Below are 72089 nucleotides of genomic sequence, written 5' to 3'. Positions count from 1 at the left end.
AACTGTTTACATCAACAGAAATCGAGACTCATCAGACCAGGCAACATTTTTCCAGTCTTCAACTGTCCAATTTTGGTGAGCTCTCTAAAATTGTAGCCTCTTTTTCCTATTTGTAGTGGAGATGAGTGGTACCCGGTGGGGTCTTCTGCTGTTGTAGCCCATGCACCTCAAGGTTGTGCGTGTTGAGGCTTCACAAATGCTTTGCTGCATACCTCGGTTGTAACGAGTGGTTATTTCAGTCAAAGTTGCTCTTCTATCAGCTTAAATCAGTCGGCCCATTCTCCTCTGACCTCTAGCATCGAAAAGGCATTTTCGCCCACAGGACTGCCGCATACTTGATGTTTTTCCCTTTTCACACCATTCTTTGTAAACCCTAGAAATGGTTGTGCGTGAAAATCCCAGTAACTGAGCAGATTGTGAAATACTCAGACCGGCCCGTCTGGCACCAACAACCATGCCACGCTCAAAATTGCTTAAATCACCTTTTTTTCCCATTCTGACATTCAGTTTGGAGTTCAGGAGATTGTCTTGACCAGGACCACACCCCTAAATGCATTGAAGCAACTGCCATGTAAGTGAACAATCCTTTAGGTGAGTGTATATATCCATGATTCCCTTGATTCCCTATAGAGAAGATAATTAATATATAATACTATTAATATATATTGACATACATATGTGTATACATATGCATATATCAAAGTCATACATGAATTTTGAACAATACCTTGTCTTAGATGAATTTAAAAAATACACACATATATACAGTATATGACAGATCTTGTTGATGCATTTAGACAAACACATTGTTAGAGTTGACATTAGCTTATTACTCATTACATTCATTTCAACATAAAAACTATATAAAGGAACGCAAACTGAACACATATTGGAGATTTTTTGTACAATGACCCACATAAGAGGCTTCTCATTTGACCTAAAATGGCCTGTCATCATTTCTAATAGGGATGATATTCTGTATTGATGAGGAGGTTTTCTGCTTATTGATATAGCTGCATTAGATTGTCTGAGTTCTCTTTAATTTCAATGAAACTCACAAGTGAACAGATTTGTTGGCGCCATCAGCCACGTGGAAGTCATGTAGACATGTAGTCATGTAGAGCGGTGCAAGTGATTTAGGCTACACATGGCAAAAACGCAGATTCACATTCATAATCAATCAGAATCAGAATTACAGTTCAATAAAAGTCCCAAAATAAATTCATTTTTAATCAGGCACAATGTGCATAACACATGTTAGCAGTGCTGGCCAGAGAAAGATGTGTTGGTGGTATCGCATGAAACTGATCAAAGACTTCATCACCTGTTAATGATTAGCGCTTGGAGACTTATAGCTTTATGTAGTTCTTTGCAAACGAAATGTATTTTTGAAAACTCTGCAACCATTTCACGCTCACAGCTAAACTGTCAGGTTCTTCCAAACTTTTCTTTCTTTATAGAGGAAACATGGTTTTGGAAGCTACTACGACGGAACATGACATCCAAATTCCAAGGTTTGTGGTGTCTGTTAGTTGTTTTATTCTTTGTATTTTGAATGAATCTGGATGTGCTTAGTCCTCCGAGCATTCAGGAAGTGTTAGCGCAACTTTATGCCACATTGGCAGTGATAGATGCTAAGGAAAGCAAAATGCGGTTTTGCCGGGCCGAGCATGGCCACACCCAGATCGCCACAAGGAGCAATCCGGCAAAGAGCTATCATTTACAGTAAACCAATCTGCATGAAGATTAATGACGCATGATCATTGCAAACATTTGAGATCACATTGTGCGCTGTGGACGGCCACACAGCTAGAAATGCAGTAATGGTGAGGTCATGTGGTAAACGGTTGCCACTTCTGTCAGGATCGTCCATTAAATGGGAAATGCATCCAGTATTTTCAGTATCAGAGAGCCTGTCATTACTTGCAAAGTTCACAAGGGTTGCAGATTTTCTGAAAATTACATGCTTGCGTGGTTTAGCATCGTTGCATATTCACAATCCTCTGTGGTGCACCAACAAATGAAACGAGGACCTTAAAGAACAAAGGGCGAGTGAATACCTAGGTCTGTGGTCGCGCTGTGAATTCAGCACAGACGAGACACGGTTCGGCCAAAACCAGCCTGTTTTGGTACTTTCTGACCATGGCCAAAGTGCGGCTTTGTGCTGTCAAGAGGTTAGGTTGCCCGGTTCTTTCTATGACCTTGCATTTTTTCATGCTGAGAGAGTCACAGGAGTTTAAAAATACAAGTGGTGCTCACTGCAGAGCCAAATGACGTCCAGCTCCCCCTCTCTGGATATCATGGGTGGAGTTTGGCCTAGTCCAGCTCCACCTCTGTGCACCTAATGGGTGGAGCTTGACCTAATTGGGTAATGGGTAGGGTTAGGGTGGGCCTGGACCTTCAACCTCCACCCATTATGTCCAGAGAGGGGGAACTGGACGTGTAACTCCGCCTTTTGGCTCTGCAGTGTATAAAATTGTGAGTAAAAACAAGTTAAACAATTGACCTATGGCTAAGCCACGCCCCCTCCACTCACTCGGACAAACACGGCACGGGCGCTATGGCAGCTGTCACAGTAGGAGACATTTCACAGAAGGCAATTGGTGATTTTTGGAGACAGAAAAATTATATATCATCTTGAAGTCACCTAAAGGGCATTAACTATGCATTGGAGGGTTATATTAATAATTTTATTGTTAAGAAGGTCGATGAAAAGCTTCAGCTCCAGGCAGAGATGTACAGGTCACAGTGTAAACATGATAAACCGCATATCGTTGCCATCACCGTTTGGTGCTACAGTATTTACATGAATCCTTCAGCACAACCTTGTTAACATTTGTTATCTCGGTTATTTACAGATATACGTTAATGAAGCTAATTGACATGATGTACAACGCAGCTAGATGCTAATGTTAATATTTTCTAATGTACGTCTAACGTTAGAGATTTTAAAGATAACGTTCAAATACGTTGCTGACTTAACTTAGATCAGATTTAGACATCCTTGTTTAATTAATCCGCGTTTAGTTGGTGTTGTGGTCTAGCTACCGCATAACTTTATACAGAGCAGACACTTATCTCGGTTGAGATGTGGCTTGGGAAAGGGTAAAAAAATACACACCGTCGCCCAGCCTCTCAGGAACAATAATGTGAGAGTTGCATGTACCCAATGCACACCGTTTGACCATTTTAAACATAAAATAACAAGAAAAAACGAATGAAAACTGACTAACTCCAATGCATTTCAATGGAAGTGGATGCAGAGAATGTCTGAGTGTATTAGGTTAGCTGCGCACTGTGATTGGCTCATCCCGTTTGAGGGCGTGGCTTAGCCATAGGTCAATTCCATCAGTGCCAGAGCCTTAAAATCTTATGCAGTGTTGCTTCACAAGTAAATTTACCCTGTTTCAAGAATATTTAGATATTTTAATTGGAAAATTAGCCCAACCCCAGTGCTTCCAATTTCGCCCTTCTTTATTAGCAAATGCACACATTTTGATGGATGGATGGATGGATAGATAGATTTTTGAAATACTATAGAAAGATGGATGGATGGATAGATTTTTGATGGATGGGAAACAAAAGCTAGTAATAAGTATTGATAATAACTTATAACTTATAACTAATTAATAATTGATAATAACTACTTACTTTATTTGAAATAAATATTACAGAAAAGTAAAAAAGCAAATAAAATTAAAAACTATTCAAAATATTAATAAAAACTATAATAGTGCTATAATGATACCAAAATAACCGGTTTCTTATAAGCAACTTATCGTTTCATGACCATGATCACTATAAACACTGTATTTTTTATCTTATTTTACAGTTAAACTGTCTATGAAAATCTAGAAAATTAGACTTATTAGTTACTCACTAGTAACAGGTGTTTTGCAAGGTCTTCCTAAAGCCGTGCAGGAGTTGCTAATGGTGTGAGGCACGATTTCTGCAATCTACCTCTGTATTATTCAGCATCCAGTCGTTTCTGATCGTGAGAGGGATGGTAACAGGCAGAGAGGAGTTGTTGTGAATAACACAGGCTGGTCGGGAATGTTTCTGGGCTGGCGCTGGAGTTTGTGGCGGGGTCTGGGGCTGAGGTTTAGAGACAGTGCTGTGCTGCGAGAGCAGCTGGTGACGGGATGCTTGCCGAGGAGCCGTCCACATTTCCGTATATTTTTAACCTTGCCCCATTCTGAGGCGAGTGCCATCGGTCGCATCCTGAGGTCGAACACATGAGTTCAACCACTGCTGGTGTGGTAAATCTGTCAAAGAAGTGTACATTAGTTAAAGGGTTAGTTACCTAAAAATGAACATTCTCTCATTAATTATTAATCCTCATATTGTTCCAAACCTTAACCTTAAGACCTTCATACTTCGTAAGACCTTCGTTCATCTTCGAAACACAAATGAAGATATTTTTGATGAAATCTGAGAGCTATCTGTCCCTACATTGACACCTACATCATTGCAACTTTCAAGGCCCAGAAAGGTAATAAATACATTGTTAAAATAGTCCAGTGGTTCAACCTTAATATTATGAAGCGATGAGAATACATTTTGTGCGCAACCCCCCCAAAATAACGACTTTATTCAACAATCTCTTCTCTTCCATGTCATTCTCCTGTTGACGTAGTGTAAACAATGCAGCGATTCTGAGTTCTATGTCAGAACGTCAGCTCATTATAGAGCATCACAGTCTCGCTGTTACAGTGGAGGCTCCCGCTCCGCCTCCTCTCCGCCACCAGAGGGAGCCTTCACCAGAGTATTGACCATTGGCTTCGAACTCAAATTCCCATCATGCCTCTTACCTGGGACTGATTTGCCCCGGTGATCATTTCTGAGCGTTTATTCCTGTTTCTGGTTTTCTGGTTTTGACTTTGGACTGTTTGATTATTCTACGAGTGATATCTGCCTGGCCTGATCTTGGACTGTCTTTGGATTGTGATTATTGCTGCCTGCCCTGAACTCTGCCTGTTATCTGGATTATCCCTTCGCTCTGCCTGCATTGCTCTGTCTGCCTCGTTTTGACCCTGCCTGTACGACACTGTTTAATAAAAGCTGCAAATGGATTCTTCCGTGTCCCGTGAGTCATTACACTCGCCCACAGCCGGTGCCGGAAGTAAGAATTCAATACGATTTCTCCATTGACAGTTGGGATATAAGCCATAAAAACGTAACCATACATGGTAGACTTAAAGGAACACTCCGACTTTTTGGGACTTTAGCCTATTCACCTTACCCCCCAGAGTTAGATAAGTCCATACATACCTTTTTCATCTCCGTGCGTGCTATAAGTCTGTTTGACGCACCCACCGCTAGCCTAGCTTAGCACAAAGACTGGATGTGAATGGTTGCAGCTTTCATACTAATCCAAATGAGTGACAAAATAACGCAAACGTTTTCCTATTTACATGTTGTGGTTTGTATAGTCACAGAGTGTGCAAATATCAAGGCCATATGAGACACAGACATCTTTTAACCGTATAAATACTATTTTCTGAAGGCGAAGCACTGCTACTTGGGCAGAGTGATAACCATCACCTGAGACGCACCGTGACGAGGAGCAGAGAGTTCGCTCAGTGTTGGAGTAAAGAGTCAGCAATTACTAACGTTAGATAGAAAAGCATAGTTTATCATGGGTGTTTGCTTTATTGTATGAGCTGTGACAATAAACAGGGGAGACCAGGTAATACAGTACCATGTTTCATTGATTTCCAACCAAAAACGCACCCAGATTTATAAATATCACATGAATAAATAATTATTATTACAGGAATCAATATATTTTAAATGCAATTTATTAGCTGAACCAAATGTATTCAACAGTAGCCTATATAATATACAGTATTGCATTACTATAGGATAGAATAAGGGGAAAGTAATAGCAAATGTTTTTGCACAATGAACTCACAGCCTATCGTACCCTTTTGCACGCTCAAGTTCGTTATTTCCATGGTTATTTCAAATTTAGGCTACTAGGCGCGCCGCGCGCAGGGTGCAAGTTCAGCGCGGTGAACGCGCTCGTTTTTTTTTCCAATTAAGCACGTCCGCACCGCATCAAGATAAAAACATATTCATACCCTAATCATATAATAGTGTCACTAACGTTACATTAGCTCTGGCTAATGGCACTGTTACAGTAGGTCATCTAAAAACATAACGGAACACTTACCTCAGCCGGTGATCCACTTGTCCTGTCTGTGCTATAGATGGGATGGCCGTATCCTTCAGCACATTATGGTCCGTGTGGCAAATTCCATTTTTTCAAAATAGTCGTCCATTGAAATGTACCGAGCAAACATAATGTCCCTTGATAATCTATTTAGGTGTGTTTGGATCAATATCCAGAGTAAGTTAGCCATTTCTTTATCCAGTCAGCGTTTTTAGTTGGAATTCTGTGAAACATGGTATTACCTCCCCTGTTTACAGTCGCAGCTATTTACAATAGAGCGAAAACCCATGACTCTAAACTACGCTTTTACTATTTATAAATTGCTGACTCTGTTACCCAAACACTGAGCGAACTCTCCGCTCCTCACCACGGCGTGTCTCAGGTGATGCGGTTATTACTCCGTCAACGTAGCAGTGCTTCGCCTTCAGATAATAGTTCCCAGGTTTTATACGGTCAAAAGATGTCTGTGTCTCATATGGCCTTGATATTTGCACACTCTGTGACTATACAAACCACAACATGTAAATAGGAAAACGTTTGCATTATTTTGTCACTCATTTGGATTAGTATGAAAGCTGCAACCATTCACATCCAGTCTTTGTGCTAAGCTAGGCTAGAGGTGGGTGCGTCAAACAGACTTATAGCACGCACGGAGATGAAAAAGGTATGTATGGACTTATCTAACTCTGGGGGGTAAGGTGAATAGGCTAAAGTCCCAAAAAGTCGGAGTGTTAAAACCAGCTACGGCTGTACTAAGTGATTGTATATGCTCATATAAATGGCAAAAGTTCATAGGGCACTAACCTTGTTTCAAGATAAATGCCTTTTATTTGTGATGTATTGGATAAGTACTTCATTACCCACAATCCTGATTGGTGGAAGTCGTGTACTTGTCTGGTTAAACCCCGTGAAGGTCCGTGAAGACCAGTGGTGGAATGTAACGAAGTACAAATACTTTGTTACTTTACTTAAGTACATTTTTCACGTATCTTTACTTTACTTAAGTAGAATAAATAGTGCATACTTTTTACTTTTACTTCGTTACATTTTGCAGCAATTATTTTACTTTCTACTCCACTACATTTCTACAACTTCTGTTACATTTTCGTTACATTTTCTGATCAGTTTTTCCCCTGCCAAAACGTAATCTGACCATCCGTTCGTTGCACGTTTGTCTCACCAGTGACGTTTGGTTGCCATAGATACATCACCGGTCACACTAAATAAAATGCGCCTCGCACGCAGTGTGTTTATCGTACAATTTATACCCGAAAATTTGTTTTTACGTGCATAGGAAACGCACCGTGTGTAATATACGTTTGGTTAGGATTATGGCAAGCCAAGAGGTTTAGAATTACACCATAAATTAATCGCGTTTAATGCCAAAAAATAGTTATTAACATATAGTAAGGATAAGCATGATGTGTATATTGCCGAATTGCAAGCTTGTTTGAGAAATGATGACAACAATTTTTTTCCATAATTATTGAACATCATTATAGGAGTATTAGGGTGAATGAGTTAGAATTAAATGTTTTATTAATCATTAGAAAATAGACATTAAGAGAATAAATTGTTATGCAAGTACTTTTACTTTTAATACTTAAAGTACATTTAAAATCAGGTACTTTTTACTTTTTACTTAAGTATGGTTGTCATTGTGTTACTTCTACTTTTACTAAAGTAAATATTTATCTGGTTATTTGTACTTTTACTTAAGTACTGAGATTCAGTACTTCCTCCACCACTGGTGAAGACTGCAGATCGTGTAATGACGTAGGGCTAAGTTTATTGGTCGCACCTCAGAGACGCCCCCGCACCATTGGATGTCCATGTTGCCGCAGCACAGCCTATGAGCGAGCCAGATGCTCAATGTTTTAGCATGTGCAGCTGCAAACGCGTTTTACATATAAGTCAGTAAATCGAGGAAAAGGAGTTTCCCTGCACATTCACTATATAAAATTCACTGGAGGAAAAAGTTCAGATTTGGAAGTCACTCAAAAGGCTCTTTCACAGTGGCTTCAGTCGACTTCAGTGAGGCGCGGTGGTTTATGGGATGAGTAGTTCCTTTGCTCGGAAATATGAAAAATGAAAAATATGAAAGTAGCTGGTTATCCTCAGACATGCTCTAATACTCTTTAGATATGGATTTTACAAAACGTCAATGGGAGAAATTAATGGGAAATTTACTTCCGGCACCAAAGCTCTCTCGGACTGTGGACTCTATTGCCCAGCATCACAAGCATCACTCACAACTAGCGTCAGCCAATAGTGAGCCTACGTTCTGACATAGATTACTCATTCTTAATGCAAAGCATGTTTTTTTCTATTAATGCAGTTTTTAATGATATTAATGCAGAAATATATCCAATATATATAAACTATAGATGACAGAGCATTCTGTCTCAAACACTAAAGCTCAATGATCAAATAAATCCCCTGTGTGGGTGTTTTCTCCACTGTGGGACACACCATATGATTCATTAGTGTGCAAACAGGTCAAAACGGCGCCTGTGATCACCAGACACAAATCAAGCTCCTTCCATCATCTCACGTACAGTTTGATGTTACAAAGTGCGTGTGTATGAGAGTATTTACACTTACGGTCTCTGTGCCACAGGCAGGGCCCCGGGGATACTTCGGTAAACCACAGGCACCTCTAAATCACCGGACTTCGGAGAAACCGGGACCAGTGCTTTCGTCAGCAATCAACAATGTTTATTGTTCAAGAAGTGAGCGAATGCTCTGCGGGATCCTGGAGCAAACAAATACACCACAGGGTATAAACACTGGCAGCCCCCCTCGCCCTCCACACAGGAAGAAGCTCTCCCTCTGCTGATGGGACAGCTGAAAACACACATGCCACACAACGTCAACACTCACAGCCCCATATAGAGACATGTGTCAAATTCAGGATATCCGAAGTGGTGGACTTCATTTCCTAAACATGCATATTGATCAGTCATACATAAATGAAACAAACAAAATATCTGCACTCAAAAAATCATGGCATAGTTTATTATGAACTATTTGTATCAATTTGCTTTTAATAAAACAATCATATTTTCACATTTAAGATTACATACTTAAAATATGGCTAGCAGTGGAATAATGCAATAGTAATTTGTGAAAATGTATGAGATTCAAACAAATTTGATTTATGGATGAATGATAATAAATATACAAAGCTGGTTATTGTCTATTTAAAACACATTCATTTTATTAGTACTATTACAGAAATCCTGCCTGTTTCATTTATGTTTGACTGACAAATATGCATCACATTAAGTTTGTTTATGATTACACTATGCAATCCAAATGAATAGGAATGTTACATGCAATTCAAATACATACATTTCAAATTTGGGTAAACTCACAAAACAGATTTCTGAAGTTCTTTCAAGATTTGACAAGATGGTATCTGCATGGTTTCTGGCTGGTCCAGATAGTCGTTCTGTTTTCTAATGAGTGGCACATCCTGGTCAAGTTGGTTGGGGCATGTAGACCACCTCAAAACATCTGACGGAAACAATTTTATAAATGTAATATAGTCATAAACACAGTTATAGCGAGAAGGACACTCTAGCAATTAGAAACGCCATGGTCATGGGTTCGATTCCCATGGAAAGTATGAATTGTTAAAGTGTATACTTTGAATGCAAAGTCACTTTGGATAAAAGCATCTGCCAAAGGCATTAATGTAAATTGTGATCTTGATAATGAAATGTATAATGCGGGACAACCCTATCCACAAGTTTCCTACGCCCCATGAGGCCTTGCGTCAAAAGTGGGCGCGACTTCCGGTTGGAAGTAAACAAAGCGCGATTTGACATGCTTGACACTCGTTCATTCAACAGTTGACAGTCATTCAAGTTATAGCGATCCAAACTAGCTAACGATGTGGGAACACAACCTCAACGAAATTCAAAAGGGTGAATAACAGTACCTTTACCCTCCGCAGTAGTTGATTGGGAGTATTATAATAACATTATTAATAATCAATACTGATCAAGACATGGTGACAGACAGTTGTGCGAGCTGACAAACAATTAAAATAAAAAATACACACTTAGTCATTGTGCTTTGGAGTTTATTCAAAATTATAAATGAATGTGCTACTTGAATACATTAACTGGCACATTTGGTATTCTGTCAACAGAGGCTTTGATCCTGAGTTTAGGTGTAACATCAGTAGAGAACAGCCAAACACATGCTGATAGAGTTTATAGAACATTAAGAATTTAAACAAATGTACACAGGAAGATTCGTCGTCTTTTGGGAGGTGATGGAAACTACAGTCGTTGGCAGGATCACTCTGATTTCGTTTTCAGCTTATGTTCAAAACAATCCCGTTTAAGCCACTAAATTAGTTTAGTCCGGTTATACATACAACCGCGAACAGCACATGTTGTCCCTGAGCTCCGTAACGACATCTCTCATAAAGATTTGCGTCTTTAAATAGTAAAATAATTCTCCGAAAAACAGCTAGCCTCTTCGCTAACTAACACACAAAATACCATTGGAATGCTACTTCCGCCTCTCGGCCACCATCTTGGCAACGCCTCCGGGCAGCTATTTCGGACTAACAAGACCAGGCTCCTATCTAAATAAACGGGCAGAGACTCAGAACTTCACTTTCACTGGTCACCGGGACATAAAAACTGCATGTATAGAAACAGCAGTAAAATATGATAAAAATCGCTGAAAAAGTTTGACGACTTTGCCCCAAAATAAGGTTTAAAACGCCTTTTTTCCCACAGGTTATACTTTTACAACGCATGCGCAAGGGTTCTCTCGCTCTCTGTTGCGCGCGCTGCACAGTTTGAAACACATATGTGCGCGCTCTTGCTCGCTCACTCTAGATTCACTCTTGGGATGTCTGATATTTATACAACGCGCAAACATAGACAGCATATCAAATCTGCCGCCTTTTCAAACAGTTACTCTGCTGTCGCAAACCTCAACTGTGCGCATACGTTAGTGGAACCAGACGATAGGCTTAAATGTTTCCCGGTTTGACTGTTAAAAGCAGACGATTGGCTGTCCAGTGGGAAGGGTGGGACATATGCATACAACCACCATCTTTGGTGTTGCCAGAGTGTAACAGAGAGCCTTGGCACTTCCTATTAGCCCCATTGTGTATCATCTTGGTTGCAGTTCCATTAGAATTCCACTGGAGGTGATCGCGGGCGAGTGCTGAATGAATGGGAGTCTATGGAGCTAAACGGCTAAATGTGTCTCTTTCTCCTGCTTGTCGTGGAATCAACATAGATTTTATTGTTGATTCTGCAAGTTCAATATAGATTATAGGCCAAAAGTCGAATAAACGAGTACTTATGTCCTTTCGATTTCCTACAGGTTAGGCCGTTGTTGGCCGGAACACGCTAGCATTCTGCTATTGTGTGACGTCATCATATTTTTGAATGGATTTTTAGAACAGATAAGTGAACTTAAAAATGAAATTTTTTCAGCTGAGTGTATTATCTTAGCCACAACTTTCAAATTACTTGACAAAAAATTACATCCTGAGAAAGGTGGATTTTTCCGATGGACTCCCATTCATTCTGCACTTGACCGCGAGTGCCCCCGCATGGACAGAGATGTGTTACTACAGCCAGTCCAGAAACCGGAAGTAACCAGCCAGTGCCAATTCTCTTCAATTAGACATTCTCTGGTGTTATGGGTTTTCCCTATATAGTTGTAGTAAGGATTGAGGAAGTGTCTCTATATAAATAGTCTCTGGATGAGATCACATTATCTAAGATAGTTCAATGCTGTTGCTGCGAAGCAAGAATGGACTGGCTACTGCTAACAGATACACAAACACGCTATGTGAGCATGTAAGATATGCTGCACAAATAGACACACATAAATCCCATAGCAGATCTAGGCAGGTGGAGCTGGGGGAGGTGGAAGTGCTTACAGCAATTATTGAACCAGACTATTTAAAAGTTGAACAAGCGTTGGTTGGAGAATCAGCAGAGGCCAATCAGTTTGTGCCATGTGTTAATGATGTGATTGCTGTAGATTAAAGGGGTGGCGGATTGCGATTTCACTTTTTTAATTTTAAATAGTGTGTAATGTTGCTGTTGGTGCATGAACAGTATATCTGCAAAGTTTCAGCGCTGAAAGTTTAGTGTAAGCAGAGATATCGCCTTTTAAAAATCAGGAAGTATATTGCCTAAACGACTCGATTGGGACTACAGCTGGGTTTTAGACGTCACTAACCCACACATTTGCATCAACCCCTCCCTCCGGAAAATGCAAAAAAGGGCATGCGCATATTTCTGCGGCTCGTCGAGTGTGTTGTTCACGCAGCTGTCAGGTCTTCTGTGTTCGAGCTTCCCACGGACGTTACTTCGTCAACAATGGATACAATTTATGTTTGATTATGTTCCTGAAAATGACGATCGTAATGTAGCTCTCTGTGCTGCGCATTTAACGGAAGATAGCTTCCAGAATCTCCACGAGTTCAACACCGGATTCAACAAGAAACTGTCACTAAAACATGAAGCAGTTCCAACTTTAAAACCAGAGGCAGCAGTTGTTGGGCCACAACCTGTAAGTAGGCTAAAACTTCATCATTTTAAATGCATTTGCATGTATAATTCCAGACGTAGCCTTGTGTTTTATTTTTTTCAAATGCCAGCGCTGGCTTTATAGCCACTAGGCTACTATTTATGCTATTTTGTGTCTACAACAAACGCATACAAACATTATGGACCTGAATTTTGTATAAGTACTAATGTTGTAAATGTATTTTTCATGTATATATGCTTTATGACGTTATTTTCGATTTGATCAAGAACATAAACTATTGCCAACGCTAACATTAGCAGCCAGTCAGTTGCTATTGTTGCCAGTGAGATGCTATTGTGTAAAACAAACGTGTATAAAGTTAAAAAATGTAGCAAATTATCATTCAGAAATGTTTAGTAAGAGCCGTGTGTGGTGAGGTTCTGTTTGACTCTCTTCATCGCCGCTTTCTCGGTCTGATTCTGCCTCAAACTGATACTGTAGTATCAACATAAATGGACCGGAGCGCAGGCACGTTTCGCCCGTAAAGGTAATGGGCGTTAACTTTCCGGACAACGTGAGCAACAGTTTAGCCAATCACCACACACCGGCCCAAACTAACCAATCTGAGCCCACTGCCTGTTTCTGAGGGAGTGGTTTCATAGACTCAGGAAGTCGACCGGTCGAAGGAGAGCGCGGCTTAATAAAGGTGAAGTGAAATGAAAAATAAGACTTTTAAAAAAAGAAAAACCATGAATACATGTTTTATTGCACCCCATAAACAGAATCATGCAGAGAAAAAAAGCAGTAAACCCCCCCTTTAAAGGATCAATGTGTGTGTTTTATTTACTGTCAGAACACAAAGTGTTTTAGAACATTTGGTCATGACTGTATATGAATAAACAAAAGTGTCCATATTCCAACATTAGCCAATCTGACATCTGCCATATTCATCCTTGAGCTTAATTCCTGATTAGAGATGCCATAAAGCCTCTGTGAGGTTTTTCTATAAAAGTCTGGCATCGATTCAGGCTGTTACTCTGTAAAAGTATTTCAAGTTCAATTCAGAACATTGTCTGAATTAATCAGAGATGATTTATGAATGTTTCTTTAATAAAAGCATGTTTTAGCAGCCCTGCCCTCTCATCTCCTCTCTGGGGCCCAATGTGGCGCCGGCTGCCATGAGCTCCAGATGTGTTTCTTTCTTTTCTCCGCACTGTACCCCCACGACCACACGTCTGGATGTGCTCCAGGTGCCAACAAAAAGACTGCCGGCTTTCCAGCCTCTACATCTGAAAAGATACACGTGTGCGGTTTCCTCAGCAAAATTGATCAGTGTAACCTATAAAAGTGAACACACACATACTCTCTACATGTTTTTTTTTTTTTTCATCTCTGATGTGTGTGATTTATAATCAGTGCTGGGGGTTGAGCATTACAAGTAATGTGCAGAGTTACAGTTTTTTTTATTCGCTTTGGTACTATTTTCACAAGTAAGGTGTACATTTTCAAAACTCTTAGTACAAAAATCCAAACTGATCACACTTGTAACGCAGCTAGTCGTTCTTTCAAAACCTGATGTAATGCTTTCAGTCAGTTGCACATGTTTTCAGTCCACATAATAATTATTTCAAACACAAGATTATTGTAATATGTAATGAGAACATTTGGTTTAATCACTGAAACACAACAATATGATCTTCTTTCAGTTTAGTACTTTTAACAATCAGTTCATCCAACGGCAAACAATGCAAGATACATGTTTCAAATCGGCCTTAGAAGTGCTGAAATGAAAATGCTATAAAGACAGATTACACAGTTTTACTGTAACATTAGGCAATACACCTACAGTACCCAACATTTACATAATCTATAATTTCCAAATATCCATCATATATGTAGGCCTAATCAATTGAAGGATCAATGGGCAAATTATAGTTTTTATTTTTCAGATAAAATTGTAATATACTTTCTATAATGAAATGTAACTAAAGAAGAACAAAACATAACATTTAGTGCACACATTACAGTACATAGTGGCCAATTGTGGTCAGACTGGTCACCACTTTGTGAAAAAAATTAGCTATAACGAGTATTCATCATGTGTGGTTACTGGTTACATGTAATTTAAATATTCATACAAACACACATTTTATTTCTGTAGTTCTCAAAATCCATATACTGTATATTGCTGAAATGAAAATCTATAGGTTTACCAAATGATTAATTGATTAAACATTAAGATCAGTTGGATTAAATAATAGACAAAAGTATTAAACTGAACAAAAAGAGATGCAAATCAAAAGTTTGATAGTAAGAGCTTTATGAAAGGCAGTCACTGTGAATGAAACAATAATGTAGATGAAACACTTATTTTGTGTTGTGAAAAGGATACTTTGTGATTGTGTGAATTGTACTAACACAGTTGAAAACATGATGAAATGTTTGAAAAAAATGCACTTTTGATGATCTGTTGTGATATTAGCACTAAGAGTTTTGAAAATGTACACCTTACTTGTGAAAATAGTACCAAAGCGAATAAAAAAAACTGTAAAGTAATCAGATTACTTTTTTGAACGAGTTACTTTATAAAGTTACACATTGATATTTGAGTTACCTTTTTACACCCTTACGTTAAACAAACACCTGCAAGACCTGGAAGAGAACGAGCCTCAGCAAAGTGAGAACATTTTTTTTTTTTTTTTTTTTTGCGAAAGTATCGCAAAGTAATGTAATTAGTAACTTGTTTAGGGGCAACACTGTATTGTTACATTTTATATTTAAAAGTAACTTTCCCCAACACTGTTCATTATACTTGAAGGAACATATCTAGTTTCTTTATATCTTGCCATAAAATTATTTTGTCAGAGTACACAGCTACTTTTGAATGGGATGCCAATAGAGAAAGATGCTTTTTGGTCCAGATGGTGTAGTTACAACATACCCTTTAGGCCCTGTTTTCCAAAAGCAGAATTTTTTTAAACAACCAAACAACAAAAAGGTGTATATTTAGCAAATTATGCAACTGGGGCCAGTCTGGCCACAGTAAGAGAAACAATGGGTGGGTTTATGAAGTTCTTTTATTAAACCAGAGATTGTGTAATTTTGCCCAATGCCACATTGGGCCTCGTGCGCTGGTGACAGTGTGTGAGTGAATCTCATGAAACCCAAAAACATGTCAAGTTCATGTCAATAAAAAAAATGAAGAAATAAAAAAAATTAAGCAAAGCAGAAGATTGTTATTATTGTAATGAATTATAATATAAAAATAATTAATCTATTAATAATATAAAAAAATCACATTTTTATTATAAAATAAAATACTTTTAAATGGTCAATTATTTATGCTTGCACTTATAAAACATTTAGAAAAATATTTTATTTATTTATTAAATGAATAAAAACCTTTTAAATACTGTATTATAGTCATGTGATTTGCTGTTGGTAAGATTTATTTAAAGGTGCACTGCACAAGTCTCTGAGTTTTTGCAGAACTATGCCCCCTCTGGCGACAAGCGTAACTACTCGCTTACGCACGCTTGCACGAGCTGTTCATAACCAAAGGAGCATCAGCCGCACAAATCTTTTGTTACAGTCATAATGTCTGCAGAGGTAATACAGTTATAAATATGCAAGTCATTTTAAATCTATGGAAGGAAAGGCATTTGAGTAAATTATACAATTATGTGTAAGGGGAAAATGGGGGTAGTAGAAAACTTCATTTTTTGTTTCCATCTATCTCCATGTTGAACTGTTTTATATGCTTATTGTATCCAATTATGATTGTATTATTATGGAAACACGTTCATGCACAATATAAGATATTACTTTGGATCCTGTTTGAGCCCTAGAGCAGACCGGAGATCTCTCCATTTCATTTGTTGAAAGCCTTCCCGATTTTGACTCTGGTCTTATTCTGAAGCCTGGCACTAGACAAAAGTTTTATTTTCTTTGTCTTGCGTGGAGTTTGTGTTGGGGTTTGGAATGAACTACAAGCCGGTCTCTATGAATCCATCTTCTACTTTTGTTGACTAAAGTTTTGTCGCTCGAGTTGTCTTCGCTGATACAGAGAATGGCGGCGAATACACAAACCTGCCAGATATAGCCAGGTGAGCGTGAACATGCCCAGTCTCAAATCCGTCCCGAATCCCTCTTATTTATTTCACTGTACAGGATTATAGAGGCAATCGCAGTGATCAGAGAAGGGCTCATTCAGCCCATCAGGCAAGTGTTTAAGCATGTATGAGTTAGAAAAACTGGTATTTTTAACATGAAATGTTGCCCACTGCACCTTTAATTAATACATTGATGATGATATAAATAAGAAGAAATGTTAAAGGATTTCTGAAGGATCATGTGACACTGAAAACTGAGTAATGATGCTGAGTAATCAGAGTAAAGATGCTGAAAATTCAGCTTTGATCACAGGGATAAATAACATTTTACAAAATATTCAAAAAGAAAACAGCTTTGTAATCATTTCCACAATATTACTGTTTTAACAGTAAATGCAGCCTTGATGAGCATTACTTTCTTCAAAAAGATTTAAAAAATCTTACAAACACCAAACTTTTGAATGGTATGGTGTAAACTGAGAAAATTGTGACCTGGACATGGTTTGGTCACAAAATGCCCATATTTTACACAGAAGGGCAGTGGAAGTAGAGATTAAGGTTTTTTTTTTTTTTTTCGTGCTACAACATAAATAAGCACCTTTACTTCTGTATTACCATAACCAAACAACACAACCACAAGTATGAAATGACCGGCGTTTAATTCCCGCTGGCATTTCACACATATTCTGATGCTTTGATACCACAGAAAGCCCAACTGTACATGGATGATAAATGAAGTGTTGTAGCATCATCCTGGGGTTTGCCAAAAATGCTCCCTGGTGATTTAAAAACAGAAACAGTGCTAGATCTTTTCTGCAGCCAACATACAACACAGGCCGTATTTAATGGAACCCAGATGGCCATTAGGCCTAATAACTCTGCGGTCGTCCCCGCTGGGGCTCACAGGAAAAGGAGTGGGGAGCTCTCGGGTCAGAACGGCCCTGGGCCGGACGCTGACGGGCCTGTGGGTAGAGGAAGTGGGCGGGAGGAAAGGCCACATGTGTGTGTGGGCGAGTGTGGGCTGCTACTGCAGCCAGTCGTGAGGACCTTCCATGTGAGGAGGACAAACACACTCTCATGCCTTCACACACGACACTGAGGGAATGGAACAGAAGGAGTTGGACGTGTGGGTGCTTTTAAAAACAGGAACGGTTGGCCATGCACAATTTCTGAGGTCGCGACTTTAGTCAAAAAGCCAAAGAAAACGTTTAAACAGCATATGAGTTTTCAAGAATCAAGAGCTTTTCACTTTCACAAGTGCAATGTAACAGGATATGTAGTTTTGCAGGTCAACCCTGAAGTTAGCATCACCCTGGTTCCCTCGACAAACACCCAAACGGATTTTTCCATTGGCTTTCAGATTATTGCAAAAAATAATCTCTGTGACCAACAAAAGTTTATGATTCTTAAACATTTTGTTCATCATAACAATCTTCACAAATTAACATAACTTTTATTAAATTCGTGAAAAATCATAATTCAATGTGGCTGTGGTTACAAGAGGTAAAAACGATATAAATACTGTTCGCTTTCTCACACAAACCGCTCGTTTCGTGTCTTAGGCCATCAATGAGTACTTACATTTACGAGGTGGTGACCATAGACCTGCATTATATGACAGACAAAAACGGTTTGACTTAAAAATATCAAAATTGAAACTACTGTGGAAACAAAGACACCTATCTGGGATGCCCTTGAGGTAAGCTAAAATATACCAAAAATGAATTTCAAAGTGAACTATCCCTTTAAAAACATTTCCCCTGAAAGTATGAGTTAAAATATATTGCAAGAGTGTGATTATAATCACAGTTGTGTCTGTGAAAGTGGACGAGTGAGTAATGAATTTACCTGTTCGCTGTGATGACGACGTTAAATGTCCCAGACGACCTCTGTTGTCGGGACATTACCTTTGTAGACCTCATTTAGCCACTTTGTTAGAAGCCACCTGTTTCAAGACAAGCGAAAACTTCTAAAATATTACAAGGAGGTATTACTGATGTATTTTATGTCACAGAATAAAATACGAAAATATCTTAAGCTTGTGTTATTCACGGGTCTTATTTTAGGCATTTAAACAAAAACCCATTCAACAAATCCACTGACATTTGGGACACTGGAACCGGAGTGGCTAAAAAAAAAAAAAAAAAAGAAATTTGGCTTCCAAAAATTAATCATTCCTGCAACACTCTATTGACACGGTACTTGAAAGAATACCATGGAATATTATCTGATCAACCAATATCATGGACAAAATAGTAGACCTATTCATTATTGCTATTACAGAATATAGCTTTATGGTGTGTTTAGTCATTTTGGAGATTAACCGATCTGATTTCCATTCACTGTCTTGAAAATAACAAACAAGAAAGTCATATGGTGCGAAACAACAATTAATTGACAGAAGGTTTATTTTGGTGATTAACTGTTTCTTTGAGTGGTGTTGTTAGGTACAATCATAAGTATTTACTACTTTAATAAAACGGCAGCAACAGCAAACATATTTATGCAGGGGCGATTCTAGGATTTTTTCAACTGGGGGGGCACAAGAGGGGCCACAATTATTACAGAGGGGCCATTCTTATGTTGTGTATTTATGTAGAACTGTAGATATCCAAATCATTTCAAGTTCAGTAAGCTTTAAAATCAGCAATAAACAGTGATACCCTGTTATCTTTTAATAGCAGTTATTTACTGCTCTAAATCAAAACAATAAAATACAATTTATATTAACTTTTCACTTTACAAAAGTGATAGAAAAACTGTAATAAATAAAATAATCCAATGAATTAGTGTCCAACTCACAAATAATAATAGAACAGCCTTATTTATATAAATGCATAATTATATTAATCATTCATATAATAAATACACAATTAATGAATTCATAAAACTGTAATAAAATTGTATACATCTTTTTCCCCACATCCTATTCAATTTGCATTTCAGCAGTTGCAGTAAATTTGCATTGATGAATAGACCAAATCTGCTTATTTCGAGGAAGGCTAATTAGTCTTGAGCATATTGATTGTAAAATATCACATATAATACTTTGTTAGATAGCTACTTTTTCAAAAAGGTATGATTAAGTTTAATGTAATATATGTGGATCAAAGAAACAGTGACTTAATTATCCAGTAGTATTAATTATTTATTTTGCTATTTAATCATGCATTTTTATTTAATTATCTTTTTTATATTTTTTTTATTTGAGAATGTTTCTGGATGCAGGGATTAAATTAAAAATTCTTTTGACTGATTTTTTTTTTTTTCAGGCCAAGTCATATTCCTGTAACTTTATTTAAATAGTCGAGACCAATAGCGTTTTAAGGAGAGATGTTTTAAACCGATCTAATATTGCCAGTTTGCGTAATTTAAAAGCTATTTTAATTTATGAAAAACAATTACTTATCTTGACAAATAGGCCTAATCAACCATCTACATAACTTTTCAGTGCATGTTTTTATTTATCTTATAAGACCAAACAATGCTAACTGGCTGAGGGAAAAGTGAAGTTTCATAACTTTATATATTTAACTTTTAGGCTATTTAACTTTAACTTTGTATCCCATTAGAGAGCTGACTTGAGAGAATGTTTAACTGAATTGTTTACTTGTTTTCTCATTGTATAGCTTATTATAGCCTACCTATTAGGCTACTTATACTTTTGAATGGGATATTATCATTAAAACTGACATTTAACAAAAGAGACATGGTTGTGTAATTTTATATATTCTAAAATATATAAAATATTCTTTATGTGTATGTTTTTACTATACATTCTCTTCACTGTGTGTAATACAACAAAACGATACAACCCTGTCTGTTTGTTAAATGTCAGTTTTAATGATCAATAATGTTTCACATTTTTAAAATGAAAATAAAAAGAAGCAGGGTTGTGTTTTATATTTCGTGTTATAAATATATGCAGTGAAGAAAGTCAATGTGAGTTAAGGTTACCTGAACCACATTTTTGTGGCCATTAATCTGTTCATGATAATGTCCATTTATAAATGAAATGAGGCAGAGTGCTGTTTTATATGTATTTCGTTTTATTGTTGATGAAAAGAAGCAAAGTTGTGTTTTATACCATATAAGAGATAACCGGAGTAGCCGCATGCTGAGTGACGCGATCAAGAACGCGCTATTCCATTGGCAGAATGACCGGACTCGCGTCCTCTCGTCCTCGGGAGTTCGTTCTCCGAAGTTTGCGTTCTTGGTATTGAGAAACGACCAATATTGACCCGCGTTCTGTTTTCTATCATACGACCGCAGCAAACGAGCAGTAGCCTGACATGTACTTCTCAAAATCTAAGACTAATTGAGTGAACATGGAGCAGTTATTCCTTGAGCGGGAATTGAAAAACCGGAGTGGACCATGAGCGAAGTGATTACAGAATGCTTAGAGTGGAGAGAGGAACGTGCTTTCGTCTTTCCTTAAAAAAAACACATCGTCTTTCCTTAAAAAATAATAAGCTGTATAAAATATATCAACTTACCGTGTGGTTTTGAGAAGCATCGCGCGACGCGGAATCATGAATTATTCTACAAGCTGAAAGATTATGATTTGAATTTTTGAGTGACAGACAATTAGAAGGGTGGGGGCACACTGGGGGGCCAATCAGTTTTCAGGAGGGGCCAGTGCCCCCATGGCCCCTCCCCTGGCTACGCCACTGTATTTATGGTTTAAGAACAATTAGTAGCACCAATAGCTAATCACATACAAAAAAGGATTCTTCCGCCAAGTAATCTAGTTCATCAGCAGTCCTCTGTTTACAGGTTACAGTGCACTTTGGCGCATTAATATGGAACTCGATGTGGTTCGGCTTGTCCATCCAAAACTAAAAATTATTGCGAAAATTCTAAAATTATTAATACTAAATATTTGTAGAAATTTGCACCTTTCACAGTTTTGTATATGAGTAAATATACCTAACTGCTGGGCAGACGTTCATTAGGCTACAACAGGGACTTAGCAGCAGTGCTCATCTGCTCCTTGTTTTCCCACACACTCACTCAGGTCCAATCAATCACTCTGGCAGGACATCCTGGTGAACAGATTTCACGGTCTCCTACAGTACTCATCTGTTGTGATGAGCTACTGACCGTCATGGATGAGCTGAGGAGACTCTTGCCAGAAGGTGTAAAATCAACCAACACACGTCCCATCAATAACTGGATTTTGTAGAGACTTTGCTGCCCCTGCTGGCGATTAATGTTCTGTCAGGATATTTGTAAAAGCGTCATGATGATTTCTGTTGTACTACTGAATTGGTTATGCACTAAAGCAAGTAAACCTATGCTATATTTCATATTCAGCATTTGACCTTATCATTTATAGAGCAAATTGAATAATTCGATTTATAATACGTGGCTCAAAATGATGAAACAAGTCTATTAAAGGGATAGTTGAGATAATCATTTACTCACTCTCAAGTTGTTCCAAACCTGAATGAATTTCTTTCTTGTGTTGAACACAAAAGAAAACGTTCTGAAGAAAATGGTTAACCAAACAGTTCCCATTGACTTCCATAGTATGGGGTTGGGGGTACTATGGAAGTAGCTTACATACAAGAACCAACATTCTTCAAATTATCTTCTTTTGTTTTTTTAAAAAAAGAAAGAAATTCATACAGGTTTGGAACAACTTGAGTGTGAGTAAGTGATGACAAAATGTTGTTTTTGGGGTGAACCATCACTTTGACAATAAAGATTTTGAGAGTTTTCATGACATTACGGTCATTTGTTTGGACATTTTCCTTTATTAATGATTTAAATTTTTAATTATTATCATCTGAAACTTAATTCATAATTTTTGTAACACAATTTGTAAAACATTTAAATCAGCATAAAGGCATGTCAACAAATACTATTATATTAAAATATTTAATATATTACTTAAAAAAATAAAATATAAATATAATTTCACATTACAACAGTGCTTGATTGTCATGATAATAATGCAAAAAACAATCTAGACCAGATCTGCTAATAATGTAATATAATGAAAATATTTGTTCTCTTGCATGCATAAATAAAGTGTCTGTTAGGGTTATGGCCAAACTCCTCTTTGAATCTCCAGTGTTTGACTTTATTGGATCTTGACAAGGCTGGTGACATCAAACATCAGGTTTCTGGTTGATGTTTTCCTTTTTGCATGCAGACACAGTCCAGAAAAAGCCACGTAACAGTGAAACAAACAAAAACGGTGTAAATCTGGCACATATGAAAAGGTATACAATTGCACATTCACAGAAAAGCATCATTCCTAAATCTGAATCAAATGCAATAACAGAAATTTTCGATGTTCAGTTCACAGACCAGCAGTGACACATGTAGAAGCTTTGCACAAATGTAATGCATATTGCAAGTCACATGACTTGCATTGAGAAATATAGCAAACACCATCCATAATAAAGCAATAAATCAAAATAAGTGTTCTTGAGGCAACAGATGACCAGATAATATCAACAGGCTTAAGGTCACATGACAGTCATAAGGTTTGCAGGTAGGTTTTTAATTAAAGCTGCTCTGTGAAGAGGCGAACATAAGCGGCTATCTGACACTCTGGGACATGTGCAGTGGTGTCAGCATCTCCTCAAAAATGGCCCCCTTCACGTTAGAGCCCCGCAGGTTCGCCTCCTGGAGGTCACAGCCGGACAGGTCACAGTTCTGTTTTCACAAAAACATCAGAGTGAAAAACACAAGAAGACATGCCAAACTACTGAATGACTCTAAAACAGAACAGTTTGTCACCTCCAGGTCGGTTCCTGCCAAAGTGGCGCCCCGCAAGTTACAGTTCTTGAGTTTGGCGTTCTTCAGCGTGGCCACGCGGAGGTTTATACCCGTCATTTGACTCCCCTCCATTTCCACCCCCTTTAGATTGGCACCTGTGAGGAGATGACAGACATTACAAACTGGGAATACGAGATCCAATGGAAGCAGTTCAGTTCAAGTCAAGTGTGCTCATTTTACCCTCTAGATTTGCTTTGAGTCCTGCGGGATCTTCAAAATTACAGCCTTTAAGAGACGCCCCTTCTGCATTGGTGCAAAGCATTTTCACGCCCTGTAAATTGGCACCCTGGAAGAACACATGAGAAAAGACCAAATCGGTTTCACAGAGAGAGTGGGTGAATGTCACAAAACATACATAAATAATAAATTAAAATAAATAAATAAATTATTCAATTATTTTAACAACTGAAAACATAGTTTTCATGAAATGTAAGTGCATTATCCAAAATTCTCATTACTGTTATGCATTTGGAAATTATTCTCTGAAATTATTTTTTGGTATGTTTTAGCTTACCTCAAGGGCTTCCAAGATGTAGGTGTCTTTATTTCCGGAGTAGTTTCAATTTTGATATTTTTAGGTCAAACCGTTCTTGTCTGTCCGTCATAATGCAGGTCTATGGTCACCACCTCAAAAAGCATGCACAGAGAAGTCCAAATTAAACATGATTTATTGACTCGTAAATGTAAGTACAAATTTATGGCCTAAGACACGAAACAAGCAGTTTGTGTGAGAAAACGAACAGTATTTATATAGTTTTACCTCTTTTTACCACAGCCACAAAGGGCCCGCGCCCTCAGATAACTTGGACGTGGCTGTGGTTACAAGAGGTAAAAATGATATAAATACTGTTCGTTTTCTCACTCAAACCGCTCATTTCGTGTCTTGGGCCATCAATGTGTACTTACATTTTCGAGTCATTAAATCATGTTCAATTTGGACGTCTCTGTGCATGCTCTTTGAGGTGGTGACCATAGACCTCCATTATATGACTGATGACATGAAGACATGAATGGTTTGACCTAAAAATATCACAATTGAAACTACTGCGGAAACAAAGACACCTACATCCTGGATGCAGATAAAACATTTCAAAGTGAACTATCCCTTTAATAGTTCCCATTATTCTCTGTGATGATTATCAATGGTTTAGACATTTGATTTGACTCCCAGCACCGTAATATATTAAAGATTTATTTAAAGCTACACTGTGTAACTCTTTTAGTTTATTCTTAGCTAAAAGACAATTATTTCTTTCAAAAATATATGTGCTCATTAATGTATATTTACTTAGTTCAAGTAATAAAGTATTCTCGTGAGTGTATAATATGCCATTGAAAATACATACGGGTAAGGGGTTCTAATGTCGGTCGCCATGTTGCCCCTCCATCTTGAAAGTACATTAGCCAAAGAGGGACGTACCTGTTAATTCAAGCTTCGCCTTTCACGTTTACGTTTCAGTTAACACTCATGGACGAGGTCGAACTGGAAGCCATGTTAATCTTGGACTACATTGGCCACCGTAGGAGTTAAAGGGTTAGTTCACCCAAAAATGAAAATTAAGTCATTAATTACTCACCCCCATGCTGTACCAACCCCGTAAGACCTTCGTTCGTCTTCGGAACACAAATGAAGATATTTTTGATTAAATTTGAGAGCTGTATAACTACCACATTGGCTGCCTAAGGGACTGGCTCTTGACGGCCCAGAAAGTCAATGAAGAAAATGTTTAAATATCCCAAGTAACTACCGTGGCTCAACTATATGTTTATCAAGCGACGCGAATACTTTTTGTGCGAAAAAACAAACAAAAATAACGACTTTATTCGACTATTTCTTTTCTTCCTTGTAGGCCAGAACGAGACTTCCTTAGATTTCCACGACGCATGCGCGAGAATTGCGATCTGCTTACACCAGCTTACACTACTTCAGATCGCAATTCTCGCGCATGCGTCGTGGAAATCTAAGGAAGTCTCGTTCTGGCCTACAAGGAAGAAAAGTAGTCGAATAAAGTCGTTATTTTTGTTTGTTTTTTCGCACAATAAGTATTCGCGTCGCTTGATAAACATATAGTTGAGCCACGGTAGTCACTTGGGATATTTAAACATTTTCTTCATTGACTTTCTGGGCCGTCAAGAGGCAGTCCCTTAGGAGCCAATGTGGTAGTTATACAGCTCTCAAATTTAATCAAAAATATCTTCATTTGTGTTCCGAAGACGAACGAAGGTCTTACGGGGTTGGTACAGCATGGGGGTGAGTAATTAATGACTTAATTTTCATTTTTGGGTGAACTAACCCTTTAAAACGAAATCGGAATTGAGAGGAACAGAAACTAATATTGGTAAAAATCACAGTGTAGCTTTAAGTTAGCATAATTAAATAATTAAAAGCATAACAAATAGCATGATAAATACACTACTTTTCAAACGTTTGGGGATGTTTTTTTTTTTAAAGAAATTAATACTTATTTTCAGAAAGGACACGTTTAATTGACAAACATGACGGTAAATTAATTCATATTGTTACAAAAACGCTACTTTTAATGTTACTTTTGATTCTTTCTATTCATAAAAGAATCCTGAAAAATATGTATCCACAAAAAAGATGCACAACTGTTTTCAACATGATTATAATCAGAAATGTTTCTTGAGCAGGAAATCAGCAAATTATAACAATTTCTGAAGGATCATGTGACGCTGAAGAATGGAGCAATGATGCTGAAAATCACAAGAATAAATTGCATTTTAAAATATATTTAACTGAATATAATATATAGAAAACAGTAGAATGGTAGTGTTAATATTTGTATGTATTTTTGATCAAGAGAAATCTTAAAAAAACATATTTAAAAAAAAAATACCAAGCCCAAACTTTTGAATGGTAGTGTAAAATATTTTAAATGCCATTTAAAAATGTAATTTAAATAATAAAAACTTTTATTTCAGTTATTACAGTAATGAAACTCTGCTAAATTCACATTAAAATAATGCAAAAATGATCCAAAATATAGGCCTATTTTTTTTTTTTTTTTTTTTTGGGAGTGAATGAGAGGTACATCCTTACATCCAGATTGGCATTGGAGAGGTCTGCCCTTTCCAGGTTGGTACCGCAGAGGTTGGCGTGTGTGAGGTTACAGCGGCTGAGGTTGGCCATCTTGAAGTTGATGTAACGTAGGTCGAGACGAGAGAGATCCGCCCCACTGAAATTCAGGCCCTAGGAGAAACAGTTCACGCATTTCAGAGATTAAAATAATGCACAAAATAAAAATATAAACCAGTGCAAATATTCAGTGGCTACCTGACATCGAAGCTCTGATTTGGTTGGAGTGGCAAGCAGAAATCGCACAAACTCTTTGCGGGAGATGGGCGAGTGGTCTTCAGGAGGCTGGGAATTCTGAAACAGGAGGAAAAACCCATTGTTAATATTTATGCCCAAGTCAACTTAACTTTATGTGCATCTTTTTTTCACCTTAATAACTCCTTCAAGCTGCTCAGCAAGACGTTCGATTCCAAAGAAGCGGGCTTCTTCAAGCACACCTGTTCAAAATAGTGTTCAATATGTACTCAAATTTACATGCAGTGAGGCTAGCCAATCACAACAGAGCTCATTTACATATTAGAACATCACATAAGGATTACATAAAATCTTAAAGTTAGCAAAAACAGTCTGGTTAAATAAAAGGAAGTATGACCATATTAGCCCGGTTCTGTCAACCCTGCATTGGCTGCCTATTAAACATCGTATACATTTTAAAATATTGCTGATTACTTATAAAGCACTGAATGGTTTAGCTCCGCAGTACTTGAGCAAGCTCACGCATTATAGTCCTTCACGTCTATTGCGATCTCAAAACTCCGGCCAGTTGATAATATCTAGAATATCAAAATCGACTGCTGGCGGTAGATCCTTTTCCTATTTAGCACCAAAACTCTGGAAAAATCTTCCTAACATTGTCCGGGAGGCAGACACACTCGGACAGTTCAAATCTAGACTAAAAACGCATCTCTTTGGCCTAGCATACACATAACACACTATAGACTTCCTTAATTCAAAATTAGGCTGCATAGTTTACATAGACATATACACTAGACGTCACCTTGGCTACGGCAGTTCATTGGAACGAATGCGTCAATAGAGCTGCCATCTTGAAACAGGGGAGGAGCCCTCCACTTTAATACATCTACGTCAATGTAGTAGACAGGTCTAACGCAAATAAAATCACCATAAATCATCATGAATGCGATTTTTCTTGTTTTTTTGGTTTGTTCCAACGGTCAGACATGTATTTATCAATGATTCCAGAAAGAAAGAAAAAAAACATTTTTTTCAAAAACATTCTTCCTAGTTCAGATTTCATCCGTGAACATCATACACTGCACAAAAGTCCGCCACCATCAATGAATTCAACGTAAAGGCAAAGATAGCAGCGTTACCTAGCTACTTCCTATGACAAGACCCCTGTTCCAAGATGGCGGCGGTTTTGACGCATGCTTAGAGCCCCAAGGTGAGGTCTAGTGTATATGTCTATGCATAGTTTATATCAGCCGGAACCGGGAACACGTCCCGTAAATTCTGATGTACTTGGTACATCATAAGAAGGTTGGCATCTACGCTAATATTAGTCTCTCTGTTTAAAGCGCTTTATTAATAAAGGTGACTTGACTTGACTACTGTCATGTGACCTACCAGCATCAGTACTCCCGCCATTCACAAATTCTTTTCCATGGCCTCATGTGATAGTAAAGTAGGTCATCCGGGTACTTTTTGCCAACTATTTGTCGACTACTATATATTAAAGTATTCAATTTCGGATGCAGCGTAAAGGCTTGAAAAATGCTCATGGAAAATGAAATGATGTTGTTTGGTGCAAGAAACCTTCCCTAACATTATAAGTGGACAGCAGAAAAAAACTATGAAACGCTATAAAAAGGGTGGAATTTGTTTCGTTTTAGTTTTCAAGCCTCTTACCCAGCAGATTGATCCCGTCATTGATAATGAGCTGTCCGTGTCTCAGGTAATTTAATATGGGCTCAAAGTAATCTGGACTCCGGTCAATGAGATACGCTCCTTGCTCGTCCTGCTTGTTTCCCCAAACATCTGCCAGGGAAAAATAAAACTGTAGTATATATAAATGCAGCACATGCACAAACACATTTGACAAAAAATATTAGATCAATACTTACCTTTGTCTCTGAACATGTGAGCCAACATGCTCTCCGGTTCTTTGACCAAAGTGCTCCTAACAACCATAGGAAAGTGTTAAAGTGTTAAATTCATCACACAGAGCAGCTGTAGAGATTAAATAGGTTGAGGGAGTTACAAAGCATTCAAAATACATCAATTAAAATATATATATATATATAATTTTGTTAATAAAATAAGATATTTATTACTGAGAAATAATTGTTTTTATTTTCTCTATTGTAAATTCACATTTCAGTGGCTACTGACCTTCCTCTAGAGTCATTATTTAAGAAAAAATATTGTCAAGACTGCATCGCATACAGTAGGTGACCATGTCATGTGGTCGGATACCAGTGCTAGAATTCCAGTCATTTGTAATTACATTACATATTTTTTTATAATTAATTATATATATATATATATATATATATATATATATATATATATATATATATAAAATGATAAATAAATAAATTATATTTTATTTTAAATTATATCTATAATTATAAATTATAGATATAATCAGGGTGTAGGATTACGTAATTTGCAAACTTGGACAATGTAATGTTTTGCTGAATGATTTGTAAGAAATACAATTTTGTAACAATTTTCATTCACATTTCCCCCCAAAATTCTCATTACTGTAATACATTCAGAAATTTTCCTTTTATTAATACTTTCCATAATCCTCAGTAATGATTATAAGTAGTTACCCTCAACAGTGTAATAATGTTAAAGACACAATTCTTTTTTATTTAAATCGGGATAGCTAAAGACATGACAACAAAACAATGGAATTTTATTTATATTCGTTTATATAACTTTATATTAATTTATATATTATTCACAGCTATTAAATACAAACATTGTAATATTTTATTTCACATTACTGTAAAGAGAAAGAAATGTTTGTTAATTGTCATGAAAACAATGCAAAAGAGATGCTTGCTTGTGATGGTTTAGAATAGCTTATGGATTACAGTTAATGAGATTATTAGTGTGATGATGATGATGTGTTTTGTGTACAGTGACATCACCTTGTGGTTGTGAACCGCCGGCCTCCCACATTGAGTGTGATCCAATCTGTGTGCGCCCAGGAGTGAAACTCATGCGGACTGTCTGGGTTATTTGGTGGATCTGTGGGACATCATGATTCAATGAAGACAATTGAAAACAGATCTGAGATCAAACCAATGTTATATTTGCTAACTCACCGACAAAAGGGTCTCCATCCGATATATACAAGACATCATCATCTCTGTTAACAAATGTAACACCAAATGTTTATGTTTATGATTATGTTTATATAAATACACATAAGAGAATTACAGTTATTACTTACCTGATGAGCGCTATATCATCGATAAGACCTCCTTTCCCATTGTATATGTTGGCAGCTTTTAATCCAAATTTTGTGCTCGCAACTGACAGTAGATCAGCTAGAGTTCCATAAACAGCCACCACCTGATAAAAGCAGCCATGAATGGAGTAGCATGCTATTTTTTTCAGCAGTCTTTAATTCTATATTTAAAGAACAATAGATAAAGCATACACACCTTCCCGTTGTGTGAGGTTCCATTCACAAACAGCGTGACTCTTCTCATATCCGAGGTTATAATGTGACTCTTGTGTGTTTATTTATATTGTTTAAACTCCACGTTACTGTAAAACATCAAAGTATTTCCGACTATTGCAGAATACTGTTTACTTCCGTAATGACTGTAGCCAATCAGAGACTTTGAAAAACGGAGCGTAGCAGGGCAGGGCAGTTCCAACGGTGGGCGGGGATAGAGGAGTGAACATCGTCTCTGATTGGTCAGGTAAGAGATATATGGCTCTGGGTCTAAAGTAACTTTGTACATTTACATTTCAGTGACTACTTACCTTTCTGTCGTGCGATTATTCAAGAAAAAAAAAATCATAAAAACTTTTTTTTATAAAGCGAGACAATTTTATAAAAGCACCTTTATAAAAATAAGTCTAATTCAATAGATTTCACGGTAACACTTTACAATAAGGTTCATTAGTTAACATTAGTAAATGCATTAACTAACATGAACTAACGATGAGCAATGCATTAGTTACAGTGTTTATTAATCTTTGTTAATGTTAGTTAATACAAATACAGCTGTTCATGGTGCGTTCATGTTAGTTCACAGTCCATTAACTAATACAACCTTTGATAACGTATTAGTAAATGTTGGAACTAATATTAACTAAGATTAATAAATGCTGAAGAAGTATGTAGTTAACTAATGTTAACCTTATTGTTGTGTTAGCGCTTGTTACCGATTTCACAATACTTTACTATCGATAACAGCAACTAACTCCAAAATGTCATTATATAATTGTATAATATTAATAGCTATAGTAAAAGTTATATTATAGTTGATTTAGGGACCCTAAGAAAGATGAGTTTTGGGTGTATTAAAAAATGTCATACCAAGTCAAACCAATGTGACAAAATTCAGCAATCTTGCAAACCACTGTTAACAACATCAGCAAAAATGCACAAGAATCTGCTTTCATCAACAGAATGGACAGAGGCTTATTCCAGACATCATTAATTTATTTATCATACTGAATTTACAAAATTAAAAGAAAAAGCAACAATTGAAGAAACAGGTTTGTACATTTTAGTCCTTTTTGTCATTTATTTTTTGTGTGTTTTTTTTTAATGTTTTTAACAGTTTTGAATAGCAACCCACTGTACACAAGGCTTATGATGATATTTCTAGATCTTTAAAAAGAAAAACAACCAAGATGCTCTAACTTTCCAATGACGACACTGGAGTAAGGCGAATCCTAGGTTGGACAAACTGGACTTAAACGCAACCCTGCTACCCATCATCCCAATAGAGAGCAGCTCTCTTTCAACAAACACTACAGAAATACTAGTGCCAGAAGAGCTTCTAAATCCATTCGGCCACCCTCTGCCTTCTATAGCCACGTCAATCAGATTTACATAGAAATAACACACAATCTCTGTCATCCTGTTGTTTTCATGCACTAATCGGGAATTCGGGGAGAGTCTGAATTTACATCGAAATCGTGCCACAATGAGACGTCTTATGGCAACATGAAACTCACTGGACGACTTCATTAAAGCTTCAGTCCACAGCTTAACAATATGAGAATCATGGGAAATGTGAAATGTTCAGTGGAAGAAAAAGAAAAAAAACTCAAAAAGGGCTACTGCTCGCATCAAGTCAATTTCTGTGTGGGAACAGTTATGGTCTACAACTTAAAGCTGAAAAGCATAATTCTGAGAGCAAAATTTCTAGACCGTAAACAACTCCAAATGGTTCTTTACAGCCGCCCCTTTTCATAAACCGATGATTCCACATTAAAATGTACTGTATACTAATAATAACACTTTTCAAGCAGCGATAAACCTAGCTACCTACCGCGTACATTGTATTTCAGTATACATTATTAAGTTCCCTTGAGTGGTTTCAGCCTCGATACGGTCAAAGGGAGGGACACGGACAGGAAACGCAGTAGTGTCCATTACAGTGAATTGTTGTAGTGGTGAGCGATGCCTTTCCTATTGTATACGTTCGCAATTAACGCTGCAAAACACTCAAATGAATAAGAATAAAAATACTATGTTGACTCAACAACTTCGACCTCTTCGGTTCTGGAATGAAATTCTTACAACAGAGTAAAACATTCACCTTCATGTTTCATTAGAATAGATATGACAATATCATAGAGGGCAGGGTAAATAGTGTAATAAATATCTAAGCGCAGGATTGAAGCATTGGCTTTAAATGAAACAATAGTTAACAGTATTGACTGATGCCCTGGTGTTTGATGGGTGCAAAACGGGCAAGGGATGCCCGGTCGTATCCTGCCCCAAACTCGCTCTCAGGGTGTCCCGAACGAGAGCTGGGCAGAGGACACGGAAGGCATGCCTTAGCTGCGGATGGGAGGCCCGGCGGGTAGGTGGGTAGGGAGGGAAACAGAGGGAGGCCAAGCGAGAGAGGAGAGGGATGTGAAACCGCAGAGATCAGGGAGGCTGGTGGCCTAAACCCCATTAAAAAGTCTTCCGGTGGATGGCACGGGCGCGATCTTCCTCGTATTCTTTCTTGGAGACCCACATCTTCTTAAAGGTGTCGAGTGAAGCCAGGATAGATCCCCTATACAAAGCAGGAGGGAAAAACACCATAAAATCCATCCAAACAACTTAACTTAAAATACATAAACTACTGTTCAATAGTTTGGGGTAGGTAAGAAATCTCTTCTGTTTGATCAAAAACACAGTAAAACAGTAATACTGCAGTTTGTTTTCTATTTGAATATATTTAAAAAGAGTAATTGATTCCTGTACATTTTCAGCATCATTACTCCAGTCTTCAATACGTTACCCTTCAGAAATTATTCTAATTTTCCGATTTGCTGCTTAAGAAACATTTCTGATTATTATCAATGATGAACAAAGTTCAAAAGAACCGCATTTATTTTAAATATAAATCTTTTGTAACCTACTAAATGTATTTACTGTCACTTTTGCTTAATTGAATGCATCCATTGTTGAATAAAAGTATTAATTTCTTTCTTTATTTTAAACTGATCTCAAACTATTGAACGGTAATATTTTTTAAAAGGATTATTAAGAACACCATAATAATACTGTTTGACCCCCTTTCGCCTTCAGAACTGCCTTAATTCTACGTGGCACTGATTCAACAAGGTGCTGAAAGCATTCTTTAGAAATGTTGGCCCATATTGATAGGATAGCATCTTGCAGTTGATGGAGATTTGTGGGATGCACATTAAGGGCACGAAGCTCCCATTCCACCACATCCCAAAGATGCTCTATTGGGTTGAGATCTGTTGACTGTGGGGGACATTTTAGTACAGTCAACTCATTGTCATGTTCAAGAAACTAATTTGAAATGATTCAAGCTTTGTGACCTGGTACATTATCGTGCTGGAAGTAGCCATGAGAGGATGGGTACATAGTGGCCATAAAGGGATGGACATGGTCAGAAACAATGCTCAGGTAGGCCGTGGCATTTAAACGATGCCCAATTGGCACTAAGGGGCCTAAAATGTGCCAAGAAAACATCCCCCACACTATTGAACCACCACCACCAGCCTGCACAGTGGTAACAAGGCATAATGGATCCATGTTCTCATGTTTACACCAAATTCTGTCTCAACAGAAATCGAGACTCATCAGACCAGGCAACATTTCTCCAGTCTTCAACTTTCCAATTTTGGTGAGCTCTTGCTAGTTGTAGCCTCTTTTTCCTATTTGTAGTGGAGATGAGTGGTACCCGGTGGGGTCTTCTGCTGTTGTAGCCCATCCGCCTCAAGGCTGCGCGTGTTGTGGCTTCACAAATGCTTTGCTGCATACCTCGGTTGTAACGAGTGGTTATTTCAGTCAAAGTTGCTCTTCTATCAGCTTGAATCAGTCGGCCCATTCTCCTCTGACCTCTAACATCAACAAGGCATTTTCGCCCACAGGACTGCCGCATTATGGATGTTTTTTCCTTTTCACACCATTCTTTGTAAACCCTAGAAATGGTTGTGTTTGAAAATCCCGATAACTGAGCAGATTGGGAAATACTAAGACCGCCCCGTCTGGCACCAACAACCATGCCACGCTCAAAATTGCTTAAATCACATTTCTTTCCCATTCTGACATTCAGTTTGGAGTTCAGGAGATTGTCTTGACCAGGACCACACTCCTAAATGCATTGAAGCAACTGCCATGTGATTGGTTGATTAGATAATTGCATTAATGAGAAACTGAACAGGTGTTCCTAATAATCCTTTAGGTGAGTGCATAACATGTATACATGTTCTTACCCTATCCATGTTGAATAAAGTCTCTCCTGTGGTGCAGATATCTGAAACAAGAAAAAATATATTATTATTTAGTGACAACACAGTTCTCAAGCAAACTAACATTCCTTAAATGTGCCAGTCACCTTAATTTTAACGTCTTTTGGTGCAAGTTTCTTCACTTCACTTAACAACCGGTCTCCAAAACCTGAGGAACAACAAGACAGACCTTCAGTTTTCTCACTGGATGGAGAACTGAAAGAAGTTCTTGACTGAAATGTTTGCCTTACCTTTGAGGAGTGTTGAGCCGCCAGACAGCACTATGTTTGAGAAGAGGGTGCGTCGCAGATCCATGTCTGACTTCTGAATGGCAAAGGCTAGCACTTCATGAATACCCTCGCTCTCATCTCCAATCAGATCAGGCCTGAAGAGAAGCTCTGGAGCCCTGAACCGTGCCGGGCCAATCTGTGAGAGAAAAACAGCTGTGAGTAACACCAAATGGTTTACATGAGAACTAATCAGTGATTATCAGTGCACTTTATTGCAAAGATGAAAAAAACCTTAACCTTATGGAAGGTTATGAATGTCATTTCATTTTGACTTGAAAATGAAGTGAACCTCTACTGAATTTCAATTAAACTAGGATATGATACATCATTTTATACACTAACATCTACAGGTAAATTCATTCTTACATCTAGAGTGCTTCCGTCAGGTAGGGTGTATTGTGCTTTTTCAGTTTCTAGAGTTTCATCCTTCTGGGGGTTAAGGGAAAGGTAGCAGGCTCTCTGGAAAACAAATAAAAAAGCCTTTTTTCATTTTTTCTTCAACGTGACACATCTAACATCTAGATTATAATTGTCCTTAAAAAGGAACCGCGAAATAAAGTTTCATATAAATCGAGATGTGGAGTCTCGTACCTCCTTGATGGTGCGAACGACCTCGAACTCTGCAGAAGTGTGGAAATCGTAGCCTTCCTTGCGAAGGAGTAGGCGGAGGTATCGGGAGACGTCACGTCCGGCGATGTCTACGCGCATGATGGAATGTGGAATGGCGAAACCCTCGTATATGGGGACAGCGTGTGTCACACCATCTCCAGCATCCAGGACCACACCTGTGGTTCGGCCTGTGGCGTATCTGTCAGGCAGGAAACGAGTTTGCATGAGAGAGGGAGTATGAGGCGTGATATCAGGAAGAAGGACATTGAAAGCTATGAACTCACAAACTGAGCACCGCCTGCATGGAAATGAACAGCGCCGGCACGTTGAAGGTCTCGAAGAAAACCTCTGCCGCCCGTTCACGGTTTTTACTGGGGTTCAGTGGTGCCTCGGTCAACAGTACAGGATGCTGAAAGATACAGAAATAAATAAATGTCAGAACAATACAGCACATGACAGTGCTGTTAATTACTATTAAAAAAATGTTTGGTAATTAAAATAAAAATGGAGATCTAATAAAATATAAATATCAGATGTAAAACTTAAAAATGAGGGGGAAAAAAGCTTTTAAAAAAACAATTATTAATTATCAAAACAATAAGTAGATGAAAAAGTTTAACTTAAAATGTTTTCTTGGAAACTAACAGAAATCAATAAGTTATGTTGAAGTACTTAAAGGAGTAGTTCACTAATTCACACCAGACGATGAATAAGGGACTTATCTAGTGAAACGATCGATCATTTCAAAAACAAATAAAAAAGTTTAAGTTTTAAAAGCACAAATGTTCGCCTTGCTCTGTTCTGTGATGAGCGTTTGTGACTCTCCTGTTCAAACTCGTTCATCAAAATGAACAAATCTTTTTTCGAGTTATGACTCAAAGGGTTCTAGATCAGACCCTTATTCATCGTCTGGAATCGTTTAAAGCCCTTTGAAGCTGCACTGAACCTGTCATTTGGACCTTGAACCGTTTGGTTCCCATTGAAGTCCATTATATGGAGAAAATCCTGGAATGTTTTCATCAAAAACCTTAATTTCTTTTCGACTGAAGAAAGAAAGACGTGGACATCTTGGATGACATGGGGGTGAGTAAATTTTCAGCAAAAGTTTTTTTTTTTTTTAAAGGGAACTACTCCTTTAAAAATAAATGAACGCCAAATAGAAATATTTAAAAGAAAACAAAACAACAAATAAATATGCCTCTAACCCAATAACTAAAGCCTAACCCAAATATAAAAATAAAAACTTAAAAGAATGAAAAAATAATACTAATATAATTTTGGTGAAGATTAATACAAAGAAAATGAAGATAAATTCAATCCACACCTCCTCGGAGAAGGTCTGCAGCTGTTCCTTTGAGTACACATACTGCCAAATGCGCTCCATATCATTCCAGTCTTTCACGATGCCGTGTTCCATGGGATAGCGCACGGACAGCAGCCCCCTGTGCTCCTGCATATGACACAGATATAAAAGAACACATTATGATTTTACAATGCAACTTTAAGACAGCATGAAATCAAAACTGCCCCTTTCATTTGCACGTTATATTAACTTTTCTCTTCTGATGACATGCACAAAATATTATTAACCAACAGCATCACAGGTTAAATCAAGACCCACACAATAATATTTACTGAATACTGTTGCACATTACGGAAGTTCAATGCATTGTGAATGTCAAGAAAAAACACATTTTTTAATAGAGACATGTACTTTAAATAAAGTTTTACCTCGGCTTTGGGTCCAATAAACAGATCACCCTCAAGGGCACCGGCCATCACCCGAACATGCTTGGGTCGCCCCACACTAGAAATAAACCGTTCTGGTTAACATAACACCACAACGTGTGTACGTGTATTTTGTTTTAATGTTTTTGAAAGAAATCTCTGATGCTCACCAAGGCTGCATTTATTTGATCAAAAAATACAATCAAAATAGAATTTTGTGACATAATTATTACAATTTAAAACAACTATTGGCTATTTTAATATGTTTTAAAATGTAATTTATTCATGTGATGCAAAACCGAATTTTCAATATCATTACTCCAGTCTTCAGTGTCACATGACCCTTCAGAAATAATTTGAATATGCTTAATTGCTGCTAAAGAAAATTTTTTATTCATATCAATGTTGAAAACAGTGCTGCTTAATATGTTTCTGTTAACCATGATACATGTATTTCAGGATTCTTTGATGAATAGAAAGTTCAAAAGAATGCAATTTATTTAAAATAGAAATCTTTTGTAACATTAAATGTCTTTACTGTCACTTTTGATCGATTTAACACAACCTTGCTGAATAAAATTCTAAATTTCTTTAAACCTCTGAGCCCAAAACTTTGAAGATTTTTTTTTCAATGTACCAATCAAATGGTTACTCACTAATTTGGGAAACAGTATTTAGGGATCTGATCTCCAGCAAAGCCAGCCTTAATAACTCCAGAACCCTGTAAGAGAAAAAAAAGAAAATTAAACTCCAATTGTACAGGGAGTAAACTGTATAAGTAAAATGGGTAACACTTTATTTTACAGTGTCCTTGTAACAAATATTACATGTAGTTACTGTAATAACTATAACTATAAATGATGCATAATTACACACAACTAACCAAACCTCAATCCTATAAAACCATATAGTAAGTATAACCCTATAGTAAGTAAGTATAACCCTATTGTAAGTAGAGTTAAGTATTATTACACAGTTCTTAAATGCATAATTACACTGTAAAAAAATGTTTAACAGTAAACTGTATGAACTAGTCAGTCTATATAAACTCAAACAGTGAATGTGTTGTAAAGTGATTCATCTAATGTTCTGAACCCTCCTTGTTTGATCTAGAGTCATGAGACACAGCTGGAGGGAGCAACAAGACATTCAACCAGAGATCGAGACACTGTGAGAAAACATCCCCATGTTCCATCCCCGATAGTATATTATAATATCACTCTAGTTTATTCCCTGTATGTATCCCAATATCACTGCCATGGATTAAGTTTACATTATTTTGACAACCTGTGACTTTCATTCAGGGTTTGGGTTTACCGAGCTCCCACCTTAAATCTGATTAAAGGTAGCATAATAGTTCTCCATCTATTGCTCCACTCTTCTGGCTTGTGTTAAAATCAATTTTGTAATTTATAAAAATTATTTCAAACTATGAAATGTGGCTGTAAATACAAGGCGGGGTCACAGACAGCCATCTTGGCAACAATAACAACTCCAGCTAAAATACAGGGTTTTATTTGATATATTTTGTATGACAACCATGCGTCTTGCGATATTTCATTAATATGAACAATAATGGAATCATTTATTTGACATTTGAGAAATTAATTCAAAGAGCCATTGAAATGAGCACCAAATCAGCTTTACACCGATACTTCATACTGAGCACAGAATGCCTCAGAATAACGCATTTATGACAGACACACTGTTATGGTTTACATGATGAAGTTATTAGACGTGCATCAGACTGTGCACAATAAATAAAATCTAAAACAAAATCTAATTTAGCATTGCCCGGCTAGCGCAGGGTTTGGCACAATGGCATTAGCTTTAGCCTCTTAGCACAGACTGGGTGTGGAGGGCTGCTGACATCATACTCACATTATCAATCACAACCGGCTGGTTGGCTATAATATCATACGACTCCATGTTCAGCCTGCGCTTGTGTGCGTTTTTCGGTCAACTCGTTCGCAAGAAGCAACGTTTATGATTTTCTGTTCATGTAAATAAAAAATAACCGTCGCTGCTTGGCAGTAAAACCACAGGCTGAGCGGTGATGCGTCAACCGAACCTCACTGTGGAGGGAGCCAATCAAACCCACGAGACAAGGAGATGACTGACAGCTCATTTAGCCAATAGTCATTTGTTTCTGAGCGGTTCGAAGGCGCATTTGACAACCTGCTAGACAAAAATAAATAAATAAATAAATTTCAGGTTCAGGTTCAGAAACAAATGACTGGAAATGGTAATTGGAAATGGTATTTAATTTCTTGTTTTTTTGGGGGCAAAATAATGGAGAGGAATAATGCACACGACTGCAGTAGCAGAGAGGAAGTTTAAAAAAAAAACTTAAAAAATATTGAATTCGCATATTGCATTTTGAAAAATTATCCAACACACTTAATTTACTTTTTTTATTTATTTAAGCATTCTCTTACAATAAGTCATAAATACATTCGTGGTTAAAAATGAAACGGATAATATAGCAAGTTTGGGACATTTATTTTGACAACCGGAAGTAGCTTATCAGGAAATAGTTCTTCATGAGGTTGTTGTTCTGTCCTCCGAGAAATTGAAAGTGTCAAATCAGACAGAGATCCAAACTAAACGACTATCCGAAAAGATTAATCTACAAAACATCTTCAGGTGAGGATCTTCATTTGAATTCAATCAACAATGGTGGCTGATTGACCAGTTGTGGTATGTTTATTGCTGTAAAAACTTAAATGTTGAAGAATGTGGCTGTTTGTTTACATTGAGTCATTCCAAGTGAAAATTGCCCTGACATTCACACGTGATCAAGGCCTGATTAACACAAACATAATAATAATGTAATTGCAAAACATTTATAGCGCATCTTTCATACAAAGACAGACGTTAGAACATTAAATATTATGTAACTATCATGCCATGAATCATATCATATCCTATACTACAGTTAAAATACCTTTTATTGAGATATTTGTAATTTCTGTAATATAAATGATGCTGACTACTACACTAATATAAGATCAATCATATTATGTCTTTAGCTCCAAGTATTAATGATCTCTGTTAACAGGTGTTGTACACTGAGCCTGCTCTGGCTCACTCATGTTGGAGCTGGAGACCGTGGATCAAACCTGACACAAGATGGCCTGTGTAGATGAACCTCCAGAGAAGTGAGTTTTTCCATTTGATGTGAATCACCATTTAGTAGAACTCTTAGATATCATATGTGCTCACTAACATCTCAACAACAGGCACTGCTGGGTTTGTTTTGCCACGGAGAAGGAGGATCGTGCTGCAGAATGGGTCAGTCCGTGCCGCTGTAAGGGCTGCACTAAGTGGATCCATCAATCATGCTTACAGCGTTGGCTTGACGAAAAACAGAAGGGAAACAGTGGTGGAGCCGTCAGCTGCCCGCAATGTGGCACTGAATATCATATAGTTTTCCCCAAAATGGGTAAGTATTTGCACTTCACCTTTTTGAATGGAGACTTACTGATACCAGTTCCCTCTTTCGTTCCTATGTCTTGTCATGGACTCTTACATATTTTATGCATATCCTTATTGCACCAGATCACTGCCCGTTTATAAAAAAAATTCTGGATAATTTTGTCCTGATAAGAATGTAGTATCTAACAACCAGTGTTGTTATTATCTAAAACTAAACTATTAAAATATTTTTTGTTAACTGATGTAAATAAAATATTAGATGGAAAACATAAACTTAAATGTGAATAATCATTGAAATACTGAAATAAGTGTTAAGTTGAAATGATTTTTGTTAACTGAAATAAAGATGAGATAAATTATAAATGTTAAATGAAAATTTAAAAATAAAAAAATTAAATTAAAAGTAATACTGAAATAAAATAAGTGTAATTTGAAATACAAAAAATAATGAAACCCAAATAAACAGAAGTTAAAAACTATTAAACATATTTGTTAACTGAAATAAAGCTGAAATAAATTAAAAATATTTAAATATTTAATGGGAAATTTAAACTTAAAAAAAATGTGAAGGAAAATTGAAATACTGAAATAAAATAAGTCTAAGTGTAAGTGTAAAAATTGTTAACTGAAATAAAGCTGAGATAAATGAAATATAAATATTAATGAAAAACTTGAACTTAAAAAAATGTAAACGAAAATTGAAATTCTAAAATTGCTATAATATTTTTAAAACTCAAATAAAAAAATTAATTAAAAAAATGGTGAAAGCATAAAAAGCAAGCTGAAATTAAAATGAAAACGGTCAAAATAAATGTTCAAAATATTAATAATTACTCTTAAAAGTGACACGAGATGAAGGCCAAGTATAGTAACACACTACTCGGAATAGTGTCCTTTGTATTTAAATAATATGTAAGTAATACTAAATATTGTTTTGTATAACGGTTTTGCACTCATTTTCACTTATCATTTAAGTACATCATCATCATGTATTTAATTTTTTGACAAAGTAGCCCAGAAAATGTGACAAAAGTGCACAGATGCTGTGTGGGCTTACTAATGACTAATACTCTGTCATTCTGTGTGACTGTTATTTTGGTCATTGAATAGGGAAGTGTTAAATGTGTGGTTTTGTCTCTCTTCCAGGGCCTCTGGTGTACTTCCTCCAGCAGGTGGATCGAGCTCTGTCCCGGGCAAGTCCGTTTGCTGCGGCTGGAGTCGTGGTGGGCACCGTTTATTGGTCAGCCGTGACCTACGGCGCCGTCACGGTTATGCAGGTGCGTTGAAGACAGGAGGAAGAAAGGAGCTTGGCTCTCCTTGGCTCTTTTGAACACTCTTTCTTCTCTGTTTTTAGGTGGTGGGGCATAAGAAGGGTCTGGATGTGATGGAGCGTGCGGATCCTCTCTTCCTGCTCATGGGTTTACCCACCATCCCCGTCATGCTGGTACTGGGGAAAATGATCCGCTGGGAGGATTACGTGGTGCGGCTCTGGCAGCGACACTCTTCCAAGCTTCAGATCTTCAGTGGGCTTGTACCTGGTATGTGGAAGACAGGGTTAAACTGGGCTGTAGTTCATTGTTGTTCTTGATACTTAAAGGTGTTAAATGTAATTTTTCTTCTAAAATGAATCCTTTTTTTATTGCCTGTGTGAGAAGGGGTTGTAATCACACATTACAATGATCCACTTGTCGGGTTTTGCTAATACCTCTGAAGGCCAGTATTCCTATTTCAATGTGAAGTCGCCGGGTCGGATGTGACGTGCATGCGCGCTCCCGAGCCTCTCTGATGTGTTATTCTTCGTTGTGTTGAAAGTCTCAGTGTGGCCGGTAGTGAGTGCTAGCTCTTGAGTTCGAGCATGCACATGAACATGAGCGCTCTTGTTGCAATCTGAAACATCACCGCTAGAGGCCGCTAAAAACTACATATAGCACCTTTAAACTAAAACTGTGAATTTAAACTAAAATTGAAATTAAATCTATCTATATCTTATATCTGACAAAAGCACATAAGAAAATTACTTAAGCTTAAACTAAATTTAGAATGCAAGGTTTTATTTTTATATTTTCAGTTTTCATTTAGATTAAAGTTTGTTTTAGTCATTTTGTTATTAAGAAAAACTATTATATTTTGCTTTAATTCATTTTTATATTTTCAGTTAATTTGATAAAGTACTAATATTACTAACATTGAAATGGAAATAAAAAAATCTAAATATAATTGTTTAATAAACAAACATAAATGACTATAACCTAATCTAAAATGAAACCTTTTATTTTTGTTTAAGTTTTAGTCATTTTGTTATTTGCTTTTGTCATTATATATAAAAACGCTTTTCTTTAAGCGTTTATTTTTATGAAAAGTGTGGAATTTTCATTTTAGTTTGGTTGTCACTTTTTATTTGATTTTGTTATATTTATTTTTAAATATTATATTTAGCTTTTTTATTATAATTTTTGTTCTTCAACAAATTCCCTTTAATTTTTATATTTTCAGTTAAGTCAATAAAGTATGGAACTGGTCGACTTTTTACCTCGCAATTCTGACTTTGAATTTATTTCTCAGAATTGCGAAATATAAAGTCAGAATTGCGTGATATAAAGTCAGAATTGATTGATATAAAGTTGAAATTGCATGTTGTAAAGTCAGAATTGTGAGATATAAACAATTCTGAGGGGAAAAAAGTCTGTTTTTTTTTCCTTAGAATTGGCCTGATAATTCACAATTGCGAGTTTATATATTTGAGATATAAACTCGCAATTGTCAGAGAAAAAAGGCAGAATTGTGAGAAAAAGTCTAAATTCTGTTTTTTTTTCTCGCAATTGCGACTTTATTACTCAGAATTGTGACTTTATTTCTCGCAATTGTGACTTATTTCTCAGAATTGCGACTTTATATCTCGCAAGTGTGACTTTCTCTGAATTGCGACTTTATTTTTCAGAATTGTGACTTTATTTCTCGCAATTGTGACTTTGTTTCTCAGAATTGCGACTTTATTTCTCAGAATTGCGACCTTAAATCTTGCAATTGCGACTTTATTTCTCAGAATTGCGACTTTATATCTCGCAGTTGCGACTATTTCTCAGAATTGCGACTTTGTTTCTCAGAATTGCAACCTTAAATCAGAATTGTGAATTTATATCCTGCAATTGTGACATTATTTCTCACAATTCTGCTTTCATATCTCGCAATTGTGAGATTCAGTGGCAGAAAACAAGCTTAAAGTACTAAAATGACTATAACTGAAATTAAAAAAGCTAAATATATACTGTTTATATTTTTTTTAAATAAAAGCTAATTCAAAATATTATTAAATACTATAACAGTATGTTATACATAATACTAAAATAACATCCATTTATCCAAAAATATACATTTTGACATTATTTACTTACCCTCTCATTATAAACCCATTTTAATATGTATAAATATTTAGTGGATAGCTCATTTTTGTATGAACTGTTCTTTTAAAGCATATTAAAATGGATGATTTACTCTCATAATCATACCATAAACCATTTTTGAAGTGCAAACTATAATTTGTTTGCCCAGGGATGAGTCGTGCTCTGCCCCGTGCCCCAGCAGAAGGCGGATACGGAGGAGACCATCTCTCTGTGTCTCGCACCCTGTGTGGAGCGCTCATCTTCCCCTCCATCGCCAGCCTGGTGGGTCGTCTCCTGTTCCGCAGAGTCACGTCAAACCTGCAGCGCACCATCCTGGTGAGAGTCCACAGCCCCGAGCGCCTATACCATACAACCTGGAATTACATAAGCAAGTGCAAAGCCTAACCCAGTTTTCCTCTTCCAGGGTGGCATTGCCTTCGTGGTGATTAAGGGAGTCCTGAAAGTGTATTTCAAACAGCAGCAGTACCTCATCCAGGCCAACAGACACATCCTGAATTACCCTGAGCCCGAGGGACGAGCAGACGGCGCTGTGGAGGACGACAACGAAGACAGTAGCAATGAATGAAGAGGATGCACTTGAGGAAATCAACTAAGGAACTGTAGTATATGATTCGCAGAATAAAAATACATATTTACGGATGTTTCAAGACATAATTTTTCAGCTTCACATGGCTCTAATATAGCACAAACACATTTGCTATGTGTTATTATAATGCAATGATGGATGAAATTCTTTCAGCTGTGAGAAACTCTTGCTGGGGTGTTGAAGTCCTTGTAATAGCGAAATGCACCTTCAGATGGCGCCAAAACAAAGCTGGAAACTGCACGGTGCACTGATGTCTGGTGAAGAAAGACATTGTTATTTATGCTGCAAATGTACCAGCAGAATCATGGAATGAGAGTTTATTGAACCTAAGGCAATACACACTTGCTCTTTAAAGGCAATTACTAATAAAGATAATACACCCAGAAACTTTGACTTTGATGCATTACTGTAAGCATTTTTTGATAAAGGTGGTACAACCTGGGAAAAAAGATTAATTTGCGTAATATGGGCAAGACCAGTCCAGAATCAGATGTCATATTTGACCCCAAAATCACAAGATTTTATATTTGTTTTACATTATTCACGTATTTTGCTTAAAGAAAATAAAATCAATTTTTAGAAACGTTAAGATTGGTTGCATTATTACATTATTAGGAGGTACAACATCTGGATCATTTCACTCCAAAAACTGAAGAAATAAGAAGTAATATTCTGCATAAAGATATATTTCTAGAGTTATTACATTGTTTTTGTTTTTTTGCATTGGATTTGTGCTGTATTAAATGTATTTTCAGACTGAATTTAAATGAGCTGTAATGCACTTGGACATTTATTATTATATGAGATTTGATAAACAAGGTTCGGGAGGACCAGGTGCAGTTAATTAACTCAATCAGCACAAGTGGAGAGCAATCAGTAATCAATTTAGGACACGATAAATAACAGCAGAACCCACACTTGTTCCTTGACAGTTTATCAGCATCCCACCTCCACCCCATCTCCTCTCTTTTAGTTCCATCTCTAGTTCCATCGGAGTACTTTGGGTTCGGGCAGAAATTCCGAGCTCGGAGCCCTCCACCTGGACAGCACGCCAAGTATGCATAATCTTTATCATAATAATTATATGTAGATGTAAATTTGTGAATATATTATTAGTGTATGTTTCTCATGTTAATGCAAAAGGCCTTTATGTATAATAAAATAAAAATATATATATACACTCACCTAACTAATACTGTGTTTGACCACATTTCTAGTCTTCAACTGTCCAATTTTGGTGAGCTCTTGAAAATTGTAGCCTCTTTTTCCTATTTGTAGTGGAGATGAGTGGTACCTGGTGTGGTCTTCTGCTGTTGTAGCCCATCCGCCTCAAGGTTGTGCGTGTTGTGTCTTCACAAATGCTTTGCTGCATACCTCGGTTGTAACGAGTGGTTATTTCAGTCAGCTTGAATCAGTCGGCCCATTCTCCTCTGACCTCTAGCATCAACAAGGCATTTTCGCCCACAGGACTGCCGCATACTGGATGTTTCCCCCTTTTCACACCATTCTTTGTAAACCCTAGAAATGGTTGTGCGTGAAAATCCCAGTAACTGAGCAGATTGTGAAATACTCAGACCGGCCCGTCTGGCACCAACAACCATGCCACGCTCAAAATTGCTTAAATCACCTTTCTTTCCCATTCTGACATTCAGTTTGGAGTTCAGGAGATTGTCTTGACCAGGACCACACCCCTAAATGCTCGCCTTACTCTGTTCTGTGATGCCCGTTCGCGACTCTCTTGTTCGAACTCATTCATCAAAATGAATGAATCTTTTTTCGAGTCATTTCATTCATTCAACGAACAAAATTAACAAAATGACTCGAAAAAAGATTTGTTCGTTTTGATGAACGAGTTCGAACAAGAGAGTCGCGAACGCTCATCACAGAACAGAGCAAGGTGAGCATTTGTGCTTATAAAAGTTAATTTTTTATTTATTTTTGAAATGACCGATCATTTCGCTAGATAAGACCTTTATTCATCATCTGGTAGCATTAAAGCCCTTTGAAGCTGCACTGAAACTCTCATTTGGACCTTAACACTGTTGGAGTGCATTGAAGTCTGTTATATGGAGAAGAATCCTATAATGTTTTCATCAAAAACCTTAATTTCTTTTCGACTGAAGAAAGAAAGACATGGACATATTGGATGACATGGGGGTGAGTAAATTATCACCAAAAGTTTTTTTTTTAAGTGAACTAATCCTATGGGGCCAGTTGTTCAAAACATTTAATCTGGATCAAAATGATCCGGATTTGGAAATCCCATTTTTTCCTATCCAGGATCAGGTAATCCATCTTACTTTTATGCCAGTTTTTCAAAGCAACATTGGACTGGATCACCCTGATCCAGATACAGTTTTCCAGATTACCAAATCCAGATTACCAGTGCTCCAAATGGGACAACATTTCGCAATGTGGGCTACCAGCTATGTAAAGAACAGGTAGAAGAGCCAACATGGGGTCACTGTAAATGTTTCTTATTTTAAGACAAAACACAAATGGGGACAAGATAATTTTTATTTTATTTTTACTTTACTATACTGAATAGCTTAATTGTTAGCCTACGTCTACTTTATCACTGTTACAACGGTTACAAGTCAAGTGCAAAATATAAATAAAAGTATATACACTAAATGATACAAATGTATTATATGACCAATTTTAAGTTTTACTACATTTCCTTCCTGAAATCTACCTTGAAATCCTACCCCCTGTTGGGATCAGGATAATCCTGTTTTTTTTAATTTTTTTTTTATTTTTTTTATCAAAGTTATCCAAATCCCACTGACAAGTTTTGAACAACACAAACCTAAGGTTTGATCCAGATTAAAACTAGGATTGGATTCTCTGATATAATCTGATTTCAGATTCCTTCTTTCCCTTTTGAACAACCCGTTTTCAAGATTTGATCCAATCCGATAACCAAAATCCGATCAGCCTACCTTTGAACAACTGGCCCTTAATAATTATTAAAACCTACTGCAATAATTGAAGAAATATTTTTAAAATTCGATTTTTTTATTATTATTTTCAGTAGCAGAAATGGACATAGGCTACATATTGCATTAATATTAATAAGTAACATCAAAGTCTCTCAAAATACAAAATTAAAAAGAAAAAAAAATTTATAGAACAAAAAATAAATTGCATTGGTTTTACTGGGATGGAGGAAGTTTTATTTATTTTTAGGTGTCCACCGGTCACTTTTGACAGGGAAGATAACAAAGGGTGCACCCAAATGAAGACCTGAGTGTTGCCGAACGCAGAACAGTGATGTTCTTCGTGTTAATCGACGAGTCGTCGAGTTTTCCCGCTCCCCGTCTGCCTGTTTGGCCCATATGGCGGCCAGAGCGAACCCTTCACACTGAGAGCGAGTGTCGGCACTCCGGCTGCCTTTTGAAGGAATGGCGAAGACCAAGACTGAAGGCACCCCATTAATATTCTTCTTTGCTTCTGATCTCTTATTTCTTTATTTCTGAGGGGAAAAAAACTATGAATAATGTAAAAGTTTGCAGATGGTAAACGGCTGGCTGGGAGAAAAGACAGCAGGGGGAGCGCGATCGGCTCACCCGGGATGACTTCATTTGGGTTTAAAAATACACCCCCGCTCACAGCCGCAGAACTGGAGCAGCGCGCGCCTAAAACAGACCTCTGGCTCTGGGATTGTTTGTCGCTCATTTTTAAACATCTCTGCCAAGTACAGTTGCCTACGGCAGACAGTCAGGCTTTATTAAAGCTGTCAAACACAGTCAGAAGTGGAACGTATAGCGTTAGGCCTACTTTCATGACGCAGAAAATCTTAAACCCCACAATGCTTGTCAGACACTTACGGGCCATAAACATAGATGTAATCGGCCTACTTCGCACATTAAGTTAACATTTTCTCATTTGGCAGACGCCAAAGCGACTTTCATTGCATTTCAAGGTAAGTTATATTTTACATTCGTAGTTCTTGCTTTCGAACCCATGCAAGCGCCAGCACCTACTGTTTGAGATGCAGGAAAGATGCAAGTAGGCTAAATGCCTTCATTTTAAGGTATTTTCACCAAATATGAAATCAAAAGATTTGGATCGATGAAGATTCAAAAATTAGACAAAATGACACCAGAAGTTCATGTCACAGCCTTTGAGCAACGTTACCCATTTTATTTTATGATATATTTAGTGGTCTACCTTCCTTGATGCTCCAGATGGAAGGAAATGTAACTAGAATCATATCATCTATAAAATGATAGTCTATGCAAATGTATAAACACAGCAGAACCAGAGCAAAAAATGTCTTAAAACAATGACTCATTAGCTATGGCTATAACTCTCGTGGGTAATTCTGTTCTGCAGCCTTCCTTTTTTTAAATCTAACTTTCAAAGCATAAATATTCCTAGTGTATTTTTTAAGGAAGTATTTGTATAAAATAGTATATCAAGGCCTTCTTTCAAAAAATAGGCATGGTCACTTAAACTTTATGAATTTTATGGCTTGGTATTTTGCACAATATTGAATGACAGATTGGGGAAACCCCTAAAGTTAAGGCCCATTCATGGTTCAACTATAGTTTTCAAAAATAATTAAATGTAAAAGAATAGCACACCACACCACAGTCCACACCACAACTGTATGATAACCACACAGAAGAATGAAATTTTAATCACTTTTATAACGATTTTGTTCCAAGCTGATAACGATGAAAACTGCCAGCCAAAGAATCCATCCTGCTTTAAAGGGTTGATGAACTAAGAAATCAAAATTTCCTTGAGCTTTTGACATCTAAGAGGTCATCATATTATAAGAATATCCTGTAAGTTTCAGAACTGAAAACGTCCTTGTTAGTCCAATAAAAGCTTATATTGACACCAGCCTCAGCAAACGACTCGTTTTTCAAAGTGGGAAACTATGACGTCAAAGAGGATAAAACACCTCCCTCACAGAAGATGATCAACGCCTACTTCAACACTGCCGGTTTAGCCCCGCCCACCGATTCGCGCATTACACGCATAGCTAAATAACATAGATGCCTACCTCGTGATGACAAACCGGATGGAGCTACCGAGCAATACAAAATATTGTGGAGTGCCTGGTTGTGGAAGACAGTCGCTGCATAAGCTTCCTCTGGATTCCAATAGGACTGCATGGATAAACTTTATTTTTAATGACGTTCCAGCTGATGAGAGTAAAACGTTGTCCGTCTGTCCGCTTCATTTCACTGAGAATTGTTTTGTAAACAACACTGGATTTGCAGACCGATTAGAATAAAGAGTCTTCAGTGCGAGACGCCCAACTGAGCGTTCTTCAGCTAGGCTCCAAACTAGGGTACAAAATAGCCTATAACTTATTCATTTTGATGTTTCTGAATGCAAAAACCATGCGATCGTCATAAACTGACATCAGACAACAATATAATAAAACTTAAAAAGCCAGTTAATGACCCCTTTAAAGAGCTCGAGCATTTAAAGCGGCAGACAACTGTAGCGGCATATAATAAACAGAACGATATCGTGAATCGTGCGTTGGTGTGGATACTATATTCGTTCTTAGTGTAAATTGCCCTTTATCCAGTTAGCCAATGCACCTAAGAATTTGTATTAGGCTATCTTTTTTTATTAATAAATACATTTTTGTAATATCAAACAGGATGAAATGTGAAAACAACAACTAATACCAGAAAACATCACAGAATTCATGAAATCCATTGCTAACCATTACTGATGCTCAAGCCTTCGTTTCCCCACCAAAAGTATGTCACTTCCGGGATGATGTAATTGAGGAACTGGCTTAGTTAAATGCAATACTAAATGGATAAATTAACCACAATGTTAACTTAACTATGAAAAAATGATTCTATTTCTTGTTTCATAATTTATCCAATAAACTTGAAAATGTGCTATATAGCTGGGGCATTTCCCTCAAACATCCAAGACTATCAAAATGTGCTGCATTAGCAAGTAGCCTAAATCTGATCGCAGAAACACTATAGGGGAGATTCTGTCATATCAAGCACTACACATCAAAGCTGCTGGGCTTACTTATATGACGTATGAATAAATGAACAAAAGTGGGGCTCATTTTCGATTAGAGTATTGCAGATAACCCACGGCAAGCAAATAAACTGTGATGAGAATTATAAAACAGATAGGAGATGAGAGTGACAATCCCTCTGGACAAATGATGATTATCCGTTTTCTATAAGCTTTATTTTGCTGGTGCGTCCCCAGAGGCTTCGGCCTACACATCCTACACGAACCAATGGATAGTCTTCAAACACTTCACTTTCGGTTATTATTAGTGACCTGCTGGAAATCAATGGCAATTTAAAATAAGTCCATCTTATCAAGAATGAGAAAACAAGATTAGCCAAAAAGCTTTTATCTGTGTGCCACACGTTTCATCTCCTCTAATAAGAAACCGCGGCAGCAGTGGAAAAGAAATGGGACACGTGAGACAGCAGATCAAGTGGCCTGAGATTAGTAACACCTCTAAACAGGACTCCTTGACCTGGACACCGTTCACGCAAGAATGGCTGTGATTTTATCACCTGGGATGTCATGTCATGGACAGCGCATTGAAGAGCGGCATGATCTAGCATAAATTTAACTCTCTATGACAAAATGTAAGATGTCCTTTTGACCAGTGAATGAAAAAGACTATGTTTTATGGTTAATGATTATATAAATCACATAAAACCTTTCAAGGAAATGTCAAGGTTACATTTCACTCCCAAAATATCAAAAGGAATTTTTTTTATGTGTATAATTATCTTGTGTATATATATATATATATATATATAAAAATACACACACATGCATGTATATTTAAGAAAAAAATATTATTTATATATAAAATAAATCATATATAAATCTATATACAGTATACATGAAAATATTTCTTAAATATACAAGCAAGTGTGTGTATATATATTTAAATTAATTATACACAGTGCACCCACACTTGGATTAATCACGATTAATCGCTTGACACTCCTAATATATATATATATATATATATATATATATATATACAGTATATATATATATATATATATATATGCAATACCTTGAATGCAATGGCACTACAGCGTCTGAAAAATGAAAATCATACATTCAAATATTCCCCATTTTTTTCCAACATAGGAATGCTATGTATAGGAATGCTATAAAACCTGTACTCTCGTATCTGTGATGGGAAAATGCAATGTTATTGCCGTTATACAAGCCAGGAAAATTGCTTCTCGGATGGCAATCTGTTTCTAAAGAGGCAAGCTCGGCTCGACTACCTTGACGGGCAAATCCAAAGGAAGATGCCTCAGGTGGAATGTTACCTTCATAAAAGATTTCTGTGAGTGGTTCATGCATCGGTAATACAGACACTTCTGCTGTATATGCAAATTATTTCATCTTCAGTAATGAGCAGGAGAATGAGCATTCAATGCAATTACCAGGGATGTCGCCACACGAGACAGCGAAGATTAACAAGAGAAACAACAAGTGACAGAAGTGAATGGATGTCATGTTTCCTAATTTATTTGCACTTTCATAACTACTATTCATAAGGCAACAAGAACGTCAACATCAAACACTTTTGTAGAAACTTAACTTTGCTTTGACTTCGATCATCAAGAAAACGTGCAATACCAAACTGGCATTGGCACAGTCATGTATCTATTGTAGCAGAAGATGGGTGTGGTAACACCGATGCTCAAACGTTTAATGTGTTTCCCAACGTTACAGAGGCACAATTCAAATTTCAAATGCAGCGTAAGCGATCTCACCAAAGCAACACAATAAATAGTAATAGATCCAATTCATTAAACAACAACAAAACCGGACATGAACAGAATAAATACTTTGGTGAGGGCACCAACTCACTGCTACAGTGATTTTAACAAAGAACTAAAAGAATCGAACATGAAAAGTAATTTAATTTTGTCTGCTGCGCAATCCAGTCTCATAAATTATCCTCTCATAACACAACAGCTTGAAAGCGTCATCAGAGGAATAATCACATTCTTGATGGAACATTCATCCCGTACGAGTTGTTCTTGGGGAAAGGAATGACGCCCTGACTACCGTAGCTGTCTTTAACATAACATCACGTTGTGTTCCTCGTAGTGGAACACGCAGACCTGGACCCCGGCAACAGTTGGTAGAGGTTGTTTTTAGATCTCTTGGGAACTGAACTGATGCAGAAACCCACATAGCAATTCCACGTCTCCATGGAAACAGTGCCAGCTCATTCTCAACCCCTCCCCTTGTTCTCTTCTCTGTTCCTGCAGTCTCTTTAGCAGTGAGCGCACTGTTCCGATCTGCCCAGAGAGCCCTGCTGCATGGACGAAACCTTGGTGACATCGGTGGCCACCGTTGAAAGCGGGAAGCTCTCGTAGGTCTCTGGAACGCCCCAGCCGCAATGGCAGCGCTGGAGCGTCGCCTTCAGCTCCTTCTGGAAGTTGGTGTTGAGGAAGCCGTACACCACCGGGTTCACACAGGTGGACGCCATGGCCATCAGGTGGCAGGCGGAGAAGATGACGTCATGCTGGCAAGAAGGAAGCACCTGGTGGTACCAGTCGAAGATGGTGTTGAAAACATTGAGCGGGAGCCAGCAGAGAGCAAAAGCGACCACGATTAGGACCAACATTGCATTGATGCGTTGAGCACCCCGTGCTTTTCTCTGCCGGGCCTCGGTGGCCTGCTCCACCATCTCCTTCCGTCTGCGCAGACGCAGGAATATGCGCAAGTAACAGACTAAGATGAGAAGCAGGGGCAGGCAGTACTGAAAGAGCAGAAGCGAGGTGGTGTACGCCAAACGGTTGCGTTCGGACGGCCAGAGCTCCATGCAAATGACGTGGTCGCTGAATGGGTTGAACGGCAGGCTGAGGTTCTGGAACGGGACGTTAGTTAGGATATTAAAGGACAGGAAGGGTAGGGAAATGAAGCAGGCCACCATCCAGGTGACGGCTACGGCCAGGTACGAATGGCCTGCGGCGGGCGTCCAGCCGGTGGGGTGGATGATGAGTTGATGCCGCTCCAACGCGATGAGGACCAACGAGAAGATGGAGACTGTGACGGACATGCACTGCACAAACGGCGTGACCTTGCACAGCGTCTCACCCAAGATCCAGCGGTCCATGAGCGTGTAGATGACCGTCACGGGGAGGCACACCACGCACATGAGGATGTCGGAGCAGGAGAGGTTGGCGATGAGGATGTTGGTGACGTTTCTCATCTCTTTTTGTCTGGATATGATGAAGACCAGACAAGTGTTGCCCACCAAGCCCACCGCTATAACAGTGCTGTAGGCCACGATCAGAAGGGTTGTGCCACTCACAGAGGGAGGGCACACGTTGGAATCCACCCATGTTCTCTGGCCCAACACAGCTGAGGTGTTGCTGATGTTGTCTGAGGTTGGAGAGGCCTCCATAAGTCCCAAAGTTTGATGAGAAGCAGCTAGGCGTTCACATAAGCATCCACCCTTCAAACACCATAAGAAAGTCGACTCATTGTTGAGGTCCTCGCATTTATTCACAGACGGCCAGATGGTTGACCTGGAGGAGAAGGAGCATGTAAAGACCGTTAGCTGGCATTAAAATGGGCAATATGTTGAGAGGGATTTAATGAGGAGGGATTTAACTCAACAAGTGAATCTCTAGTAGAGGTCAAACCCCTTAATCCAACAGATGTTTGTGGACTTAAAATCTGAAAAGACATCTCTTGTTTAAGGAGAAAACACTACTAATCTCTCTAAAGTATTTTCACCTTAGTATTTCATAAATTAGTTTATGCATGTATCCAGCAAAATATCTGATTCGTTCTGCTCTAATAATGGCATAAACTCGACTAATACTCTTTGCAAAAACTCCCTCGGGATGTTGACAGGTCATCCAGGCTGTTAAGCTGACAGATGGAGGGCTCTCTCATGAGTATTCTCTCTTTATCCTTTTTATCTCCAAGTTCTCTTTTCTTTGGCCTCAAATGGCTTTTATGTGATGAAGTGATAAAAAATAATCATATCACAAACAACTGATTTAAAAGCTGCCAATGTATTAGCAGCACCGGTTTACCTTGACAACCTCAGTCAATCTGAAGGGATGAACATTGAGAACCTCATTCAATGAAATACTAGAACCAAATATTTTTTGTGGCCACACTATGCTACTGAATCTACCGTGTCATAGCAAAAGAAATTATGCTAGTTGGCCGTCTGAATTGAACATGAGACAGAAAAACTGGACACTGTCAAATAATAGTGATATTCATAGAAAATACATCTTTCTACTGTATTGTCCTAGCTATTTGCTCTGCGCATAACAAGAAATAGGAGAACATGTAAGACACAGAGAAGCATCACAAGCTGTTCCGCTGCAATTCTACAGTGCAGCATGTATTTGCTGCTATGTCAGTGAACTAATGAGATGCTCCATGAGCCACCATTGCTGTAAAAAAAAAACAGTTCAATGGAGTGAATGGAGTTGACGCAACTCTCTCTCTGGAGGAACATCAGAGAGGGGACGCCATTCCATAGCAGAAGCAACTTTTCTAGATTTTGATTAAAGTTTACCATGAAAACCAATTTTTTTCTGTGTATTAACTTGCACGTTAATTGTTCACATCACTAGTAAATGTGCACTAAGAAAAGATAGTGTCTATTTTGATTTCATGACGACTTTAAATATGTTTATATTAGAGCCAGACCGATATATCGGCAGACCGTTATTATCGGCCGATATTAGGCATTTTCCAAACTATCGGTATCGGCAGTTATAATGTCCGATACATGAATATTTCAAAAATAAAATAAAAACGGACGAAACACGCTTGAACCATGTCATGAGTGTTGGAGTTGTATAGTTTGTCCACCAGAGGGCACTCTACACCGTCCCTGTTGGCAACACTCGTTGAGTTGGTCATGAGACATACATCGCTTGAATAACAATTAAAAGAACACCCCCATCAGTTCTGTGTGACTATCATGTCCAGTTTAAAAAATAAATAATTAAAATATCGGCCGATATATCGGATTTTAAAACCCAAAAATATTTCTATCGGTATCGGCCTTCAAAATCCTTTATCGGTCGGGCTCTAGTTTATATAAATGTATTAGGGGTGCATTCTCAAAAACAATTTTAAGATGAAATTGTAGACGGATTTGATTAACTCCTGTTTCGTTCCTTCCTTCGTTCTATTACTCCACATACTTGAATAAGCACTGCATCTAAAGTGACTTCATTTGACTTCTGTAATGCATTCAGATTGGTCTCAATCACATCAAATATTTTACTCTCACAGTCGCTTTAGCTAATTTATTCCGCGAGCCGGCCACTCTGAGTTTCACATGGATTGAGTAAGTGTTGTAATTAAGCCGCAGCTAATATCCTCTCGCTCCTCCAAACCAACTGTCAGGAGTTTCACACCAGCTTATTACGTCATTCATCTCACATGGAGAGGGAAGCTGATTCAGGGAATGCCTTGCTGAGATTATCTACTCCAGTTTCAATCCTTCACAGCTATAAAGAGCATAATTTGTTACACATAATCTTTTAAAGAATTACTCAACAAATTGCATTTCACAAATGAAATACCAATGTTTAAGGCAGCAGAAGAGTGTGTTGCTTTCAGCAACAAAAGACCAGGGGGCTCTCAATGCAGTAGCTAAAATGATCTGAGTAGTTGCTCGGCTGTTGCCTGAGTGGTTTCTAGGGCGTTGCTGCTAGATATTTTGGGTGGTTTCCAGGGCACTGCTATGCAAAGTGTTCTGAGTGGTTGCTAGGGTGTAATGGCTGTTAGACATTAGAAGTGGTTGCAGGACATTGTTTTGAAGCAGCTTAAAGGAGAACTCCGGTGCAAAATGAACCTTTGGTCTAATTACACATTGTTACCTCAACCGTTATCTGAGATTTGTTTTCATGATTGCCGAATGTAAATCGTTTTATCTCTACGGCCAGAGTTAAGCCTAACTCTAGTAGATAGGCCATAGAGTAATGACAAATAAAAATCGCTTGTTATTACCACTAAAAAGGCTCAAAGTAGCCCCACACTAACACGACAGCATAATAAGGGTTCCTACATTCAAACCGAAGCATTGAGAACTTTGTCAGTGTCCATACAGTTTAATAAGCAGATATTTTATACATACAGTCAACTTCGCGAATACAGGAAGAAGCCATCTTTGAAAAATAGTCTCTACCAGTCGATCTACGAACGCCGATCCAAGTGCGCTGAACTGTGCAGAATCTCATATGGTCCGTTGTTTCCTGAAGAAAAACAAACATGAACCATTTTCTTCTTTTCAGTATGTACATGTTCGCGCTCACCTTATCACCTTATTCACATCTCACCAGCGCACTTGGATCGGCGTTCGTAGATCGACTGGTAGAGACTATTTTTCAAAGATGGCTTCTTCCTGTATTCGCGAAGTTGACTGTGTGTATAAAATATCTTCTTATTAAACTGTATGGACACTGACAAAGTTATCAATGCTTCGGTTTTAATGTAGGGACCCTTATTATGCTATCGTGTTAGTGTGGGGCTATTTTGAGCCTTGTTAGTGGTAATAACAAGCGATTTTTATTTGTCATTACTCTATGCCCAATATACTAGCGTTTTAGGCTAAACTGTTTTTATACATAAAACGATTTACATTCGGCAATCATGAAAACAAATCTCAGATAACGGTTGACTAGGTAACAATGTGTAATTAGACCAAAGGTTCATTTTGTGCCGGAGTTCTCCTTTAAGTGGTAAGTAGGCCATTGCAGACGTTTTTTGTTGGTTGCCATGTTTAATAGAGTATTTTGAATGGTTTCTAGGCTGTGGCTTTGAGGCAGGTAGACATTTTAGGTGGTGTCAACTCAAGTAGTGTTGGGAATCGAAAAACAATACTTAGGTCATACTTGTTAAGTCATACCTATAAAATAAAAAATGTAATTCCTCTTATCAATTCCATTGTGTGCATTTAAATGACTTTAAACCATTCAAGTGCAAGAAGACTTGCTTCTGTCTTGTGCACACATCAAAGAAATGTGAAGGCCGCCATATTGAACAGTTTTAACTGTTCATATTGAACAGTTATCAATAGAGTCCGTAGGTAAAAATTTATTAGCCTGTTGATTTTTATCATGGTATTCAGGTACAATGAAATGTTTTACAATAAGACTTATAAATGTGGATGATATCTAAGTTTTTTTTTTTTACCGTATTGGAATTGATTAATCGTAATCATTAAAAATTCAAGCGATACCTAACCCTAGTTACAAGGCGGTCCAGGTGTTCTGAGTGGTTTCTAGGGTGTTGCCATGTGGCTTCTAGACATTTTGGGTGCTTGCCAGGTGGTTACTAGAGTGTTCTGCAGGGTTGACAGGGCATATGTGATTGCGAAACTGTTCTAAGTGGTTGCTAAGTTGTCAGTCTAAATAGTCTATTCTGTTCCCTATATGTTAGATCTCTCTAAACATGGGTTGAAACAACCCAGCATTTTTAAAAGCACTACATTCTAAGATAGTGGTCCGATATGAGAATCTCTGGTATGTGGTGCCTTTGATAGATGTGTCCTTCACAGGATACAAAATATCGTATTACCACAGTGCTGACATGCTGTCTCTCTGAAATATATTGGCATATATCACAGGCAGCAGCATCGGAGGTTTGTTTGTATGGAGAGAATGACTCAAGAGTTTAAGGGAGTGTGTGAAATTATATAAGGCAGAACTAAATTAATCATCTAATTTTCATATCACACAGACAAGTCTGAGCGACATGCTTTCATAACTGCTCATAGAGATTCGGTACTTCTGCAAATCAAATGCACTGTCGTTTGAGATGAATAAAGAAATAAATACACAAAAAGGGCAAAATTTTATTAAACAAGTATTTTAGCAGGCATCTATATCAAGCTGAGATACATAATAAAAATAAAAAAAGGACACTTTAAGGGAATTATTCACCCAAATATGAAGATTCTGTCATTATTTATTCACCTTCATGTCATTTCCAAACCATAATGACTTTTTTATAGCAGAATTATATATATATATATATATATATATATATTATAACAGAATGTCCAAGCTGGGCCATAAAATGAAAGTAAATGGTGACTACCACTGCTAAACAAGACCTGAATTATCGCATTAAAGTCATTTGAAGTACTACTATTTTGATATATTTGTTTAATAAAATATATTTTGCCTTGATAGCCCCTGCCTATCCACTTTCACTGAACGGCAACAAAATCTCCTTTTGTGTTCCAAGAAAAAAACATGAACTAAAGCTTATGTAAAACTCTTTTCACAGGAAGCCAAAACACAACAGGACATTTATCACTATATTTGTGAGCTGCTGACTGTCTACAAGGTCAGGTAGATTCAGAAAACAAAAGAGTGAATTTTGCCATACTGCTTTCTGCTTCCATTAACCTTGAACAGGTTTGACAGATGCTCTAGTAGAGGGGCGCCCAATCCTGTTCCTGGAGATTTACCTTCCTGCAAAGAACAGTTCCAAACCTGATCAAACACAATTGAATCAGCTAATTAATACACTTGATAATTACAGACAGGCTTGTTGGATCAGGGTTAGAACTGAACTCCAGGAAGTCTCTAATAGTTTATTAGATCTTTCCTCATGATTTGGATCCACATACATGATGATCTTTATTATTGCGCACCTCTTATGGTCAAATTATCAAAGATATTAGATTAGCTGACTCCTCATTTAATTCAAAACAACTTGTTTAACACTAAATACTTCTCTTGTAATTTTTTCACTACATATGGGCACCAAGAGAAATATTAAGAAAATAAATTAAGACCATTATATACTAATATCAGAACATGCTGAAGTAGATTCAGCTCTCATTGGTCAGTTTTTACTTTCACCAAACTGACTGGGGTTTGAAACTTCTTCAACTGTATAACTCTAGCTCAAAGTTTGCACAATGTTTGTGTAATATCCGCTAGCTTGCTTTCATGGTTTAAAATATTTCCGATATTTCGCAACGTGATTATGACAAGCAGGGCAGGGCCGAGAGCCGTGGGAACTTACTCACCACATCGGTCTTGGGTCACACGAAGGAGTTCCGGGAGGTTAAAAGGAGGATTGACGACAGTAAGGGATGAGAGAGGACCAGGTCTGGACTTTACGTTGTGTTTTGTTTATAGTTTTTTTATTTTTTTTGTTTGTTTATTTTGATGTTGTTAGAGGGTTAGTTCACCCAAAAATGAAAATTAAGTCATTAATTACTCACCCCCATGCTGTACCAACCCCGTAAGACCTTCGTTCATCTTCGGAACACAAATAAAGATATTTTTGATTGAATCTGAGGGCTGGATCACTCTTCCATAGACTGCATAAGGGACTGGCTCTTGACGGCCCATAAAGTCATTAAAAAAAAGGTTTAAATATTCCATGTGCCTACAGCGGCTCAATTATAAGTTTATCAAGCGACGAGAATACTTTTTGTGCGAAAAAAACATAAATAACGACTTTATTCCACTATTCCATTACTTCCTTATGGGCGCATGCGCGAGAACTGAGACGAGGACGTTCTCATTCGTCTACTTCTTGTTACCGGCTGCTCACGGCTTAGGAGTTTTACCGCCCCCTACCGTATAAGATGATGTGCTGATATAGCTGGAAGCGCAAAACTTTCTGTTTACAAGCAGAGGAAGATGCGCGCTGTACATAGGCTTTTCAATTAGCGTATTTTCCGCACTATACGGTGCAGTTAAAAGCCTTTAATTTTCTCAAAAAACGACAGTGTTCCTTATAATCCGGAGCGCCTTATATATGGATCATCATTTTATACGGTAGGTGGCGGTAAAACCTAAGCGGTGAGCAGCCGGTAACAAGAAGTAGACGAATGAGAACGTCCTTATCTCAGTTCTCGCGCATGCGCCCATAAGGAAGTAATGGAATAGTGGAATAAAGTCGTTATTTATGTTTTTTTCGCACAGAAAGTAGTCTCTTTGCTTGATAAACTTATAATTGAGCCGCTGTAGGCACATGGAATATTTAAACCTTTTCTTTAATGACTTTATGGGCCGTCAAGAGCCAGTCCCTTAGGAAGCCTATGGAAGAGTGATCCAGCTCTCAGATTCAATCAAAAATATCTTTATTTGTGTCCCGAAGATGAACGAAGGTCTTACGGGGTTGGAACAGCATGGGGGTGAGTAATTAATGACTTAATTTTCATTTTTGGGTGAACTAACTCTTTAGTATTAAAGTTTACGTTGACCGTTTGCCAGTTCTTCTTGTTCCCTGAGCCTTTAAACCTTGTCACATAGGTGGCAAAATTAAAGAGACAGACCCTCACAAACGACTGCTGCGTATAAACAAAATAAAACCACAAAATAAATAGTCTAGGCCTGGTCCTCTCTTGTCCTTCACTGTCGTCACTTTCAGTCCTTCCAGTGCTACTCTGTGAGAATCGAGACCGGTGTGATGCGCAGGCGACGCTCATTAGCAATCGGCTCACAATCCTTGCTCCGTTCCCATGGCTCTTGGCCCCGCCCTGCTTGCCACAGTGACTTTTTTTTTTTAAATCAACAATAGCTCACAAAATGATGGACAACGATTCACATTTCGTGATAATGAAGTAGACTAAATTACTAGGGCTTAGACAATATTTTGATGCATTGGAATTTGTGGATCAATTCCAATTTTTTCCGAGTGCAACGTGAAACGATTCTGAGCTTAGTTTTTTTTACAGCAGATGGCGCTCTAGGCTTGTTTTTAACTGCACGCTCAAATGCTGAGAATGTACTTGCACCTCAGAATGCTTTTATGACTCAAGATTAATGTAAACAGCCCACTGCAAAAATCCTTGTAATGAATGATTATTTCATAGAAGGTTCAAGTGGTGTTTAGGAAGCCAACATATTATGGCTGTTTCTTGAGCACACAGTGCCATCTGCTGTTAAAAAACTAAGCTTTGAATCGATTTGAGAGAAAATCGCAATGCATTCAGAAAAAATTGGAATCGATTCAGAATCGTTTCTTGATTCACGATGCTTCGATTTATTGTCCCAGCCCTATAAATTACCCAGTGAGGAAGGCCTTGGACTTGCAGTTCGCCCCCATCCCCCTTCACATGATCTGAAGAGCAAGCCCCCCTGAGAATTATAAAAGCCCCTCCATGTGGTGTGCCCTTGTGCCGGGACTGCTTGAAGGGCAGCTAATAACAACTACCAATATTAAAGTCAGACAGCAAGCATTACCTTTACTATACCATGACCAACTCAGTGGAACATTAATGGTTTTTTCTGGCAATACTTTTATTGGTACTTTATTGCCAGACTGATCTCATGAAATATTGTCTTGCTGCGTATATATATGACACGCCAATTCGTATTTCCATTTTTGGCATGCTATCAACACGTATAATCGCTTTTTTTAGCGTGTTTATGAACGCCGTTGACTTAACGTTACATTACTGTATATATATTAATATATGACCAACCCCAACCCCGTTCCTAAACCTACCCGTCACTGGGGTTAATACCATTTATGAATCTTGCACTACCATCCTTGGAAAAAAATATCGCTCCCCAGATGTAGATCTACATTTTGCTTCGTTTTCGATCGGACATTTAACGGCGTGCACATACACGGAGAATCATTCTGACATTTAAAGGCGTAGACAAACACGCATATACACGGATAGCTCAAAATGCGTATTGATAACACGTCACTTGACTTGAAAGTGGCGTGTATGTTTACGCAAGAGTCATGATGTCATGTTGTTATTGTGCACTCCAGCAGCGGCTCGCCCATAGAGGGCGCTGGACCTGCCTGCCCTTTTCTTTCTTTTTTTTATAATCTCTAATTTTGAAAAAATAATAATAATCTGTGTTAATTTCATTCTAATAATGGTTTAACTTTAGAATGCGTATAGATCTCTCCAGAATGATATTTGGATGCAGTTTCAACGTGTTTACGTTTATCATGTTGGTTTAGTAGCGGCCTTCTCTGGGATCCAGCTCCCTCAGCCCTACAGTGCTGGAATTTAAGCCAATGGTTCCCCGGTTGCTATGCAAAAAAGTTTATATTTCTCCAATCATCGTTGTCGAATTTTATAGTTTGGGGGCTCTGAAAATATCGCCCATAGTACCAAGATTAGAGCAATCCAGCTGCACCACGGGACATTTACCTCAGAGAGGAGTACGAGTGCACCATGACGTCGAGTTGCACTGTAGTCGTGGGAGTTGAGCTAGCCCCAAATTCAGTTAAATAGAAAATGAGAGAAGTGTGTATGAGAAGAGGACCCCCCCCCCCCCCAACCGCAGAAACAGCCCCACCTAGAATATTTTTCACCAGCCGCCAGTATTAGTATTAGAAAGATACTTGACTCACATTAGCATCTGTGAGTCACTTGGGAAATTGACAGCTTCATAATGATTTAGAGTTATGCCAGGCTAATCACAACCTCTAATTAAACAGACTATTGATGGCACTGTCGAATCAACAAATTATAACAGGAGTGATAAAACATAATCAAACCATTCCTTAAAATAATTGTCTTGCTGAAGTGTGTATTTTTTTTTCTCTCCAATAAAATACTTTCTCCTATTTAATCTTTTAAGAGTTGTTCGTCAAAAATGAATATTCTGTCATTATTTACTCACCTTTATGTTGTTCTAAACCTGTATTGTTTTTCATACAACTTCAGTGGTGTCAAATTACTTCGAAAATATCTTCTTTTGTGTTTCATAGAAGAAGAAAAAAATGAGAGATTTGAAAATAACACTGGTGACAAGTGTAAGTAAACCATTTAGGTTGATTTGCTCAAATAGCTTATAAAAACATTTATCTGTTTGTTTGAAGACAGATACATTGTGATAGTGCTTTTAAAATCATCTGACCATTAGTTTTCAAAGCCAAGGAGAGTTCATTGAAGGAGAGAACATAATTATTTCTAGAAACATATAGACATCTTTTTTTCCCAACTCTAATCATTTGAGAAATCTTTTTTAAAAATTGATATAATGTTGCTGTCAAGGATGGAATCACATCTTGATTGAGAATTGTATCCCTGAGCTATTTCTGATCATACAAACACTTTTCCCCTTATTATGTTCTTTACACAGATGCCAATTACACATTTCAACAACCTTGGATAGCAGGAAATTATCTCTCTCTTTCTTTGACATGAGCTCTCTCGACCTTCAGCAGAAGGACAATGACATACGGCACATGGCAGCTGAACAACAGTGTTACTGATGCGGCTTCATGGCTACAGAAGCCCTTAGCATCTCTGATTGAAGAGGAATGGCTCTCTGCTGTAGTGGATTCACATCAGTTCTGAGGAACACATGACATTCCATAAATATACTGTATGTCTCCCTATAGTATGGTGGAAGGGCAATTCACTACATAGGACACACACTGAAGGTAATACCACTGCTCAAAGTGGCCCAAGGCGATGGGGTTTAAATCCATCAGGGCAGGCCAACAACACAGAGAAAAGTCAATTTATTGGAAAATCAGGGTTGAAGCACAGCTGCTCTAGTGTAGTCTATTATTTGGGAAGACATGAATAGCAGGAAATAAAGAATAATGCTATGTGGGGGGAAAGGTATTAAAATACCTATACCTTAAAAGGAGCCATTTCAGTCAACCCAAAAATGAAAATGCAAATGAAATGTCATTTACTCACCCTTAAACCTGGTCACTATTCTCTATCGACGGATACCTAAAATCTGTGTATATACTGTATATATATATATATATATATATTGTTGATTATGTTTTCACTTTTCTAACTTTAGTGAGTGTGTTATGATGCTGTTTGAGCATAAACAACATCTGCAAAGTTACAATGCTCAAATTTCAAAGCAAAGGGAGATATTTGCTTTTAAAGTCGGCATGAAACGGAAGTTGAAATTGTCATTTTTTCCTTGTTGTGACGTATATCACAGTGAAGCGGCTTCTGAAATTAGAAAAAAAATGTAGGGCAGGGCTTGATTTTGTCCTTCGGGAATTGATTGGATCGTTGGAGGTTGTGCGTTGCATACAAAACGGAGGCAGATTTGAATGCAATTCTCTGAGAGGCGGTGCACCGATAGCCGCACCCTCATCGAATCTGGCCGCACCCTTTCGCCATTCCACGTGACCGAAATCAGTGGCGGTTCTACTTTGAATTACACCCAGGGCGAGACCCCCTTCGAGCGCCCCCGCAACAACAAACCCCCAACAACAACAACCCAATATAATCACATACTGTTCAATTGAAAGACACAGTTAATAGAATCCAATTATTTTGCTAGATTAATCTAACTTTTTAAGGGAGGAACCATTAGCGCATTGGTTACTGCCTTGAATTATATGCATGGCACACTTTTAGTTATGACTTGTTTAAACTATACTTTGTCACGAAATGGAGTTTTTAAAAGTGAAAGGGTCAGAGAGATACTTATTTAGTAACACAATACTTAGGCTATCTAGAAAAGAGGTCGTTTCGATGGGGGAGGGAAGGGTAATGTCTTTGATTAAAGATTATAAGGGTACATGAATTTAAAAAAAAAAAATACTCATGCATTTATAATAAACACTACAGTATTACATATAAAAAGAAGATTTGTCAAATTGGATGCCGAATTTAAAGAAATTCTTTTAAGGACTACAAATGGCTGGAAGGGACTACACAACATTCCTTCCGGGTTAGTGATATCACCAAAATTTACATAAACCTCATTTGCATTTGAAGAACAAAAGTGTCAAAAGGAACAGACACAGAATGGTGCGTTTTTTCTCACCCTCAAAAAGTGACAATTTTTACATCCTATTTAAAATATCTGTGGGGTATTTTGAGCTAAAACTTCACATACACACTCTGGGGAAACTTATTTTACACCCTGTGAAAAGGGTATTATACCACCCTTTTAAATAAATGGCCTTCTTTTGAACTTTATATTAATCAAGGAAAAGGAGCATCACAGTTTCCCCAGCACAACTGTTTTCAACACTGATTATAATAATAAATGTTTCTTGAACAGCAAATCAATCTATTAGAATGATTTTTGAAGGATCACGTGACACTGAAGACTGGAGTAATGATGCTAAAAATCCAGCTTTGATCACAGGAATAAATTACATTTAAAAATATATTCAAATGGGACACATTTCTTTTAAATTGTGAAATAATATTTGATATTGTGAATTTATATTTCACAATATTACTGTATTTAGTGTATTTCTTATAAAATAAAGACTTCTTTTAAAACATACTGACCCCAAGATTCTGAACAGTGTATACATAAATATTCCATTACGTATGAAAAAGAGCAGCATCCATATTCATTCACAGATAAAGGGTTTAATCAACATGATGACTTTGATTTTTGACTGAACCGTTACATTTTAAGATGCATCTTAGCTGTGTAATCTTTCACCGAAGGCAAGTGTAAATACAAGCTTTTCTTCAAAATGTCAGATTTTGGCCCACGGGGCTCTAGTAAAAACTCAAGCCACCCATCATCTCAAACTTCACCCCATCCAGTAATTGCTGCAGGGTGAATCTCCCGGTGTCACCTTGGTTCTTGGGAAACGGGTGTTGAAAATGCACCGGGGGACGGCTAAAGCATAACACAAGTGTCGTATAAGAATATAGCTTTTTTAGACAGTTCATCTTCATTCGACTGATGAAGTTTGACAATCCATCAAAATCTTTCACATCCATCCACTGACCTTTGATGTTTTCATCAGCACCTTTTTAGGATGGGAAAGCTTTCCCTCACTAGCTAATGTGGTTTCACATCTAACAGACATATGTATGATCTCTGTCCATTGAGAAATCCATCAACACAGCACATGCAAAGATTTTTTTTTTAACCTTGAACCTCTTAGTTCTCTGCAGAAAAAATATGAAAGGTAGGCCTATGTGAACAATCAATGGTCTACAGCCTATAGAAATACACCCTGTACATTGCACCGGTTCTCAACTTTTTTTGCTGCAGAATGCAGATTTCACATTGAACATTAAAGGACAACTCCGGCGCAAAAAGAACCTTTGGTCTAATTACACATTGTTACCTAGTCAACCGTTCTCTGAGATTTGTTTTCATGATTGCCGAATGTAAATAGTTTTATCTCTAAAAACAGTTTAGCCTAACGCTAGTAGATAGGGCATAGAGTAATGACAAATAAAAATCACTTGTTATTACCACTAACAAGGCTCAAAATAGCCCCACACTAACACAACAGTATAATAAGGGTCCCTACGTTCAAAAAGAAGCATTGAGAACTTTGTCAGTGTCCAAACAGTTTAATAAGAAGATATTTTATACATACAGTCAACTTCGCGAATACAGGAAGAAGCCATCTTTGAAAAATAGTCTCTACCAGTCGATCTACGAACGCCGATCCAAGTGCGCTGATGAGATGATCATGTGAATAAGGTGATAAGGTGAGCGCGAACAGTAGGCTACGTGTACATATTGAAGAGAAGACATATTGTTTTTTTTTTTCAAAAACAACGGACCATATGAGATTCTGCACAGTTCAGCGCACTTGGATCGGCGTTCGTAGATCGACTGGTAGAGACTATTTTTTAAAGATGGCTTCTTCCTCTATTCGCGAAGTTGACTGTGTGTATAAAATATCTTCTTATTAAACTGTATGGACACTGACAAAGTTCTCAATGCTTCGGTTTGAATGTAGGGACCCTTATTATGCTGTCGTGTTAGTGTGGGGCTATTTTGAGCCTTGTTAGTGGTAATAACAAGCGATTTTTATTTGTCATTACTCTATGCCCTATTTACTAGCATTATACTAGCGTTAGGCTAAACTGTTTTTAGAGATAAAACTATTTACATTCGGCAATCATGAAAACAAATCTCAGATAACGGTTGACTAGGTAACAATGTGTAATTAGACCAAAGGTTCATTTTGCGCCGGAGTTGTCCTTTAAATATGAACCAAACCAATGAGTTCACAATTGTAGTTCGGTTAGCTCGGTTCGTTCATATTGTCATTATAACACCTGCCTGCCTGAAGATACCAAATCTAAAGTCATAGGTTCAACCTGATTGGTCGTCCTTTATTAAGTATACTGAACTGAACTTACCGAACATCTAAAAAAAATGCTGTGTTTTGGGCGAAATGCGCTCATCGTTGTATGTGCGTAGACATATGATGGCATTTTGACAGTTTATAAAATGTGTAAAGGAGTTAAAACAGCGGCAGAAATCCTTTCCCTCACACACAAATGAAGATCTGCTGCGACAAGAAGCGGTTCTGACACCTGTGATGAGCAACATCGCGACTGTGACGAGAAAAAACAGGTGTGCTTGAGCATTCTGTCCATTTCTGTCGCATCTCGTGACATCATGTCCTGTTTTGGGTTAATAATTTACTTGTCTGTGGTCCGCGTTGCATTCATATTTCATTAAAACCACAGAGTTGGTTTGGAAGCGGATCGAGACCCATCTTTTCAGCGGTCTCAGTCCATTTTGTTGGTTGTGTACCAGGGTTCGGATGACAGCGTTCAACGATTATTCAAATGAACCGCAATAACAGAGCAATCGCACCAGGATTCGCTTTAATCGGACCGAACATGCCACATTGTACATTGTTACGTAGTCTACTACACTGTATCTCCACTGTAGTTTTGTTCATAATTATTACAACGCAAACCTTATTTATCTGACGTCAACCAATTTACATAAATTTGAGCCTTCAATGTCAAGAGCATAAGATATTTGCTGCATTTCTTCTCCCTTTTAAATTTGACATGTCTATTTATATTGCGACCCCAACTAAACACGATTACATGGTTAGATGCATTTTATTTAGTACATTTAGGGCATCGTTTTCCCCCATTTCTATGAAGATTAACCCACCAGTTGAGGTTTCCTTTTTAAGCTACATAAACTAAAACTGCCATGACCATCTGCTATTGTTTCTTAATTCTTTCTGTGCAGATTTTTTATTTAAAAAGAGATTAAAATAATGTCCTGCCATTACTATTCTTCCATCTTGTGCATGTAATCTTCTACGAAATGCAGTTCAATGTAAAGTGTTCCTGATAACATTGAAGATTACAAGCAGAACCTCCCGATGGTCAAGTACAAACCCTTGAATTCCGGATAATGCAAGGGGAGGTGCCGTCCGAAAACTAATCTTATGGTGACTTATTGCTCCCCCACACCATGTCTTGACTGAATGGTCTGTCTGAATCCTGATACAGTCATGAGAATATCTCCAATGGTCTATTTTAAGAGAAAAGGACCGTGAGATAACCATTACCTTGAGATCCTTTCACACCTGTCGATCAAATTGCAGAGAGAGAGAGACACCATAATAAACACTCCACAAGGGCAGGACGCATCCTTAATCTTTATAAAGTACAATAACATCTGATCCTAACATTAATAATCTTTTGTCTCTCAAGCTGCATAACCGAACAATCCCTGTCTAGCACTCATTATTTTCTGAGATTATATTTTAATGCACCCTGACAAGCACAAGCTAAATATTATATTTGAATATTTTGCACTTGTGGAAATCTCTGGTATGGTTGTGGTTATTCGTTCCCAGAATGACTGTTTCCTCATCACGTTCAGCTGTCAACTCATTCTATCAAGTCTCAAATTCCCACTTGGTGGAAAAGGTGAAAACGCTCTCATCTCCTTTCACTTATAATTTCCATCAACAGAGATCAACATTTCACATAATGCTTCCTGAATTGAGCTCACTAGATTGATGGACACACCTTTTGAATGACTTTTTCTACATAAGCAGAAGTTTTTGACAAATTCGTGGGTTATTTTTTATCTAAGAGTCAAAAAACACATGTTTAATGTCACAATCCAAGATTCACATGATAAAATCAGTTGCATAACTACTCAACACAGAAATGCAAGGAATCATTAAAATTCCAGACGCTTTTAAACTGTGTTCATGTCGCAAATCTGCTCAGATGTTCACACATCATGCATACAACTGAGTTTATGGTATTTCTAAACCTCTACAGCATGACATATTCACGATATAAGCAATCTTACCAGTCCAGCTGTATTTTCTCCTGAGCTGATACCGACGGTGCGGCGGAGAGCCCGAACTCGACTGACGGAGGAGGAGGAGGAGGAGGAAGAAGAAGATGCTGAAACCCTGTATCAGCATCTGTCTGATTCTCTGAACGACACTTCGTGCGTACAGATGGGCAGAAAGTGTCGAGACGGAATGGTGAGAAACTTTGCGTGGACGTGAATTTGGCGTCATCCACCCCCCCTCTCGCGAGCACCTCATCACTCGATTGGTTGTTGTTTGGAGCTCTCGGTAAACAGACTTTGTCGCGTTGAATGCTGTGAGAAAGGTTAATTAGATGGTTAATTAAGACTAACTTATGCATGTCATGCTGTAATGCCACTGTGTTGAACTTGACTGAAAATAAAATGTCTCGTCAAAATGACTTTTTTCAACTTCGATATTGTAGGCGGGTGAACTTAAGAACGAATGATGTAATTAAAACCAAATAAAAATCTAAAATGGTGTAACCTTCAAGGCTATTTGTCCTGCACGTCGAATATTTTTTTTCCCAAAAGCAGAATGCTTGAGCAAAGTATCAGATGTTTTCTCAGGGTTACCCAGATAGCATGTACCATTGAAACTGTTGAGTCAGTGTCTATGTATCAACGCTGATTACATTGAAATGACGTTATTGATGTTGATTTATCACTCTTGCACCCTCAGTCACTCAGTTAAAATTGAAATAATGCTCAGATTTCACCCACAAATCAATGGTGTTAATATTGTTTCAACATTACGTGATGTTGTTTCAACGTCACTTTTGTACCCTCAGTTAATGTTGAAGTAATGTTGAGATTTCAACCAAAAATCAGGTGTTAATATTGCTTCAACATTACAAAGTGATATTGTTCCAACGTCACTTTCGCACCCTCGGTTAATGTTGAGATTTCAACCAAAAATCAACGGTAATAGTAGCCTATTGATTCAACATTACAAAGTGATATTTTTTTCAACATCACTTTTGCACCCTCGGTTAATTTTGAAACTATGTTAAAAAAACCCCAAAACAAAACAAAAACAAAACAATGGTAATGCTATTGAATCAATGTTACTATGACTTTGATAATCACTATGATTGATTCTACATCACTGATGCTGAATCAATATTGAAATTACCAAAAATAATAAATGGTAATATTGTTGAATCAACATTACATTATGATTGATTCTACAACTGATGCTGAATCAATATTGAAATGAATAAAAATAATAAATAGTAATATTGTTGAATCAACGTTACACTAGGATGTTGAATCTACATCACTGCTGTTGAATCAGCTCTTAAATTAACAAGAATAATTTTTGGTAATATGGTTTGATCAATGTTACAATGTGATGTTGATTCTAAATACATTTAGTTGGAACACTGAAAATTCAAAAAAGGAATGTCAATGTCACCATCTGATGTAGAAACATTAACATTTCTAAAACACTTCAATGGTGCGTCAACAAATTCCTGACCACTTCAAAATTTGGTGAAAACCTTTTAAAATATAAATGACACCTTTTCAGCAGTTGAGAAATTTTATTTTATTCAATCAATGACACAAATACATTAAAAGATTACTCTTTAAAAAAGAAAGGGGTAGAAATAGGACAAAAGCACTTCAGCCTTGGTCCCGGTGGTCCAACGGTTTAGGTTTACAAATCTGTCTTGCATCAGACTACACTTCTGCCTCTTTTCCTTTGGATTCTCTGAAATCTGAAAGAGAAAACATGATGTTACTCTAGAACGAGTCAATTCAGTTGTCATACAGTCATATTGAAGAATGTTAATATTTTAAACACAATATGATTCACTTTTTTGAAGTTGCTGAGCACAAAATAGTCTAACTATGATATTGTTAAATTCTGTTTATTTCATTTATTTTTCTGAAATCTATGCTTCAATATCAAAAGAAAGCACTGCAGGGGTGTCCGAAATTATCTCCAGCCTTAATTAAACACACCTGAGTCAGATAATTAAGGTCATTAAGATCAATGAGAACTAACAGGCAGGTGTGTTGGAGTTAAACTCTTCATGAAGAGGAGCGAACACCTCGATTGGTCGTTTACCAATCAGTGGCCAATTTCAAACTACAATAAATGTTTTTCAACCATTTTTCAACAGACATGTTAAAATCGTGAAGGCCCACCCCTAAACCAAGCCCCCAGTGGATTAGAGCAAATCGGGTAAAGTGGTCGAAAATGCCCATTGTGGTTTAAACGCCCCACTGACTGAGAAACGCCCACTAGTGTTCTGCAGAGATACATGCCTGAATGATCTTGTGCTCATCAATTACAAATTACTGTTAGTTCAATGTCACTGTCATTTCAATGCTGATCCAAGACACTTTAAACATTGAAATGTCAATCGCAGCCAAAATGATGGTTTGGATGATCAAAACTCAACATTGAATTAATGTTACCCTATC

At 37.6% G+C, this 72089-nt stretch overlaps 4 protein-coding genes and 1 long non-coding RNA gene across 6 annotated transcripts in view; 1 reads left to right on the top strand and 4 right to left on the bottom strand.

Moving 5' to 3' along the window:
- Positions 1–8878, bottom strand: part of LOC120483272 (uncharacterized) — a 10624-nt gene extending 1746 nt beyond the window's left edge. The window contains exons 1-3 of the long non-coding RNA XR_016149606.1: positions 8780–8878; positions 3881–4265; positions 1–624 (exon numbers count right to left, since the gene is read on the bottom strand). The exon at positions 1–624 is cut by the window's left edge and continues 1746 nt beyond it. This is a non-coding gene — a long non-coding RNA (uncharacterized LOC120483272). The remainder of the gene's footprint in view (positions 625–3880; positions 4266–8779) is intronic.
- A 13989-nt stretch (positions 8879–22867) lies between these two features.
- Positions 22868–30507, bottom strand: kctd9b (potassium channel tetramerization domain containing 9b). The gene is made up of 12 exons (XM_039678177.2): positions 30337–30507; positions 30123–30244; positions 29995–30038; positions 29818–29917; positions 28780–28835; positions 28565–28693; positions 27065–27132; positions 26894–26989; positions 26660–26809; positions 23779–23884; positions 23560–23693; positions 22868–23475 (listed from the first exon to the last, which is right to left on the bottom strand). Exons 1-12 carry the CDS (start codon positions 30382–30384, stop codon positions 23359–23361), a joined length of 1170 nt encoding a protein of 389 aa, XP_039534111.1. The 5' UTR covers positions 30385–30507; the 3' UTR covers positions 22868–23358.
- A 1926-nt stretch (positions 30508–32433) lies between these two features.
- On the bottom strand, positions 32434–39365 carry actr1b (actin related protein 1B). The gene is made up of 11 exons (XM_039676116.2): positions 39124–39365; positions 37899–37963; positions 37246–37321; positions 36839–36964; positions 35799–35923; positions 35497–35713; positions 35272–35364; positions 34867–35041; positions 34723–34784; positions 34601–34641; positions 32434–32922 (listed from the first exon to the last, which is right to left on the bottom strand). The coding sequence occupies exons 1-11, from the start codon at positions 39169–39171 to the stop codon at positions 32820–32822; spliced, it is 1131 nt and encodes a 376-aa protein (XP_039532050.1). The 5' UTR covers positions 39172–39365; the 3' UTR covers positions 32434–32819.
- Positions 39366–39757: 392 nt separating this feature from the next.
- Positions 39758–45054, top strand: marchf5l (membrane-associated ring finger (C3HC4) 5, like). 2 transcript variants are annotated; one of them, XM_039676117.2, is made up of 7 exons: positions 39758–39888; positions 40304–40403; positions 40485–40687; positions 41827–41957; positions 42035–42218; positions 44230–44396; positions 44485–45054. In XM_039676117.2, the coding sequence occupies exons 2-7, from the start codon at positions 40375–40377 to the stop codon at positions 44644–44646; spliced, it is 876 nt and encodes a 291-aa protein (XP_039532051.1). In that variant the 5' UTR covers positions 39758–39888; positions 40304–40374; the 3' UTR covers positions 44647–45054. The 2 variants fall into 2 exon arrangements, with proteins under 2 accessions (XP_039532051.1, XP_088982499.1); XM_089126373.1 differs by having other exon boundaries at positions 39812–39942.
- A 7106-nt stretch (positions 45055–52160) lies between these two features.
- Positions 52161–69987, bottom strand: npy8ar (neuropeptide Y receptor Y8a). Its single transcript, XM_089126379.1, has 2 exons — positions 69651–69987; positions 52161–54200 (listed from the first exon to the last, which is right to left on the bottom strand). The coding sequence occupies exon 2, from the start codon at positions 54074–54076 to the stop codon at positions 52940–52942; it is 1137 nt and encodes a 378-aa protein (XP_088982505.1). The 5' UTR covers positions 54077–54200; positions 69651–69987; the 3' UTR covers positions 52161–52939.
- Between the last annotated feature and the right edge of the window lie 2102 nt (positions 69988–72089).

This window comes from Pimephales promelas, chromosome 23 (genome assembly GCF_988280905.1).
Source record: "Pimephales promelas chromosome 23, fPimPro1.hap1.1, whole genome shotgun sequence".
Lineage (NCBI taxonomy): Eukaryota > Metazoa > Chordata > Actinopteri > Cypriniformes > Leuciscidae > Pimephales > Pimephales promelas.
This window is presented reverse-complemented; position numbering and strand designations above follow the sequence as displayed.

Coding starts and splice junctions, on each gene's coding strand:
- kctd9b (XM_039678177.2), bottom strand. CDS start 30,384: ATGAGAAGAGTCACGCTGTTTGTGAATGGAACCTCACACAACGGGAAG. Junction 23,694..23,778: donor ACTCAAAGCAAATCTAGAGG/GTAAAATGAGCA, acceptor ATCTCCTCACAG/GTGCCAATCTAAAGGGGGTG. Junction 23,476..23,559: donor TGGCAGGAACCGACCTGGAG/GTGACAAACTGT, acceptor TTGTGAAAACAG/AACTGTGACCTGTCCGGCTG.
- actr1b (XM_039676116.2), bottom strand. CDS start 39,171: ATGGAGTCGTATGATATTATAGCCAACCAGCCGGTTGTGATTGATAAT. Junction 37,964..39,123: donor AGCCGGTTGTGATTGATAAT/GTGAGTATGATG, acceptor TTTCTCTTACAG/GGTTCTGGAGTTATTAAGGC. Junction 35,042..35,271: donor CTGACGGAAGCACTCTAGAT/GTAAGAATGAAT, acceptor TTTCTCTCACAG/ATTGGCCCGGCACGGTTCAG.
- marchf5l (XM_039676117.2), top strand. CDS start 40,375: ATGGCCTGTGTAGATGAACCTCCAGAGAA. Junction 40,404..40,484: donor GTAGATGAACCTCCAGAGAA/GTGAGTTTTTCC, acceptor TCTCAACAACAG/GCACTGCTGGGTTTGTTTTG. Junction 42,219..44,229: donor CTTCAGTGGGCTTGTACCTG/GTATGTGGAAGA, acceptor TTGTTTGCCCAG/GGATGAGTCGTGCTCTGCCC.
- npy8ar (XM_089126379.1), bottom strand. CDS start 54,076: ATGGAGGCCTCTCCAACCTCAGACAACATCAGCAACACCTCAGCTGTG.